General features: G+C 39.1%; 1 protein-coding gene and 6 non-coding genes across 12 annotated transcripts; all 7 read left to right on the forward strand.

Moving 5' to 3' along the window:
- Nucleotides 1-8,477: 8,477 nt before the first annotated feature.
- LOC126473816 (tRNA N(3)-methylcytidine methyltransferase METTL6) lies at nt 8,478-25,442 on the forward strand. 6 transcript variants are annotated; one of them, XM_050101125.1, is made up of 10 exons: nt 8,478-9,347; nt 9,626-9,791; nt 12,840-13,147; nt 14,816-14,848; nt 15,072-15,103; nt 15,410-15,436; nt 21,996-22,028; nt 22,250-22,281; nt 22,588-22,614; nt 23,767-25,442. In XM_050101125.1, exons 1-2 carry the CDS (start codon nt 8,677-8,679, stop codon nt 9,786-9,788), a joined length of 834 nt encoding a protein of 277 aa, XP_049957082.1. In that variant the 5' UTR covers nt 8,478-8,676; the 3' UTR covers nt 9,789-9,791; nt 12,840-13,147; nt 14,816-14,848; nt 15,072-15,103; nt 15,410-15,436; nt 21,996-22,028; nt 22,250-22,281; nt 22,588-22,614; nt 23,767-25,442. The 6 variants fall into 6 exon arrangements, with proteins under 6 accessions (XP_049957082.1, XP_049957087.1, XP_049957086.1 ...); XM_050101130.1 differs by lacking the exon at nt 21,996-22,028; XM_050101129.1 differs by lacking the exons at nt 21,996-22,028; nt 22,250-22,281; nt 22,588-22,614.
- Nucleotides 14,670-14,750, forward strand: LOC126476756 (small nucleolar RNA snR60/Z15/Z230/Z193/J17). The gene has a single exon (XR_007587211.1). It is a non-coding gene; the product is annotated as a small nucleolar RNA snR60/Z15/Z230/Z193/J17 (small nucleolar RNA).
- On the forward strand, nt 14,924-15,006 carry LOC126476754 (small nucleolar RNA snR60/Z15/Z230/Z193/J17). The gene has a single exon (XR_007587209.1). It is a non-coding gene; the product is annotated as a small nucleolar RNA snR60/Z15/Z230/Z193/J17 (small nucleolar RNA).
- On the forward strand, nt 15,263-15,345 carry LOC126476759 (small nucleolar RNA snR60/Z15/Z230/Z193/J17). Its single transcript, XR_007587213.1, has one exon. It is a non-coding gene; the product is annotated as a small nucleolar RNA snR60/Z15/Z230/Z193/J17 (small nucleolar RNA).
- LOC126476757 (small nucleolar RNA snR60/Z15/Z230/Z193/J17) lies at nt 21,850-21,930 on the forward strand. The gene has a single exon (XR_007587212.1). It is a non-coding gene; the product is annotated as a small nucleolar RNA snR60/Z15/Z230/Z193/J17 (small nucleolar RNA).
- LOC126476755 (small nucleolar RNA snR60/Z15/Z230/Z193/J17) lies at nt 22,102-22,184 on the forward strand. Its single transcript, XR_007587210.1, has one exon. It is a non-coding gene; the product is annotated as a small nucleolar RNA snR60/Z15/Z230/Z193/J17 (small nucleolar RNA).
- Nucleotides 22,441-22,523, forward strand: LOC126476760 (small nucleolar RNA snR60/Z15/Z230/Z193/J17). Its single transcript, XR_007587214.1, has one exon. It is a non-coding gene; the product is annotated as a small nucleolar RNA snR60/Z15/Z230/Z193/J17 (small nucleolar RNA).
- Nucleotides 25,443-72,089: the final 46,647 nt, after the last annotated feature.

Below are 72,089 nucleotides of genomic sequence, written 5' to 3' on the forward strand. Positions count from 1 at the left end.
ACCTCTCTTTTCTACAGATATTCTCACTCCCATTTTCCGCCATGTTCTTGGGTGCCCTCTAGGTCTTTTCCCGTCCATCTTTAGTTCCTCCATAATTTTGGAGAATCTCTGCCCATGCATCCTTTTAACATGCCCATACCATCTTAATCTCTTTTTTTCAATTTCTTCTCTCATACTTTTTTGTTTAAGGTCCTTTCTAATCTGTACATTCCTTACTTTGTCCATTCTTGTTTTTCCTTTAACTGTTCTGAGAAATTTCATTTCCCCTGCTTGCAGTCTGCTCCAGTCCCTTTCTGTCATTGTCTATGTTTCTCTACCATAGGTGACAATAGGGAAGTAATAATTCTTATACATAAGGAGTTTTGCTTTTTCTGAAACTTCCTTATTCCAAATCAGGTGTTTTATTGTTTGATAGAAATTGCCTCCCTTCTGTAACCTCCTATTAATTTCGTTAGTTATTCTTCCATCCCTAGAAATTTCACTCCCTAAATAAGTGAAACTTTCTACCACTTTGAGGGGTTCTCCATTCAAGGTAATATTTCCGTTGATCCCTTTCTCTCTTCCAAATACCATTACTTCACTCTTATCTTTATTTATTTTTAATCCATACCTTTTCATTATTTCCTTCCACGCATCAAGCTGAAACTGTACATCTACCTCTTTATCACCCCATATTACCATATCATCTGCAAAAATCATCTTTTACTCGTTTTCTTTTACTGTATCTTTAATTGCCCTGTTCATTCCCTCCATCACAATATTAAAAAGTGCAGGAGATAGAATACTTCCTTGCTTAAGTCCTTGTCTTATTTCGAAGCATTCAGAGTTCCCCAATTGTGTTCTAATTATACAATTGTGTCCTCTGTACATTGTCTTTATTACATTAATGTAACCATCTTCTATATCTATCTTCTTCATTTCTTCCCATAGTCTTTCCCTGTTAACTGAGTCATATGCCTTTTCTATGTCTACAAAAACCATTATCACCCTTTTGTTATACTCCCAACTTTTTTCCATCAGTTGATGGATAGAAAATATCAGGTCGATCATGCTTCTTCCTTTCCTAAACCCATGCTGTTCTTCACTCAGTTCCTTTCCTATCTTTTCACTTATTCGATTTAGTAAAATTCTTTCAAAAATCTTGGCTGTATGACTCATAAGGGTTATTCCTCTGTAGATTTTACAAATTTTTTTATTGCCGTTCTTGAAGATAGGAACAATGTCTCCTGTTCTTCAATCATCAGATATTGTACTATTTCTCCACATGCTTGATAGTACTCTATACAGCCACTGCATTCCCACTGGACCTGTTGCTCTTATCATGTCCACTGATACTTCATCAGGTCCTGGGGCTTTCCTGCCATTCATCTTCTTTCCAGCCTCTCCCTTTCTTGCCGTGTAATTTGTCCTAATTCTGCTTCCCAGTTTCTCTCAATTTCTCCATTATTTGTTGTTTCCTCAAGTACCTGCTCCTCAGCATTTAACAGTTTCTTAAAATGTTCTTTCCAAGGATGTTTTATATTCCCTGGATCTTCAATCATGGTACCGTCCTCTGTTTCCATCTTTACTGGTACTTCAGAAGCCTTCCTTTTACTTTTCATCACTTTATAGAGCATTTTCTTATTGCTCTTCGCATCTACTTCAAGTTTTTTTGTAAGCTCTTCCCATGCCTTTTACTTTTCTGTTTCCACTATCTTTGCACTTCTTCTTTTCCTCTATATATCTTTTATGGTTTTCGTCATTTTTAGTTTTCCACCACTTTCTCCAAGTTCCATTGTTTCTTCTAACTGCTTGGATTGTGGTATCATCCCACCAATTTGTCTGTCATACTTTTTCCTTTCCAGATGTTCTACCACAAACTTTTTGTGCTGCTTCGACTAAAGTGTCTTTGAATGAACTCCATTCTTTTTCTACATAACAGAAAATGTCTTTTGGAAATTTTTGTGTGATTAATTCTCTGTATTTCTCAGCACATTCACTCTCCTTCAGTTTCCAATCCCATGTCCTCATCACTTTCTTCTGTTTTCTATTTTTCACACACTGATTCATTTTCCATTGTACCACCAGTAATCTATGGTCTCCATCTGCACTCACACTTGTAATTACCTTCACATTTGTTACTTTCTCTCCCCACTCTCTATCTACTAGAATATAATCAATTACACTCTTGTTTCTGCCATCCCAACTGTATCTGGTGATAACATGACTTTCTCTCTTCATAAACCAGCTGTTTGCTGTTTTCATTCCATTTCTCTGGCACAAATCCAGCAGTCTTTCCCCTTCTTCATTTCTGCCGCCGTATCCAAAACATCCCAACACTTGCTCAAATCCATTTCTGTCTTTGCCTACCTGTGTATTAAAATCTCCCATCACTGTATTAGCACTCTCTGAATGATTTTCTAACACATTTTCAAAGTCCATCTTCTTTTCATCGCTACATCCCACTTGAGGTGCATAAATCTGGATTAAGAAAAGATTAAGAACATTAATTTTCTTATGTTTGCAAAAATTTGAATCGGATGTTTCATCAGTCTTGTACTGTGTTTCTTTTCCTGTCTATGAGTGAGTGAGGACGAGGGTTTCTGTTTAGTTCGCTAATAATGAGAAATTCATTAATTCCTTTACTACAAAGTGCAGTTAGTTTACCAGTTCCTTATTTCACCTAATGTAACTATCTGTGTTTCCAGTATCTATAATACTTTGAAGAAGCAAGCTCGACATCATAACATTATCTTCAAAGAAGAAAAGGAGGTAAATAGCTTCAAGAATCGAAGTACTACCATCTAATAATCCAGTATTATATGCTACAGATTTTACATGTAAACGAAAAATCGTCAGCTTGACTGTCTGGAGTGTGCATCACTATGGGCCAATTAGCTGAGACACAAAGTACCTATCAAACTCACTAATGGTACGCCTCTTGCGCTGCACCAGGAAATTTCCATCACAATTATTGTTCCTAAAATTAATTAATCAGTAGAGACACTGAGCGGGGTTAAACGCCGAATTAAGTGTACTAAACTTTTAATCAACATTGGTGCAGTCAGCGAAAAGTGCTAACAATGAAGACAGAACTGAATTAATTTTATTTAAGACGTCTTGGAACATTTTCCTAATAGCATCTATCTTTGTGCAGGTTCCAGAGTTTTGCAGTAATGTGAAATCCAATTAACGTTTTCAACCTTGCGAAGATGCAATATGAAGAATGTGGTATGCAATCAAAATCACCTACTTCTCCTGAAGACCTACATAGATGTCATTTATTAATTAATTCTTGGACATTCATTCCATTGAGTCGATATTTCGTTAGAAATTGTGAAAGAATCAGAAGAAACAGGAAATAACTTAGGCGATTCCGTGAACTGTGTTTGAAACGATAGTTGGTTTGCTAATTGAAGTCCAGAACGAAAACAAAATACCACCCAAGACCAAAGAGAGTATGTACAGTAATAGCTTTGAGTTAGAAGGAAAACGCTGTAAAATGTAAATAGTTTGGTTAAATGAAGGAGGAAGTGTGCAGTTTTTAATGCATTTCATTAGCTGAAAGCTAAGCAGTGCACAAAGCCAGTTTTGTTTCATAAAATATCAATATGAATTGTACAGATGGAAGAAAGATTTACATGAAGTACAGCATATTAGCCGAAACGAAACTCACAGAAGTATCAAAGAAATACTACTCAAAAAATTTAGAACTGGTTGTGAGAGAAAAGCATAATTACCAAGAGATATCTATGACAGTGGGTACACTGAACGCAAAGTGGGATGAACATTACTGATATACTGGCTTTTACGACCTGTTTGAACAGGTTCAGTAAATTATATGGAAAAAGGGAGTTGAAAAAGTAGTAAGTTTACCTGAAGTAAATGTCTGGAGGATATGTCATTGCAAGGTAATATTACAGAGTAATTTATAACTAACATAAAACGAAGCTTCTTATTACGTCTAAAATGCTGTGTATAAAGCCAATGAGTCAGGTTTGGTGAAAATTGCAGTTTACCATTTCAAGCGAAAAAAGACAGAGTCGCTTGTGCAGACAGTGAGTGCCCATGACAGATTCAAATACAACAATGCGAATGATAACATCAGCAGATTAAAATTTGCACAGTTTTGTCTCTGTCGTCGGGAACATCGAGACAAATAGGCACCAAATTTTTAAAAAAAATGGACTGTTTACTTGCAAAAATCTTGCAAAATCTGGAAAAATTGGAGACCATAATGGTCAGTGTTACATCCGTAGTGACCTTTTAGCATTTTCAGAAAATAATGCATTTCTTCTATTGAATCTTTACCTGGATACAACACAACTTCTGTCATTAGGTAGACGACGAAATATGTATAATTATATTCAACCCACAACTAGTAATGTGATTCAGCTGTTCGATAATGAACATGTGAAGCATTTTTCAGAAAATTGTCTGACAGTACAATTTCCGACATCTGCTTCTCATTTCATGTTTATGTATGGTACAGTATTGTAAATTTTCAGTCATTTCTTAATTGTCAGTTTGCTACACCACATTTTACAGGATTAAGAATAGTTTTTAACTCTAAAGTCATAAATAAATTACCATTTCATGGTAATATTCACGCAAAGACTAAAGGAAAAAAGTGTTATCACTTCACCACAATAAAGAGATATACTTACAGCACTAACTGTTCTGTGGTAAAACAGCTCACACTCTCAGCTTCAACAGTTTTTAATGCATTTCATCACTTCAAACGATGATGTATTACTGTGTTACAAATAAGTGATTATTAGACGTTGCTTAATGCTAAATGATATTCCTGTCTAACTGTTTAGGAACATTTTTCCATTTTGTAAAGTATCTATTTATTTAGTTGAAGCCTAAACCCTTTATGCTGGCATGCAGCTTAATTTCTAAAATTAACAAACTATTCCAGATCTGTGTTGCCGAATGAACCAGGGCAGAATGACAGCAGAGCCACCTATCGGCATTTGCTGAAGTTCTTCAGCGTTGGTGGGGAAAACAACATAGTGCAACAAAGAGTAGAGCGCCTTTCAACTTTCGTAACTTTTACGTGTGTGTGCTCGAGTGCAAGTTGGGTGTTTCCATGTGTAAGTGAGTAGTTGTAGGGGGTGGGGGGTGGTGGTGTTCCTGTAAGAAAATTGATGCCTCTGTAGTAGTAGTAGCTTTATTCATCTGCAGATCTCTTTTTACTAGGATATAGGAGATGACAAAGAATTTACAAGTTTAGATAAATTTAAAATAAGCTAGTTCGTATACACATACATATACAGAATTCTAGTTAGAGACAATCACTAGATTTACTCCTGGTATACAATACTTTTCTTACAAATAACTTATTAGATAATGTAATCCCACACTGTTCACTCATATCTCACTATCTGTCACTGCACACTCTATACACACACTGTTTCATAATACTTCACTGACTACACACACACACACACACACACACACATACACACACTGGTCATCTCTGAGTCATTTTCTGTACCGCAACTCCCCATTTGCTATCATTAAAAACTGAGTCAGCATCCCTCCATAATGAGCAAGATGTTGAGCTCAGAAATGGAAGAGGTGTTAGTATTGTGGTATGCATAGCTTGGGGGTAAGTATTTCTAGAAAGGAAAGAAGAAGGAAAAAACAAAGTGAAGTTGTTATGTGGAATGTTGGATGTTTTATAATCATCATTATTATTATTATTATTTATTGTTATAACATTTTTTATCAAACCCCTACTCTGTTTTATCTAAGTAATCTTCAATGTATTAAATATATTGCATAACAGGTATTTTTAGCTGCCTTTTTAAATAAGTGTATTTTTGCAATTTCTTTAATCTCTTTTGGTAATTTATTGTACAGTTTTATTCGTTGGTAGAAAATGCTGTTTTGAGTTTTATGTTTATTTTTTCTTGGTAAATGTAAGTTGAGTCTATCTCTTATTGCATGGTCATGGACAGAGCTGTTTGTGCAGTAATTAAAATGTTTTTTTTTGATGTGTACAACTGACTGGTAAAGTATTCACATGGAGCAGTTAAATCCCTAGTGTTTTGACTAGATCTTTACAGTGAGCTTGACTAGTATTTTTGGTTATTATTCTTATTGTTCTTTTCTGGAGTTTGAAAAACGTGTTCATATTTTGTGCGTTTGTTCCCCAAAAAAGAATGCCATAGCTAAGAATTGAGTGTACATTTGAATAATAGGTAACTAAAAGACACTGAATGTTACACACTGATGATGGGATTCTAAGGACGTAACATACTGATGACATTCTGTTTGCAAGTACCTTTGTGTGTTCACTCCACTTCAACTTAGAATCAATATTCATTCCCAGAAATACTGCGTTGGCTACACAGTCTATAGAGGTGCCATCTACATGTAATTTAACATTGTCATTTTTCCTCTTCATACTGAAATTCATGGCATTAGATTTCTTTATGTTCAATGTCACTTTATTGCTTATTGACCAATCATAAACTTCCTTGAGAGTTTCATTTGCTTTTTTGGCAAGGAGTTCTCTTGTTTTCTGAGTGACTATAATATTGCTGTCATCAGCAAAGAGAATTTTTTCACCATGAGTAACACTACTGGGGCTGGCCGGAGTGGCCGAGCGGTTCTAGGCGCTACAGTCTGGAACTGCAAGACCACTACGATCGCAGGTTTGAATCCTGCCTCGGGCATGGATGTGTGTGATGTCCTTAGGTTAGTTAGGTTTAAGTAGTTCTACGTTCTAGGGGACTGATGACCAAAGAAGTTAAGTCCCATAGTGCTCAGAGCCATTTGAACCATTTTTGAACACTACTGGGAAAGTCATTGATGTATGTCAGGAGCAGTATTGGTCCTAATATGCTACCTTGCGGAACCCTAAATTAATGTATTTTGATTCTGATAAGTCTTTTACTAAATGTTTAGATCTATTTGAAGTATGTGTTATCTCTACTCTTTATACTTCTGTTAGGTATGCTCGAAACCAGTCATTAGCTACCCCTCTTATTCCTAATGCTTCTAATTTATTTAATAGAATCTTGCGGTCGACTGTATCAAACGCCTTAGAAAGATCCAAAAATATGCCTGTGACACACTCATCTTCATCAAGAGCATCAAGTACAACTTTTGTGAATTCTACTATAGCTATTTTTGTCACATCGGAAACCAAATTGTAGTACGCTTAAAAGAATGTATTTATACAGTTAGTTTATTAATCTGTCTTTCATAATTGCTTCTATTATTTTTAAGAATGCTGACAGCAGGGAAATGGGCTGGTAATTTTCTATGACTTCTGCATTATCTTTCCTAAGCAAATGTACAAATCTTGCCTGTTTTAACTGCTCTGGAAATGTCTCTGATGTGAAGGATTCATTTATTATGTTTGTTAAAGAGCCTTGTATAATCGCTATGCGTTGTTTAGTACACACATTGGTACTTCATCTAAGTCTGCTGATTTTTTATGTTTTAGTTTTTGAACAGTTTTATTAACTTCATTCTCTGTGGTTGGAAGTAACATCATTGTATATAGTGCAACATTATTTACAGGTGTTATATTTTTTGGGGGAATTTTTGCTGTAGCTTCTCTGCAATACTTGAAAAAATGCTCGTTTACGTAGTTTGCTAAGTGTTGTGCATCATTTATTACCTTAGCCCCTTCCCTTAGCAGTATGTTATTCTGCATTTGTTTGCCTCTCCCCATTTTTTTATAACATCCCAGACTGCTTTGCTTTTATTCTCTCCATTGTATATTATTTTGTCATTAAATGACTTTTTCAGCAATCAGCATCTTCCTATAGATCTTTTTGTATCTAGGATAGAAATTTAAGAATTCTGGATCATTGTGAGTCTGTTTCAAGGAACTGATGTTTTTATGTGTTCAGGAGGAGTTTTTAATACCTGATGTAATCCATCTGTTTTTGTGAGATGTTGATACAGACACGCATCCTTTTGGAAATGCTGTTTCAAAGTTCAATTTAAAGAATGTGGAGAACTTAGAGAATTTGATATTCACATTGGTTTCCTTATACACTTCATCCCAGCTTTGTTTTTCTAGCTCTTTTGAAAAATCTTTTATTTTGATTGGTGATAGATGTCGTTGGTAGGCTAGGCTTGTCGTTTAGGAAATGATTAGATGCCTGATTTTACTGTTGTTATTTGACAGAGATGGTCTGATAGTCCGAGATCTTTTACAGCTACATCACATTTTTCCCTGTCCATATTTGGGGGCACATGGTCAATTACTGATGAAGTCGTTGTAGTGACTCTTTGTCCACTGTTGACCAATAGGTATATGCCAACACTTTGATGGATGTTGATGAAGGTGCTGCTATATTCATTTATGGTATTAGTGTTGATGTTAATGTCCCCACGCATAAATACGTTGACCTTTGTACATCATGGCGCCACTGCAGTTTCAGCTAGCAGTGGCGCCAATTGAATTGCTCTTGGAAGCCGGACCGGAACAGGAAGTTAGGTAGGTTTCAGTCTACTGTTTAGTTTCGTAGTGCTCAGGAGTTCATTTGGGTTGTGGTGCGTTGAGGTGTTAACATGTGGGTTGTTCCGTGTCGGTCGTAAAGTATTATTGGCTCTTAATATTCTATGCGTTGTAATCTATAGAACAGTTCCATGGAACAGACTATTTAGGTAGGACAAGTGTGTGTGTGTGTGTGTGTGTGTGTGTGTGTGTGTGTGTGTTTTCAAATGATTGGGATGGACGCCCACGTGGAAGAACGTGATGAAAGATCAGTGGAAAGAACGTTGACAGCAGATGAACGCAGCAAATTAGAGAATCAAAATAGCAGACTAGTTCCTCAGTTTCTGGCAACGAAATTAGAATTAGAAGCAAAGAAGAATTGGGATCTTTTTTATAAACGAAACGACACGCGTTTTTTTAAGGATAGACATTGGACTGTTAGAGAATTCAGTGAATTATCAGAGTGTTCTGCAAGTGAAAAATCGAAAGTTCTTTTAGAAGTGGGTTGCGGAGTGGGAAACTTCGTTTACCCATTAATTGAGGAGAAATTGAATTTGTTCATTTATGCATGCGATTTCTCGCCGAGAGCAATAGAATACGTGAAGTCGCATTCGTTGTACGATGAGACGAAGATAAAAGCGTTTCAGGTGGACATAACAACTGATGAAATATTTCATTATTTACAATGTGAATCAGTCGATATTGTAACATTGGTCTTCGTACTTTCTGCTATTCATCCAGATAAGTTCTTGCAAACATTGAGGACATTATTTATATTGTTGAAGCCAGGAGGAATTATGCTGTTCCGAGATTATGGTCTTTACGACATGGCACAACTCAGGTTTAAAGCAGGAAATAAAATAGCGGAAAATTTTTATATGCGCCAGGACGGTACAAGGTAAGCACATTTTACATTGGTTGATATATAGTTGATTTAATGCTAAGAGATCTGATAGTTAATGTCATGGCTGGTGGCCAATGGAAAAAGGTTGCATTACCAAGCGTGTTAAATTACTAAAACTACAGTAATGTTGTATTCATATTAAACTACATTTGATGAGGGTGATTAACTGCATAGACAACTGTAAAATTAATTTGACTTCTTCGCATTGTAACTGTTGTACAGCAGCAGTGGGTACTTTAAAAGCTATGAAATTTCCAACTTGTCATTTACAGGAGCTATTACTTTTCGGTTGAAGAAGTTCACCAGTTAGTGAAAGATGCTGGATTTCAAGTAACCACTAATTCATACATTCACAGGCGAACAGTTAACAAAAAGGAAGAAATTGATGTACCCAGAATTTTTATTCAAGGAAAATTCAGAAAAGTTCCTCCATAATAGGTAAAGTATTAGTTTTATAGTTCATTGGGGGAAAAAGGTTTTCATTTGGTTGGGAGACTGTAGTAACAGATGGTATTGAAGTTCATTTCTGTGTACTCAGTGTAGCAGATGTGCCTCCTCCCCATGCCTCTATGCTGCCCCACATCTAACCTCCTGACTGCACCTACCTGCCCTACCCGCCCTACCCACTCTCCACCTTTCCCCGGACACTCCCCAGCAGCACTTCACTGTCCCCCACCCTTACACTACTATCTCTCCTCACACCAGCCTTATCCTCACCCCCACCCAGTTGCCACTCCCTTTCATTGTACCTATTAGTGACACAGCATCTCTGCTTTATGTTGTGTAGCAACCTTCCTTTTCATAATGTTGTTGCATTCCATCCTGGGTTTTCCATTGTTCGATTTTCCTTAGCATGCAAATTAATGCATTATCTACCAAGCCCAACATTTTAGCTTTGGAATGATGAAATCCAACATAGTGTTAAAGGAAGTTTTGCATTAACAACTGGCACTACAGGTGAGCAAACAAACCATAAAAAATGTTTGATATTTTTTAGTTGTACAGCTGAAATGAATGTCTCTCTCTCTCTCTCTCTCTCTCTCTCTCTCTCTCTCTCTCTCTCTCTCTCGCAAACGAACCATAAAGTAAGCCATAAATGTAATGCCAAGGTCTGTCATCAGGGCGGTATGTCTCTCTCATCATGGCCTTAGAGCAGTGGTCATCAAACTGCGGCCCGCAGGCTGTGTGGAGCACAAATAGAGTATTTGTGTGGCCTGTGATTGAGCTGTATTTGATAATATGCATGTAGCAATTAATATCCAAATCCATAAACATCAAATCTAGTATTTGTGTGGCCCACAGTTCTCAGCCGTATTTTATAATACGCGTCTTGTGGGTGCGTTGTCAACAGTATTTGTGTCTTCAATGATTTTGAAGATAGCTACATGTGATCCATATGTAGTGTTTAGTAGTGGAAGTGCAGGTAGGTTTAAGTGCCTGCAGAGACAAGGATTCCATCTAGGTGCATTCTCACTGAAGATACTCATAAGAATCAAAGTGTTAACTGGACAAAGCTCAGGCAGAAGAAGAAAATGCAAGAGTGGGCTAGGCAAAGGAGTCAGGGGAAGGGATTGCTCCAGGAAGATGAGGAGGAGAATAAAGATAATGGATATGGACAGCATTAGTCATTATAGGTACGATATTTTCAAAAATTGAAATAAAGACTTCTAATGCGAATTCCTGTAAACTGCCTTTTTTGGATATAGTGTACCTTTTCTCAGGAACTGTAAAAGCTAACATCCTGAAATTTGCTCTAGTTCTAAGAACTACCAAGAAATGTCTGTTAAAATTTGAGAAAAATAGAGCAGTTCCAGGTAGCACAAAAATGAAATTGTCAGAAACTATGACCTTCAACAAAAATCTTCCACATGTTTTATTAGCATCTGAAGAAGATGTAAATTGTGAAATTAAAGTTTTATTGCTCGGTTAGTTTACAAGGAAAGATACATCATAAAAACAACGGCAATCAAAAATTCAAAGCAACTTATGTACAACATACTGTTTAATTGGGGGGGGGGGGGGGGGAATGTTTTATTGTTGGTCTTCCAATATTGACAACTTGTGGACGTGACTCATACTGATCAGCAGCTAAGATATAAATTTCAGACGTGGATTTGTGAATGCATATTATACAGACAGTTATCTTTAAATGAAGTAGGCCTACATACTTCTAGCAAGGAAAATGAAATTAAATTAAGGCTATTGTAATGCAACAAAATGAGAACAAAATAAATGACATTCTCAATATTTAGTAAACATTTCTGATTATGTCATTTTGCATAATTCATTTACATGAGGAAAATTACTGCTATTAACCAATCAGTTGCTCACAAAGGCCTCACCAATACTTAGGCAATTAGTCAAAACTTTTGGGTTCACTGAGGTTGGTGGTGATTTGAAATGATCAGGCGACACGAAATGTTCAGAGTGGTGCCAGCTTCTAACGATAGCCAGCATATCATGCTCTTACTATAGCTAGTCTATTGTTGGTTTATAATGTACTAATATATGCAGATTACCAATTACTAAGTTAGTGACACATGCAGCCTGAGGTACCTCCACATAATGTTATTGGCTCTTAAGCAAGAAAGTCTGTTGACCACTGTTAATGATCACATGATTTGCGATTAAATGGGGCAAGGTATTGCATTGCTGTTTGTATCCATGGCCAGAAATTGGAAATCAATTCTTTCCCTACATGAGGCCTAAATATATAATCCATGTTGATAAAGTTCATGTATTTTTTAATCATTACTTTGTAAGCTCTTACTGGTGCAGCAGGTTGCTCACTGCTGTTTCAATATATGTTACACAGTTTGAACTTGGAGGTTGGACAGGGGATTTGGTTATCCTAAACAACTTCCAACAAAATGTCATACATTGTGCAGTATTTGCAACAGGTTACTGACTGCTGCTTTTTATGAAAGTTTCACATCTTGACATAGTTTCAAAATTGGGATATTAGAGATTTCATTAACATCGTTACGAATCTATTGTTGGTTACTGATAAGTATGCTTTTAATGCATAGGCCGGAATGATCACCACAGTAAAATAAGGGAAATCAGAGCTCGTACGGAAAGATATAGTGTTCATTTGTTCATTCTTTCCGTGCACTGTACAAGATTGGCATAATAGAGAATTGTGAAGGTGGTTCGATGAACCCTCTGCCAGGCACTTCAATGTGATTTTCAGATTATCCATGTAGATGTAGATGCATCCCCATACCATCTACACACACACACACACACACACACACACACACAGTTAGGCCTAGCCTTGTAGCTATGAGAAACATATAGCAGCACTACTGTGTTACCTCTTAACAGTGAATTTGTGTCGTAGACTTCAGTGTAATATTCAGTTCTGTGATGTGAAAGAGAAGCGGCTGATTATTGTTGCTGACTTTAGCTCTATCTGAGTGTTTTGTAATAGAGAAGTTGAAGAATAACAGTATATGCAGGTTTTACAGTATTTTTTCATTACAGGGTAGAGAGAGCAGCAGTGTCAAAATAGTGCTGCAGACAAGTTATTTGGAACGATGAATTGTGCTGTGCCTTATGGCACACCATGGAAGAATTTGGGTTTGGCAGATGCCTGGTGAATGTTACCTGCCATGTCCACTATTAGATGCGTGGATACTTGTGATCAGAAATGTAAATATATTACATATGTGATGTTGAAGAAAAGGCCATAACATTGACACATGGTGTGAATGTATGGGTAGACTGCTATCTGTACTGTTTGGATAGTGAATAGTGTGTGCCAGCTGGTCTCGTTGGAAATTACATTAAAGGTAAGCATTTATAGTTTACTACATTTGAGTTTTGGGGAAATTTTGTCTTGAGTTGGTGGTTTAAATTTGCTGGTTCATGCTGATAATGGGTTTTTGGTTTAAATTTGTTGGTTCATTGTAATAGTGTTCAGAATACAGTAATTCTTACCAGTGTGTATAGTGGTGTGCATATATGGGTGGTGGAGCAGTGTGTAATGCAAGCAGCAGTGTACTAAATGCTGCAGCCAGTAGTGTAATTACGCCTTGTCTATTTGTGGATTAGGAGGGGGTGAGGGTACTTAGACACTAGTGTTCAGTGTTGCAGTACAAAGGTAGGATTGCCAACTGTCCCATGAAGTATGGGTTTTTCTGTATTTGAGGATTGCAAAAATTATCCCATATGAAGCTTATATTGGTTGCTTAAAAATACATTTAATATTTCTATGTTGATGTACAGCATTTGTTACTCATTACTTCACTATTAGGTGTGGCCTGTATGCTGCATTGACATATTGAAGTATCAATTATTCTTACAACATGGTTTTCAGAATAGGATGTGGTACATTGCATCACTGATTCATTGTTAGACAATGCACTTGTTAGTTAGCTTTATTTAAATTGAAGTTACAACAGTTGACAATTGTGAACGTGGCTGTATTTAAATGGGGCAATACTAACTCCAGGTCTGAGACGTGTCTAATTTACTGTTTGTCAATTAAATGTGTTTATCTAGAAAAATTAGAAATGTCCCTCACCAGCATGTCAAAAATAATTTGTCCAAGGCAAAATGCACAAGACATAATTTAAGTTTACCAGGATTTTTTTTCTGAAATTTCTAAAAATGACTGTTCATTAAAGAAACGAAATAGGCATTAGTCTAATCCAGAATAGGACCAGGGCCATACTTACATGTTTCGGTAGGAACGTTGTTAGTGTTGCCATAGGCAGAAAATATAATTATTCTTCATAAGAGTTGTGTGAACAATAGTGAAATTTATAGTCATGATTGTCAGAGATATTCAGTTGCTGCAGTTTAAGCTGTGCTCTTACGATTCTGACTAACCACACTCTTGGAAAAGTGGCAAAAATTTCCTATTTGTGTGTTTCTGCTTCGTAAGTGGTGTTATTGGATGACTACATAGCATGGCCTATGATCTGAATGTCTGTCATTGCTTGGTGGATCACGTGATGTGGCTGACAAAAGTGCACCATGCAGGAAAGTCTCTTTCAGTGCTTTGGAAACTACCATGCTGTATTTGATGGAATTCATACTTGAACTTCCATAATAAAAAATATGCAGTATACATGTTGCCCTGCATCAAAGATCTTTCCAAAACATTGATAAGCCTTACAGCTCTGAGGGACAGCATGTTGTCACTTATCGGTGGGGGGGGGGGGATTTACATACATCTGGGAAAGTGTATTTTCACTCAGTAAAAAGCCTCTTCATGCTGGGAATTTTTTTCTTGTCCGTACATACTCCCAGATCTTACAACACGCCTCGTATTGTGGTATGAATTGTATCAAAATTTGCCAAAATATTTGTCTGCAATGATGATATAATAGTTCAGATGACCTACTGTGATATATTTTCATGTCTTTCGCTCCTATCTGACTGTTGTGTGTAAGATGCAATAATTGCTGAAAATATTATTGGTGATAATGCCTATTATTCGTCTTATGTTTCAGATGGAGAAGTGAATTGGGTGCAATGAATTAAAGGTAAGTTTGGGTGATGGGGGGGGGAAGGGGGCTCCACTCCAGGGAAGTGGCTCAATCTGGATTTTCATATTTGGGTTGGATTATGTGATGATATAATAGTTCAGATGAACTACTTTGATATGTATTGTTATGTCTTTCGCTCCTATTTGATAAGCGTGTTAAATTATTGGATATTTACACTAAAACTTCGAACAGTAAAACCACCTATCTCGTCTTGTTTCAGATGGAACAAAGGGGCAGTTGCAGTTATTTAAGGTAAGGTGGACATGTTTTACTTCATAAAGCAGGAGTCAATTGATGTTTGTTGTTTGAGGTCTGTTGTAGTGTGGGTGACAGTGTAAGGAGAGTTAACTAAAATAATTGGGAAGTGAATATTTTAAAATATGCAGTTCAGAAACTTAAATTTTATTAAACAAACAAACTATGATGAAATAATAGTTCAGATGAACTGCTGTGATATGTATTCCTATGTCTTTCGCTCCTAACTGATGCTGTGTGTGAAGTGCAGAATAATTTTGGAAAAAATATTTGATTGTAATTTCTCTATTTATTTCCTTTCAGGTGAATGCTGTGCCAGTAACACGAAGGGTAAGTAATCATTGTGTTGCAAAAAAGGTAGTGCTCTTTCATAGTTAGACAATGAACAGTATTAACAGTTCACATGTCTAGCAGCAGTGGAGCTCGATGCATGCTCAGTTGCCAATAACAGTTACAACATGTTGTTTCTGTGTGTAAATTTATTTATACTTACTAATACTTACCGTATTTACTTGAATCTAAGCTGCACTTTTTTTCCGGTTTTTGTAATCCAAAAACCCGCCTGCGGCTTAGAATAGAGTGCAAAGCAAGTGGAAGTTCTGAAAAATGTTGGTAGGTGCTGCCACAACTAACTTCTGCGTCGAATATATGTAGTGCTACACAGGCATGCTTTGTAGGCACAAAGATAAATACTGGCGCCAAAACCTCTGCGTCAGGAAATAAATTTTAAAAAAGGGTGGAAGATGAGCTTTTTCTCCGCCCCGAGTTTAGACCACTGCATTTTCATACATTATCCAAAGTAGTAAATACAAATTCCGTATTGTTCATCTTCGAATGTAGCAGAATTTCAATGTACTATGAAAATCTGACTGGCAAGACTGTAACGGGTGTTTGTCAATACGGCCAATTCTACGTTCTGAATTTTTTTTCCTACCTGAGAAGAGATGGTTGCTAATAGGAACCTGATGAAATGTGAAGCAGATGCAGTATTCTCTTCACCATAAGAATAACATGAATATAAACATTTTGCCGTGTATTCTTTCGTGTTTGCTGCTATCTCATTTAAATCCTGTCTGCCTAATAAACTACAAAACGAGAGTGAGACAACAGCAAACACGGAAGAATATACGTATTGTCATGTTTGTATTCATGTATTATTCTTATGCCTAATAGTGATATAGTCAGAAATGAAGCACGGCAACTGACTAGATTTTTAAATCTAAGATGACTAATTTCTGTGCAGAATTTGATGTACTAAAGAAGTGGCCGCAAAGATTTTCAAACTGAGAAAAATTTTTGCCTAACTCTTGTTCCGAACATGTTCTATCATACGCAGTCTATTATTTGGTTCTTGTTGACCATTATCAAAGAAAGCAGCAGTGTAAGTAACAACAAATAGCAGTCTCTTGCCATTGTTTAGCTAATGAGACGATTCCTCTTTTTATTTTATTGTAAGCGGCGGTAACGTGCACAAAAGCAAGCCATGCCGCGAGCGGCGACAGGCCGTAAACACGCACTATCATAATGCGACAAACAATGCATGACACAGTACAGTAATGCGTTTTCAGCTTAGTGACGTAAACTCATAAACAAAGGAAATGGCACTTATCAGATCAAAGCAAAATAAGCAATCGATTCAAACCAGACAAAGCACATGAAAAAGGAAGGGTACCTTTATAAATACGGACGCCTGACGCATAGCAATGGCTACCTGGTAAAGCTTAACTGCAAAGCTTAAGACTCGAACCAAACCACTGTAGCTGTATCGTCTTTCATTCGACCTAATAAATTGTCTCATATTACAATGAACCAACTTTGTTTAGATTTGGAGGTGCGGCCTAAAACTTTTCTCTCACCTTGAATTTCAGACCTCATTTTTCAGGTGCGGCTTAGATTCGAGTAAATACAATACATAATAGCTCAAAAAAATTGCGAAGAAATGTTAGCCATCTAGCATGCCGAAATAGCTTATGATAATTCACAATGGAAGTGCAAATGATATTAGTAATATTGTAAAATGGTAAGTCAAATATAAACTGGATTTTTTAAAAAGTCTATTTAAGCTTTAGAAAAATTTGTGCATTAACTTACTTTCATATAATAGTCTCCTGAATGGGAAACAATTTTTTCTCGGTGGGTAGACAATTAGTTGATACCATTTTAGTAAAATGAATGTGGCTGTGACAGAAGCCAGTTGAGCACAAACACTTAGGTAGCACCATCTTCAGATGTGTCCTCAGGTGGCTCCTTTAGTGGTCCAAACAAATGAAAATAGTTGTTGGGTTAGGGTTGTCATGTTCACAGTAAGATGTTAGTGGAGATAATCAATTAGAACAACTTGCTTAAAATAAAGAAACTGTTAAGAACCTTCTGGTTTAGTGCGATGGTGTCTCTCCATCACAATGGCAGGAGAGCACTATCATTCTGGTGCTGCAAAACCTGCTTGATGTGGGTAGCTACCGGAGCACCAGCCTCACTAAAACTATGTAAGCTGCTGGAATGTATGGTGTGTCAGTGGTTGGGTTGGGTCGGGTCCTGGAGTCGTGTGTCCTGGCATCATATCCTTGTCAGTGTATGAGTGGGGTTCCCGGGTTCTGCTCCTGATTTTTATCCTGAACTTCCTCTCGCTCTGTACTTTCCGTGTCCATTGGTGCCTCCCATAGTTCCCCCGTATTTAGGAGAATGGCGTTCCGCAGGGCTCGGTATTGAGCGTCTATTTTTAGTGGCTATTAAGTCTAGCAGCAGCTGTAGGGCAGTCAGTCTCACCATCTCTGTATGCGGATGACTTCTGCATTTCGTATTGCTCCTCCAGTACTGGTGTTACTGAGTGACGCCTACAGGGAACCATTCACAAGACAGTCATGGGCACCGCGCGACTGCTGCAGTCGCAGGTTCGAATCCTGCCTCGGGCATGGATGTGTGTGATGTCCTTAGGTTAGTTAGGTTTAAGTAGTTCTAAGTTCTAGGGGACTGATGACCACAGATGTTAAGTCCCATAGTGCTCAGAGCCATTTGAACAGTCATGGGCCATATCTTTGTTCTCAGCCGTGAAATCTTGTCGTGCATTTCTGTCGGTGTTGCACCCTTAATCTGGAGCCAGAACTTTACCTTAATGACGATTCACTCACTGTAGTGGAGACATATCGATTCGTAGGACTGGTTTTCAACGCCCTATTGACTTAGCTGCCTCACCTTCGTCAGCTTAAGCGGAAGTGCTGGCAGCACCTCAATACCCTCTGCTGCCTGAGCAACATCAACTGGGGTGCAAATCGCTATATGCTACTGCAGCTGTACAGAGCCCTTGTTCAATCCCGCATTGACTATGGCTTGTGGTTCAGCAGTGCCCTCAGTGTTGTTTACTTGACCCATTCTCCTGTGCATTTGGATTACTGTCTACTTTTGCCAACAATGGCGGTTCATCTCCTGCATCGGCAGCCCAGGTCAGGGCTTACAATTGTGGTTTTCAGTCTGGTCCCTTCTGTCTGAACTGGAGTACTTGGCTTTACCACCTCTCCTCGAGCTCCATTCACATACTCCAAGGTGTACACCTAGGCTGCGGATTCTCCTACACCTTTCACATGGCGCTAAGGACTCCAGTAACCCTGCGGCTCTCAGCTATCAATTCCTCTCAATTCTCGACGTGTACTGGGACCTTAAAGTGGTTTACACTGATGGCTCAATGGCTGATGGTCACGTAGGCTTTCTGTATGTTCATGGAGGACATACTGAACAGCAATCCTTGACAGATGGCTGCAGTGTTTTCACTGCAGAGCTGGCGGCCATATCTCCTGCTCTTGAGCACATCTGCTCATGCCCTGGTGAGTCATTCTCCTGTGTATTGACTCCTTGAGCAGCTACAAGCTATTGCCATCCTTTGGTAGTGTCCATTCAGGAGTCCGTCTGTGGCCTGGAACAGTCCCGTTGTTCAGTGGTGTTTGTGTGGACCCCAGGACATGTTGGAATCCCAGGCAACAAACTTGCTGAACAGGCTATCGCTTTTGGAGATGGGCATCTCCGAAACACCTGCGTTCTGTCTTACACCATGGTTTTTCAGCTTTGGGAGACTGAATGGCATAACAGTGAGCAACAAACTGCTTGTCATTAAGCATACTACGAATGTGCACAACTCTTTTATGCGGTCCTCTTGCAGGGAATCAGTTGTCCTCTGCTGGCTCTGCAGTGGCCATACATGGCTAATGCTTGGTTACCTCCTCCATCATAGGGACCCACATCAGTGTCACTGTGGCTCACAAATGACAGTCGTCCACCTCTTGCTGGACTGCCCACTGCTAGCTGCTCTGCGGTGGACTTTCAACTTTTCCAGCACCCTACCTTCGGTGTTGGGTGACAATGCCTCAACAGCAGCTTTAGTTTTAAGTTTTATTCGTGAGGGTGGGTTTTATCAATTGATTTTAGTGCATGTCCTTTGTCCCTCTGTGTCCTCCACCCTAGTGCTTTTAGGGTCGAGGTTTTAATGTGTTGCAGAGTGGCTGGCTTCTCCTCTTTATTCTCATGGTCAGCCACCCATGGTAATCTGTTCCCTTGTTTTGATCTCTTCTACATGTATCATGCACGTCTCTGTGGTTTACTTGTCCGATTTGGTCATTTTAGTGTTTGTTGCCCTCTGTCATTCTTGTGGTTTTCTTCTTTCTTCCAGGTGTGTTTTGTATGTCTCGATCATTTTATTCCCACTCCTGTGGAATAATTTTAATTGGAACGAGGGACCGATGACCTAGCAGTTTGATTCCTACCCCTCTTTTAAACAAACAGACCAACCAACCTTAGCATTGAATGGTTGTGTTACTGTGTAAAGTATGTAACCCTGCACTGACAGTTGGTCAATGCGATTTAAGCAACTTGCAGTCATTGAATTCTTGACAGCAGAAGGTCACCCAAAAGGAGATTCATCAGCGGATGAAAGCAGTTTATGGTAATTCTTTTGATGTGAGTACTGTGCATCATTGGGTGAGTGAGTTTAAAGATGTTGAGGCGGAAACATCTGACCTGCGTGACAGTTGGAAGTCCTGTGACAGCAACCACAGAGTTCAAGTAAAATGTTGACATATTGATTCAGGATGATTGTTTTATCATTCAGAGAAATTGCGAGTACAATTGGCATTTCACAAGAATGTGTGGGTCACATTGCTTTGCTTGGCTATTGGAAGATCTGTGCACGATGGATACCGCGGATGCTGACTCCTGAACATGAAAGCGCACAAACATCCTCCATACAGATCTAGTTCAGCACCATCAGACTTCCATCTGTTCCCGATAATGAAAGTCTGTGGGGACATCATTATGCTTCTGATGAAGACGTTGAGTTTACTGAGAGATTGTGGTTGCGGAAACAGTGTCGACTTCTTCTGTGGCGGCTTCAGAAAACTTGTTCATTGTTGGCAGAAATGTATCCAATTGGCTGGTGATAATGTGGGAAAGTGAATATTGGTAATTAAACATCGTATTCTAAGGGTTATTTCTGACTTTGATTTATTAAAATATTCCCATCCAAACCCAATTAATGAAGGTGGAGGCATTACTTTTCATTCAACTCTTGTACATGTGCTGCAGCTACGTCGACTTCCTCCTCACTTGTGGCAGTAGTTCAGAAATTTTTGCCACTTACAGTTGGTCCTTTGGGCAGCCCTAATATATCAACCCCCCTTGGTGGTTGGGTCACCTCCCCTTCTGTTGGTCCCAAAGCACTCACTTCAGGTGCAATACCCTCCCCCCTCCCCAAACCAGGGACAGTGGTCCACTCGTCAAAGTTGAAGAGACCACAGCCTCTGGCTCCTCGCACAGAAGTTATCCCTTGGGACTTACCTTCCAAGGTCTCCATTAATGGCACAGTGGACACTCGCCAGTGGCTGAAGGAACCACAAACTGTTGAAGGGCTTCAGCCTTTCCTCCATGCCTGAAGCTACTTCTGAGGGGTCCTCCCAGCAAGCCCCTAAAGAGAAGGGAGAAGGCAATCAAATTAGTCTAAGGAACAGGACCCGGTGGCCCCAACACCACCACACCCTACCAGTTCTGCCTCTGAGGATGAGGTGGAGATTTTAGCATCCCCCCCACCCCGCCCCCCAAGCACCTGGAGCTCGCTGACACCTCACCCACAATGGCAATGGATGCGTAAATACTCAGCTGGTTGCAGCAGGTCATAGTGAGGTAACATGCCTCTTTGGTCACTACATGTTTTCCCCAACTCCAGAAAGCGTCATCCTCCAGTGGAATTGCGGCAGTTTTTTCTCCCACCTGGCTGAGTTAAGACAACTCTTTAAGTGTTACACCTGCTTTTTTTGTTGTTCTTCAGGAAGCCCGGTTTCCTGTAATGCGGACGCCTTCCCTTCGTAGCTAATGGGGTACTACAAAAACTGTACTGACTTTGACAGACTGCTGGGGGAGTCCATACCTTTGTCTATAGTGATCTGTGCCCCTTCAAACACCTTTTGAAGCTGTGGCTGTCAGGGTGAGGACTACGCTGGAAATTACCATCTGTAACATTACCTCCCTTCAGGTGGCGAAGTGCCACCCCATGTATTGGCTGCACTAATATCCCAATCCCCACCCACCTTTACTACTTACGGCTGATTTTAACACCCGTAACCCATAACATCTGGGAAAGTGTATTTTCACTCAGTAAAAAGCCTCTTCATGCTGGGAATTTTTTTCTTGTCTGTACATACTCCCAGATCTTACAACACGCCTCGTATTGTGGTATGAATTGTATCAAAATTTGCCAAAATATTTGTCTGCAATGATGATATAATAGTTCAGATGACCTACTGTGATATATTTTCATGTCTTTCGCTCCTATCTGACTGTTGTGTGTAAGATGCAATAATTGCTGAAAATATTATTGGTGATAATGCCTATTATTCGTCTTATGTTTCAGATGGAGAAGTGAATTGGGTGCAATGAATTAAAGGTAAGTTTGGGTGATGGGGGGGAAGGGGGCTCCACTCCAGGGAAGTGGCTCAATCTGGATTTTCATATTTGGGTTGGATTATGTGATGATATAATAGTTCAGATGAACTACTTTGATATGTATTGTTATGTCTTTCGCTCCTATTTGATAAGCGTGTTAAATTATTGGATATTTACACTAAAACTTCGAACAGTAAAACCACCTATCTCGTCTTGTTTCAGATGGAACAAAGGGGCAGTTGCAGTTATTTAAGGTAAGGTGGACATGTTTTACTTCATAAAGCAGGAGTCAATTGATGTTTGTTGTTTGAGGTCTGTTGTAGTGTGGGTGACAGTGTAAGGAGAGTTAACTAAAATAATTGGGAAGTGAATATTTTAAAATATGCAGTTCAGAAACTTAAATTTTATTAAACAAACAAACTATGATGAAATAATAGTTCAGATGAACTGCTGTGATATGTATTCCTATGTCTTTCGCTCCTAACTGATGCTGTGTGTGAAGTGCAGAATAATTTTGGAAAAAATATTTGATTGTAATTTCTCTATTTATTTCCTTTCAGGTGAATGCTGTGCCAGTAACACGAAGGGTAAGTAATCATTGTGTTGCAAAAAAGGTAGTGCTCTTTCATAGTTAGACAATGAACAGTATTAACAGTTCACATGTCTAGCAGCAGTGGAGCTCGATGCATACTCAGTTGCCAATAACAGTTACAACATATGTTGCAGTGGAAATCAGTGCCCTGGTGGTTGCTGGAAATCACTGTAGCCATTAGAGACAGTAGGCAGGCCCTCCAGTGTCGTAAGCATCACTCCTTACTGGAGAACCTCATTTCTTTCAAATAGCTCTGTGGCCAGGTCCATCTAGTCATCAAATGATAGAAGCAGGAGTGTTTGGGACACTGTCTCCTTCATTGGAACACAAACCTCTACTTTGCAGGTTTGGACAAAGCTCAGACGACTACAGCTATCAGACCCCTGCAGGAATTTCTACATTCAGAGCTGTATCTGCCATTCCAGACATAATTGCAGTGTCTTGCCGAGCATTGTGTTCACATCTCTGCTTCTGAGAATTACTGTCCCACCTTTCATCTTGTCAGACAGCGGGTGGAATGAGAACTACCCCTGTTTTGCTCCATGCCTACCTTCACTGAGTAGGAGTTTCTCAGTGCCCTTGCTAACTGTCCTGACACATCCCCTGGCCCAGACTGCCTCCATTCCCAAATGCTTAAACATCTGTAAGCGGATTACCAGCACCACCACCTTGCCGTCTTCAACTGCGTGTGGACTGATGGCGAATTCCTGTCACAGTGGTGGGAAAGTATCATAATTCCAGTGCTAAAGACTGGTAAGAACCCATTAGGTAGGGGTAGCAATCAGCCTTGCCACCATTCTGTGCTAGCTGTTGAAACATATGGTGAGTTGGCAGTTGTATTAACTTCTTGAGTCTCGGGGTCTTCTGGCTACTGCCAAGTGTGCTCCACTAAGACGAAAGTATGCATATACACAAATGATTGCATCTGTACTTTATTTGGTAATATTATTTTGGATCATAAGTGCATTTACTGACATGAAGTTATTAAGCATGGAGTTCTTTTACCTCCAACATTTAAAAATATCATACTGGTGTAAATTATGTGCAAATACTCCCTTGTTTAAAAGTGTACTGTATGCTGTATCTCTTAATATAGATGTTTCAAGCAATGATGAAATGTATATTGAGAATATTGATTTATTTGCAGATCAATAATGGAAATCTTGTAGGACCTAATGACAACTATATGGACTCTACTTCAACTGACAACAAATCCTGTGAATCTTCACATCTGGCTGTATATGGTGACATCTATGATGTGTCAATTGGACGAGGACACACCATTAAGATATTACTTTGCCTATGTCATGAAAGTTTTGTGGAAACTAGACACTCATTTTGATTATTGGAGAGTGTTTGAGGTTTTCTTAGAAGCTGTGAAATTAGTGGCAGTTGGTACTTCTCTGATGTTATTACCTTCTGAAATGTCTGAAGATTCTGCAGTTTGTAGAGAACTGGGTGGGTATATTTGTGCAGCATGTTAGGAGAAATTGTATAATTGAAATGAGGATGATCACATCCACACCATTCATGATGGCAGTTACTCCATGAGGGATGCTGGTGCAGATTCTGATTTAGCCCACTGCTTTCATCACATAGCAAAAAACTTTAGGAAATCATGAAGGATCACAGCAACGTTGGACATTGTCTGGCTCAATGTACTTCTCTGTATGCTCAGGAGGTATGGCAACAGAAAAATTTGGTTTAGAGGAAGTACCAGGGGATTAGGTACTGAGCCTGAAGCTTTACAGTGGGCCTCTAGCTTTGCAAGACATTTCACGGTATTGCAAGCGGAAGAAAGCAGAGCTGTTTCCGAATGTATCAAAGAAGTCCAAAATAATGGAATTGGTTTACAGCCTCGTGGCAGAAGCAAACCAATCTTTCGGAAAGGGAGCAACCCTGCGGCAATCACGAAAAAGGTCTTACCCATTCTTTTAAAATATAACTATGTTTCATCTGAAAATTTGTTACAATAATTACACGTGATATACCATTAATTTGATTGATCCAAAGTTTGCCCAATTTTTTTCAAATGGGGTTAGAATTATATAACAAAATTATCAATGATTTGAATTGAGAGGTACAGAACATATTGTCATCTGGATAGGAAGAAAATGTATTTTGTAACATGGTATTGCTGTTAGCATTTTGGTGATTCACTTTTATCGCTAAATTAATTCCTCTTTATTCTATGTGATGAGTATACTGATAAAGCATGTCAATTTCTGACAAATATAGTTTCTTAGTTCAATAAAAAAGGATGGTATCAATGGAAAAAGACGATAATGTTGATGTATATGTATCTAATACAAAATTAAATATATTATGTGTTGTTGGTACTCCAAACAGTAGTAAAAATTGGTTCTTTGACTTCTGAATCTCTTGCATTATGTATTGGCCGTATAGAAAGGTGTAATAACAAAACTAATGAATTGGCATTACAAGACGCAGCAAATGGACTGCTAATTATTGGTAATGAAATATCAATTGAAGGTGGTGCTCTAGAAGATTTTTAAAAAAGTATGTGAAGGAATTGCTTGTAATGTTAGAATGAAGTTAAGAGGTGACCAAATTTTGTGATGTACACATGTTTTACTTATCAGTAATTCAGAACTAATCAGAATTTCAGAACTAATAAGAATTTCAGAAGTATTCGTGTTACATGTAAATGGAAAGGTATGATGAATTAAAACATGCTTGTAAAAAGCCATATCCAATGGCATTCTTCCAATTATTGGAAATGTGTGATGTCTTATTAAATGGATTTGGGAATGGAAATGGAAACATTGTATTTTGAGTAACAATAAATGTTTATTCACAGAACTTGTTTTACATCATTGAATTTGATATTGACCTCTATACAAACTTGAAATTTCATTGCGAATTATAGCATTAGGGCATGAGGTATGTAAATAATATCAAACAAGTTAAAATTTTGAACATCGGCCCTTGGATAGCGCGTTTGTAACCCAGCAAAATGAATAGTACATTCTGCAGTAAGTTCAATCATCATTTGAGTATCAGTGTACTTGTATGTGTAACTTGGTCCAGCTGGAGCTTGCCACTCGATCGCTCTTCTCCCAGTGACACCACATTACTGCTGCCTTCCTTGACCTCACGAAGGCCTAAGATACCCCTTGACGACACCATATCTTCACTGCTCTGCATGTGTGGGATCTCTCTGACCACCACCCCCCCCTCTCGATTTTTATACAGAACTTGTTCTGCACTTTCAGAGTTAACGTCAGTGCTTCTGCAGTGCACCCCATATAAAAGAGAATGGGTCCCGCCGGACTCTGTCTTTGGTGTTCCACGCTTTTTAATTGCCGTCAATGGTCTTGCACCAGCAGTAGGGTCCTCAGTATCTCGCCTTCCATATGCTGACAATTTTTCTATGTCTAGCTCTTCTATTGGTGTTGCTGAATGTTGGCTGAAGGGAGCCATACAGAGAGAGTGCAGTTGTCGGCTTTCACAGCTTTCACAGCTTTCAGTTATCAGTTGCCAAGACTTGGTATACACTTCTGTTGTCGTACTGTCCACCCCCATCCAGAACTGTACCTTGATGACCAAATACTTAATGCTACTTTTGGGACCGGTCTTAAACGCCCACATAACTTTGCTTCCCCATCTTCGTCAGCTTAAGGACAAGTGCTGGCAGCATCTTAATATTTGATGACTGGAGTGCTGATCCCACACTGCTGCAGCTGTACAAAACCCTGGAGTCCCATATTGATGAATGGAGCTTGGTGTATAGTTCAGCATGGCCCTCTGTGCTGTCTGCAGGACCCTACCCACCACTGTGGATTTCAGCTTGCAATGGGAACTTACTGAATGGGCCCAGTGAACAGATTCACTGTGGAAGCTAGAGTTCATCCTTTGTGGCAACTACTGCTTGCAAATTATACTGTCCCCACACATAGTTTGCTTTGCCATCGAAAGTACCGTCCCCTTTTCACTGGTCGCTTTTTACTGAACTCAATGCTTTCCCCTCTACCACCTTTCCTGTGGGTCCACTTAATGTACACCTCCATGGTGCATGTCTCTGCCACAGCTTCGTCTGGAGGTTTTTCAAGGCCCAAAAGGCTGTTCCAGGTGGTCCCTCTGCTGGCAATTTTTCCCTTCTCAGAGAGTTCATGGCTCAGAAATAGTCCACACCAATGGACCAGTGGTTGACGGTCTTGTTGGCTTCGCTTACGCTCATAATGGACATACTGAACAGTGCTGCTTGCTGGATGGCTACAGTGTTTTCACTGCAGAGTTCGTAGCCATCTGTCGCACTCTTTGAGCATATCTGCTCCTGTGCCGGTGAGTCCTTAGTCTCCTGTAGTGACTGCTTAAGCAGTATAAAAGCACTTGACCAGTACTTCCCTTCATTCTTTGGCAGTGACTATTCAAGTGTCTGTTCACATCCTCGGCAACAGTGGATGTTATTCGGAGCCCAGGACATGTCAGGATACCAGGCAATGAACTTGCTGACGGCCTATCCAAACAGGCAATTCTGGAGAACGGCCTGCAGACGACTGATCTGAGGTACTGAATGGTGCAGCCTCAGTACACCCAATAAACTTCATGATATCAGGGAGATAACAAATGTGTGGGAGTTACCCATGTGAGCCAATCGCAAGAGCCTCTGCTGGTTCCGTATCGACCATATGTACCTAACCCATGGTCACCACCTCCATCTCGAGGACCTACCTCAGTGTCACTGTGACTCCCATATGACTCGTCCACATCTTGTTGGATTTCCCAATTTTAGCTGCTCCGCAGCAGACTTTTACCCTTCCCAGCACCCTAATTATGGTATTGGGTGAAAATGTCTCAATGGCTGGTGTAGTTTAAGTTATATTCCTGAGGGTTTTTCATCATACAATTTAAGTGTTTCCCTGTGTCTGTTCATCTCGCCTTGCCGTTTAGGCTGGAGATTTTAGTGTGTTGCTGAGTGGCTGGCTCATCCTCTTATTCTTGTTATCAGCCAGCTCATGTCATCTGCTATACGATTTTAATACCTTCCCCTACTTTCCCTTTTAGTGCAAGTTTTCCCGTTGTGGTTTACTTCTTTAGTTTTTTCTTTCGGTGTGGTTCCCAGTCAGTTTCACCCCTTTTATTTTCCCCAACCCCTTTTGGGAAGAGTTTTACCGTGAGACTTTGTTGTGTGATGAAAAAAGGAATGATACCCTGTAGTTTGTCCCTTAGTATCCCAAACAGACCAACCAACCTCAGTATCAGTTTCAACAACCATTAACCCTAGGACTCACTCTGCTAAAATTTCCCTAGTACTCCATCTGGGGTCATACATGAACCCAATCAATATATAATTGACTGTGTGTACTAATCATTCAGAGAACAACGTACTGTTGTTTAATACTGTTTGTTTACATTTTATTTATTATTTAGACACATTTCACAGCTTTTTTAACAGGTAAGTACATAGTAGAATTAAATTACATATCAGAAGTTACAATATTACTCTGTCATAATTTGTTTCACTCATAAATGTTTCACAATGGCTTCAGATTTACAGAAAATGTGATGAACAACTCAACAGGAAACATAATTCTAACTGGAATCCGTACCATAGTCATCTGCACATATTTTCGAAGTAGTAACTATTTCAGAATGTTCCTTGCAAACAAATTTGTTACACTTTTTGCATGTTGAACTGTATTTTGTGTCCTTCGATCGTGGGCAAATGGAGCATCTGCCTCGCTTTCTCTTCTGATTGTCGGGTATTACGTCTGGATGTCCATTGTCTAACAGATCATCAAATCCACACCGTTTGATACTTCTAATAATATCCTTGTTCCTTACTTGTGGTAAACTCAAACGACGTTCAACTTGGGGCTTTGCCATTTGTTTGGCCAACTTCATTAGAAAAAGACGTCTGTTTTTTCAACAGCAACACAGAAGAGTCTGTAGGCATTGAGTGCAGCTAGATCAACAAGATCATAAAATACTGCTAATGGCCAATGTTTTGTACCCTTTTTCACAGAATAGTAAGAGCTCATTTGATCTAGCATATCAACACCTGATTATGTGTAATACAACACTACTTCTGGTTTTTGTTTAAAGTTTTCTTTGGGCACTTCAAATGATTGATGTTGTGTTGACAGGAGTAGCACAGCCTTATTTCTTTTTGGAACATACGAAACTAATAGGGTTTTACCACTGTATGCAAATCTGGTAGTGCATTCTTCCCTAGTTTTCAAAGGCAAAAACTCGTTTGGGACTTCTTTTCTTGTAGAATGTAGAGTACCTACAAGTGTCAACTTCATTTTCAACGATTCTTGGCCAAGGTCATAGCTCGTGAAAAAATTGTCAGTGGTAATATTCCTACCACTGCCAGCCAGATGACGCACTAAATCTAAGACCACTCTCTTGCCTTGATTCACTTCTCTCACATCACCACTCCTTCCAGTGTACATTTGAAGATTTGTCAGATAACCATGTTCACAGTCTACTGCGCACCATATCTTGATGCCATACTTTCCTGGCTTTGAAGGAATGTAGACCTTGAAACTGCACAGACCTCTGTATATGCAAATATGTTTATCAACAGTAATGTTGCTGGAAGGTATAAATGATGTTTGACATTGCACGGCAAACAAATCAAATATTTCCTGTACAGCTTCAGTCTTATTTCCAGTCCTCTCTTTCCTTTCAAGTCTTGTGATGCGGTCATCAAAACGAAGTGAACGCAGAATGTCCTGATATCGCCTCCTCGACATAGTAGCACGGAATAGAGGAGTGCCGTATTCAGAGTCCCAAAATTCGTCAACAGGTTTCCCCCGGCTCTTCTGTACGCCATACAGAATCAGCAAGCCTAAAAAGAAAGCAGCTCGCATCTGTCTGTATCACGCCAGTCAACTAATTTTCCAGACACTTTCAATTCATTTCCTCGTTGATTTGTGAACTGAACTGTTATATCCAGCAATTCATTAGTAATAAACTGCCTGAAACAGTCAACAGCTGAGCTAACACTAACTGTACTAGGAATACCTGCTGAAAATCGTATCTTGCGGATTGGAAATCTACGAATTGATGGTTCTTTTGTACTCCATGCAATATCCCGATCCCTGCTTACCAGTACTGCACTTTCATCTTCTCCACTGTCATCATTTTCAGCAAGAATATCATTTTCTTCTAATTCATATAAACAAATTTCATCACTTTGGTCTACCTGTGCCTCTGTTCCATCATCTTCGGCGTCACTACCTTCTGAATCACTACTGCTACGAAATAAGTCTTCCATAGCTTGTTCTACACTATGGCCAGGAGCAAAATGTATTCCATCCATGCTGAAATTACACTGCAACAACAAACGAACTTCCAGTTTGAGGTTAGTTCTGAGCAACACCCGAATAACACCTGAATTCAGTGTTACCAACTCAAAATACCTAAGAACCCGATTGATAGTTGATAATCTATACATTCTATGAATGTTACATGTAATCTATCTGGGGTCATAATTGACCCCAACAGTAGTTTTTGTTAATTATTGATTTAAATGTTGCGTCAAGCGCTCTAAAAATTTTTGTGAGAGAACTAAAATACTGTATGGTAAGTCATAAAATTCTGGATTTTTACAAGAAATAGAAATATTATTTTATCCATAGTAAAGATGATTGGGGTCACCTATGACCCCAGAGTGAGTCCTAGGGTTAAACCATTATTCACTGATTGTCTTCACTGAGTTGGCTAATAATGCGAACTTTCTCATCAGTAATGTTGGTCTTCAGGTGATGACAGTGAGCTGTATTCTAGATTGTTTCTTATCCTTGTAAAAACTGTTTGTGCCATGTATACGCTTGAATCTTCCTCAGGGTGTTCCCGAACTGTGCAGTCTTCAAAATTTTGGATCGCTTTACACTCTTATGTTGTGAGAAATGTGACAATAATGTGATGCACAACAGATATCTCTTGCTTTGACATTGCTATTCTGACTAAATAAATGGTACATTGATGCTCTAGCTGTTGGAAACATTCGCTGGAAAAGGAAGCAACAATGAGCAGATTTACAAATGACGCAATAAACAAAAATTATGGTTTATATTTTATTCATCCTCATTTAGTGTTAAGAGTTTGTTTTAATTGACACAGGTGAATGATCTATATTTCCACTTAGACTTCAATAATAGTGTAGTTGTTGGCTGTCTCCATATGAAACCTCCATTGTTCACTATATTTCTTCAAGTGTCCCTATCACTTGACTTGCGGCTTCCACAAACTTCAGGGATAGTGAACATTTTGTTGTTTGCTGCAGTGTATAATTTTATTTGTGCCATGCATCATGAGTTGCAGTAATTTCCAAGAATGATTGACTATCAAAGTCGTGGGGTCCAAACGACACATATTGAACGTGCGATTGTAAATCGATCATGCGAGTCTCGTGGGGGATGTTGTTATGTTTACGGTGGTCACTACAGCAATGACAAAAGAAGAGCGTTAAAAAAAATTACTTGTGATTACAAAGGACACAACTTATTCGTTGTCTGTGTTATCGTCATGTTAAAGTCCATGTGTTGTGTACGCTACAGGGACAACTCCTAGCCTGGGTAAACTCTGCCACTACCACACAAGAATATTGGCAGAGTGTCACATATGTTAACTTTTCCCTGCAAACGCAAGTTGTGGAAGTAGAGGCACTGAAACAAGTACCGTTTGTCTCTTTGTCCCGGATGCCCTTCTCTTTTAATGGAAGACTTACCAGATTTCCGTAGCCTCTCAATATTCTGTGTGTGGACACTGGGGTCATCCGAAGACACAAACTCCACAGAGTGGTTCACGAATTTGTGGTCTAATCCTTCAGCTTTCAGACTCTTGTATGACTGAAACCTGTCTGTAATGACTTCAGTATCAGGGAGTATGAAGTACTTTACTAGACCCACTAAAGTAACCTTCTCTCTGGACAATACTCTGACAACAAAACACTTCCTCGAGTCTCTTTCTATTCCACCAAATACCAAAATGTGATTGATTTCAATTTTTGAAGGTCATCATCTCTCTTTCTTTCTTCCATCTCGCTATAAGAGATTCGTCAACTTCCACAACTTTATTTGCTACACTGTCATTTGGCACTACCACATAACAGACTTCTCGGCAAAACCCGAAATAGTCACAGGCGGTATTTGCAGATAACTCAGTTTCTGATGCTGTTGCTTGCAACGTGTAGTCTCTAATCCAGCATGATAGAAGAATTACGCTGATCTGGATGGATAATTTGGAAGAGTCGAGCCACGTATTCTTCCTGATACTCATCCGTTTTCTGCACTGTCCGCAATGAAATTGAAACGATATGTCGGCATCGAAACTCCTCTTACTAAGTTTTACACACTTGCTACCACTACAGTCACTCCTTTTGTCGTCCGGTAGAGCTCCATATTTGCAACAAAAAGTTTGTCACAATTTTCTACGAGGGATATGCATGGAATTAGATTTTTCAGTGTGAGAGAATCGGCTGAAGAAATGTTGGGAACACCGACATGACACTCACTATCCACAGAAATCGTCTGAGTTTCCCAAGAAAGTTGCAGATAATTCGCTGAGAAAAGAGCAAGTAAATGAACGATGGAAAACTGATAAAAATGACAATCACAAGTAATTGATCATAATGCCCGCCACGAGACTCGCATGAACGATTTAAAATGCACGTTCAGTATGTGTCATTTGGACCCTGTGACTTCAATAGGCAATCGTTCTTGGAAATTACCTAAGTTGCAGTTAAATGACAATGATTTGGAGGTAGCTGAACTCGTCTCTTTTGAGGTCCACAGCCTATATTTTCAGCCACTGAATAATTTCTTCTTTCCTCGTTGCCAAAGTTGCAGCTTTGTTGCCAGTCTCATCACAAGCTACGTTGTACTGTTATTTCCCCAGTGTTATCACAGTCGTTTTACTTATCTTCAAAGCTGTTACCATGCTCATTCCAACCTGATCAGTAGTAACAAGGTCTTCCAAGTTGTTTGATTGGGAGAACACAATTTGCTGGCTGGACTATGCAGGGTTCTTTTTTTCATTTCACTTTACGTGTTGGACGTGCACCACTAGATTTGTTGGCCATTGTTTGAAATGAAATAGGAGTGTAGAAACACTGAGAACATCAAAAATTAGATAAAAGTGCAAACTAAATTTCCATTCAAGCAAAGCAAAAGAAAAAAAAGTTCCACACAAGGGTACACTAACGATTCCCACTCACTCTGATCTGTGCAATGTAACAATATGGCTCATTCTACCAGTTCAACTGTCTGTCATTGATTGGCTTTGTCTTGTTGTTAGGCAATAAAACAGTGCTACTGAACTGTCAATACCCAAAGACTCATCTTCCAGATTTGCTGCTAGCAAATGTGCATTGTCTGAAAGATGTTTAGTATGTACAGAAAAATATGATGATAAAATAGTTCAGATGAACTGCTGTGATTTGTTCCATGTCTTTTGCTCCTATCCGACTGAAACCTGAACTGTCAGATTGTTCTTTAATGAGTTTGTTCTAAGTGAATATTTTTGTTTCAGACAATTGATAGCATATATAAGTAATAAGATTATTTACTTCATGCCAATGAAGTCTTCCAAATGTAATCCTGGGATGAAAGAAATTATATATTGGAGTAGAAAAGATACTGTAACAAGAGGACCTGGGATTTTACTGAACATACATGTATATGATGTACACATTCTGCTGTTTTTAGAGTACATGTAATGCAGTGGTGGCTTGTGCAACATATAATGAATGTGCTAGGATATTACACAAATAAACCGATTGTGCGTCATTTTTCATGATAGACACGACTTGATATTAGCTTTATGTAATACACTAAGATTGTCTGTTGCTTTATGCTTGTTATTTATGCTATGCTTTTTGATTAATTCATTCTCCTCTCACTTCTTCTGTACCCCATGCACCACCATCCCTGTTTAACAAACACAGAAAGCAGAAAAGTGCATTACCCTCTCATATACTCAGATTTTTAGCACCACCTATTATAGCTACCTATAACCTTCTCACTTAACAGGCTTGTAATTGTAACTAAATTTGTTTATTTTACATTTATAAATTGAACTGTTGCAATATATTTAAATTTCATGATTAAAAGTTTAACTTTGTGGGCAATAAAATTAAATGCAAAAAGTGGTGGTAGCAGAAATTGAACCTGAGCTGATGAATTGGCAGTCATGTTCTTATCACTATGCCATGGCACCAATATGTTAAGTAGTGCTCAAAAATCCTCCCCAATCTATGTAGTCTGTGATTCAAATGATTGGTATTGACAGTTGATGTTGTCAGGTGGCAATGTTGCTGGAGGTAGTGTGCTGCATATGTCACCAGAAATGAAAATTTGCTGTGTTTAAAAAGACAGTCTTTCAGAACTTATACTAGCCCAATAATAAAATTAAACACTGCAACAAGCATCTCCCGTTTGCAGGACTACATTTATTTACAGTAACTAGTTCTACAACATAAACTTGAAAAATTGAGAAGACCTACTATCTATCTAGTATACTGAAATACCATATTTGATATACTTCCTGAGAGGTATGGTAACTATTTTCATAATAGTGTCAAATAGTTGGTTTCCTAACTTGTTCTATGATGAGTGACAGTAATTTGTGTTGTTTGCAATCTGAAGAAATGCTCTTCCATTAATTTCAGAGTACTGCAGTTACGGTAAGTGAAAAACTCCTCATTGCCATCAGTTGGATTTCAAACCATTTTCTCCTGCATTGCTGGAGTTAAAATTGATATTCAGCCAAGTTTCATCTAACTAATCAAAACTTTCGAATGTCGCATCCACGATCCTCCGCAGAAATCTGCACCTCCATGCAACATCTATCCTTTCCATTAAGATTTTGTGTCCTCTGATAACTGACTAGCTTGAAGAGTGTGTGCAATGAGCACTGGGGTAAAAGATGAAAGTTGCTGGCTTTAAAAAGATGGTCTTTCAGAAGTTGCACAAGCAATTTTGATAGCAAGGGCTATTGCCTACTCTCATAGGAGTTATATATATGATGATGAAAAGTGCTTTTCCAGAAATCTTCCAAGGCTGTTGCTTGCTTTTTCCTTGGACACTTTATTTCCTGGTGTCTGCTGTACCAATCTCATTACAAAAGTCATGTTAGTTACACTATAACTCGAGAACAGCTGGACCGATTTGGCTGAAAATTGGTGGAGAGGCAGCTTAGAACCAGGAGGCGGACAAAGGATACTTTTTATCCCGTTTGACCGCTATAAAACGTGGTATAACAAAAACGCATCTGGCATGGAATAACAAAAGACAAATGTCAGCTAAATGACGGCTGGACTGATTTGGCTGAAAATTGGTGGAGAGGTAGCTTCAAATCAGGAGATGGACGTAGGATACTTTTTATCCCGTTTGACTGCTATAAAACGTGGTATAACAAAAATGCATCTGACATGGGATAACAAAACGCAAATGACAGCTAAATGTCTATGGTTAAGTATCAGTATATATCATAAATTAAAAATTTAAAGAAATAATTTGTATTTGGTGGAATAGCAGCCACATTGTTAGAAGGATGCCGTACGGCTCATTCCGCATTAAAATTACCGTTTAAATCTTCAAGATTTGAAGAACCAACACGTAATATTACAAAAAAAAAAAAAAAAAAAAAAAAAAATTACTTTTACTGTCTGGCGATTTCCGCCAAACACTGCCAGTACTTCCAAGATCAACGGCTGCAGATGAAATAAATGCTTGCCTCAAATCATCGAATCTGTGGCGCTATGTGAAGAAACTTCAGCTGACAACAAACATGAGAGTTGCATTGCTTAATGATACATCTACTGAAGATTTCTCTGAGCAGTTGCTGACTATCGGTAATGGTCGAGTACCTGTCGAAGAACCGAGCGGATTTATTTCATTTCCTCATAATTTCTGTAACTTTGTCTCATCAAAAGACGAACTTATCAACAAAGTATACCCAAACATCATTACTAACTACAAAAGTAATGAATGGTTGAGTGAGTGAGCAATTTTAGTGGTTAAGAATAAAGATGTAGATGATCTAAACTACATAATTCAGAATGAGATCATTGGTAAAATGCAGTCATTCAAATCTATTGACTGTGTAACAAATGAAGATGAAGCCACCAACTATCCATTTTAATTTTTAAACTCCTTGGATGTGCCTGGCTTACCACCGCACAATTTACACCTAAAAGTTGGCTCCGCAGTAATCATGCTTCGAAACATAAACCAACCAAAACTGTGCAACGGTGTGCGTTTGGTGGTAAGTAAATTGGTGAAAAATGTTATTTTCGCGACGATGCTCAAAGGAAAATTCGAAGGTGAGGAAGTTCACATTCCGAGGATCCCAATGATCCCAACTGATATGCTGTTTGAGTTTAAAAGACTTCAATTTCCGATCCGTCTTGCATTCGCCATGGCCATTAACAAATCACAAGGCTAATCCTTGAAAGTTTGTGGTTTAAATCTGGAATATCCATGTTTTTCACATGGTCAATTATATGTGGCATGTTCACGCGTCGGAAGACCATTTGCATTGTTTGTTCTTGCGCCTGATAATAAAACAAAAAATGTCATTTATCACAAGGTACTTAATTGAAGAGTGGAAGCTATACACCAAAAAATAAAGTATCATTAAAATACTTAATTTTTTATTTGTATTTTCTAATAAAAAATTAAACTTAACATCCAAAATATGATTATTTATTGGCTTTAAGGCGGAACAGAGTTCACCAGGTCAGCTAGTTTGTATTATATTGTTCCTCCCCTTTCATTAGAGCAGCATTTTTGTTTACTTTCAAAGTTATTCTGGCCATCTCTATGAACTCAGCAACAGGAAATAAGGGCTCACCTTTTTTTATTGTTTTCTTTAGCAGAATACTCCCTCACTGAGTTCATGAGTTTGTGGGCTTGGCTGTACAGCATGCTTTTCTTCCTCTATTTCAGTTCATGCATTGGGCTTGCACCATATTTACACTGGACATGGTATAAGACAAAATTGAACTGAATAAACACCAAAAATGAAATACTAAACTACAAACTTGTAGTTAGAGATTTACTATTGAAATTTCGGGACACCACTTTTCAGGAGGAGTCGGACGACATACCACTTCCCTGCCATGTACATCTCGTGTATTGACCACAAGGAGAAAATTTGAGAAACTAGAGCCAGTACAGAGTCTTACTGACAATCATTCTTCCCATGCACTATTCAGGAGTGGAACAGGGTTAGAGGGATCAGATAATGGTATTGAAAGTACCCTCCATCACGCACCATTAGGTGGCTTGCAGAAGACTCGTCTCCCAGACCATAATCATACATCTTTAGACAGCTTTATCTCTCCTATGGTGCACTCACATGAAATAAGAGTGTAGTTTGATAAGTCTGGTAAATTTCCATGAAAGAATGGAATATTCTTGCAGCACCTTCATAGTTGCTAAGATTGCTTATTTCAAGAATCATAATGAATTCCCAAAACATACAGTGTACAAGTCATTGGTACAGCTGTCTGAATTGGTCACTTGTTGACATGCAATTGAAAATTGACAAAAACGGCGTGCTGTTATTAAACTTTCTCATTTGAAGGGTTGAATTGCTGCACAAACAAAATGGAATTGAAGTAGTTCAAGTTGACTCTAAAAAATCACTGAACACAGTTACTTTTGGATAAATGAATGTAAACCTGTTCAGACAAGCATTGAACAAAATCTGTGCTCTGGCTGTCCAATTGACGTCACCATAAAGACAACCATTGACAAAATCTGTGATACATTGATGCAAGACTGCCGAATAAAAATTCGTAAGAGTGCTGAGACTCTTGGCATCTCAACTGAGTGAGTGCATAATACCCTGCACGGAGAATTCATTGTGAAGAAGCTGTGTGTGAATTGGGTGCCGCGATTACTCTTCACTTGACAGAAAGAACATCTGGCACAACATTCAGCACAATTTGTGGCAATGTTTATTAGCAGTCCTCAAGACTTTTTGTGCCAGTTTGTGATCGCTAATGAAACCTTGATCCATCATTACACACCAGCCAAAACAGCAGTCACAACAATGGACAAAGGTGGGTGGAAGTGCACCAAAGAAGGCAAAGACCATTTTTTCAGCTGATAAGGTGATCGCCATTAGGGGTGGGGGAATTCCCAAGGAATAATCCTTGTAGACAGAATCGTAACTGGATGCTATTATGCTTAATAGTTAGTTTGAATATTGGCTGAAGACCAACCAAGGTTGGCACACAATAAAGTACTCTTTCACCAGGTTAATGCACCATCCCACGAATCAGTGGTAACAATGGTGAAAGTGCATGAATTGGGCTTTGAATTGGTTCCTCATCTACACTATTCACCAACCAGACATATCTCTGACTGACTTCTTCCTGTTCCCCAACTTGAAACTTTGACTTAGTGGAAAGAAATTTTCATTAAATGAAGAAGCAATAACTGCAGTCAGTATTTTGCAGAGTTTGATGGAACCTATTTTTGCAACAGGATGAAAAAGCTCGAAGATCACTCTCAGAGGAGACTACGCTGAGAAATAAGATGAGCTGTTTGCAAAACAAACATTTTTCTTGCTTTTTTACCAGACTTATTAAATCATCCTCAGATTCTAGGAACTTGAAAATGGCGTCTACCTGCTTTTGCTCACAGAAAGACAGGTTGGTGATCCCCCTCACACACTCTCCCTTTGTTAGATTTAAATTTGGAATAGGTCTAACTGACTCTTTTTAACTCTCCCTTTCGTGTCCAAAGACTTATTGGAAAAGGACCTCTTTAGCAGATCACCCACAGAATTCACCATTTTGCTTGCACAATACTTTGCATGCTCTTTCTAAGAATACTTACATGGTGCTGTAGACAACATAGCACCGTTAGTGGCAGCAGAGGTGTCACATTAGAGCAAGTGTAGTTGAAAACACAGGTGCATCCCTTTTCTGAGTTGATTTTAGTGTGGCGGGCTGTCATTTTGACTCTGGTTTCTTGTTATTGTGGAGAAAGTGCTACAACACATTTTCCTCAGTTTTATTTGCGCACCAACATGAATTCAAAGAGAAATGGCGTAATGTTAGTGTTATTTCTGGACCGCATTAGAAGAGAAATGGCATAATTTTTGTGCAATATTTACAGGCTGCTGTAGCGCACAATCACTGGCCACCACTGGATGACGTACAGGGTGCGATCAGTTAGTAGTAAGATTGAATTTCTGAAGCGCGAATGGAGTGGTGGTGGGGGTCAGACTGTCTGAGCATGGTAGTGGGAGCCTTCCGGAGAGACTGATGTTTTTTCCAGTTGCCTGCAGGGAAGCGGAGAGTGAGCACTTTGATTTTTGTGGTCCTCTTCAGTAGTACAATTGCGTTTCGAGATGGAGAAAAATCACAAGCAGCGCTACACCTTCAAATTCTGCATGAAACTTGGGAGAACTGAAATGGAGACCCTCGGAATGATTAAGGACACCTAAGGGAATGCTGCGCTGAGCCGCTCAACAGTGTTCAAGTGGCACAAGCTGTTCCAGGAGGGAGGTTGTCGAAGATGGCCAGTCGCCCATCAACTTCAAGGATTGATGAAAATGTGGCCAAAGTGAAGGCACTCCAGGACTCTGACAGGTGCTTAAACATTTGTCTGGTGATTGGTGAGTTGGGGATTTCATATGGTACCATCAAAAAAATTGTTACGAAGGATTTGGCCATGCACAAGATGTGTGCTAAGTTTGTGCCAAAAATCCTGAATGATGAACTAAAACTGAATCGCGTGCAAATTCCTCAGGAAATTCTGAACTACATCCAAGGAAACCCATATTCTCATCACAATATGATTATCAGTGATAAATCATGGTGTTTTGAGTACGACATGGAGACCAAATGGCAGAGCGCTGAGTGGCCCACCAAAGCTAAAATAAGCAAGTCAAGGGTCAAAACCATGCTCATATGCTTTTATGACCATTGTGGTGTGGTTCACCGGGCATTTGTGCCCCTTGGACAAACTGTGGATGTTAAATTTTACATGGAAGTGCTTGAAGGGTTGCACAAATGCATCCACAGTGTGCGGTCAGAATCGTCGTTTGTTGGAAGCTGCACCATGACAGTGTGCCATGCCACTGTGCACTAGGGGTGTTGGAACACTTGGCCAAGTACATGGCTGCCACATTGCATCACCCTCTCTACAGTCCAGATCTGTCACTGGTGGATTTCTTTCTCTTCTCCCGGCTTAAGCGGGACCTCGAGGGACACCAATTCAGCTCCGTAGAAGACCATACGCTGAGACGGTGTCTCTAAAGAGGATCACGGAAAGCAAATTCCAGAAGGCGTACGTGCAGTGGGAATCGTGTTATACACATTGTGTCAAAGCACAAGGGTACTACTTCAAAAAATACTAAGGATTTGTACCAGTTCAATAAAAAAATTAAATTAATTCAGTCCTAGTACTTATTGATCACGCCCTTTAAGTGTATCTCTCATTCAAATGTATAACACGTATCTGATTGGTGGATTAAAAGTTTCATGCATATTTGTAGATATCAGTGTTTCTATCATAGTTCCTTCCTCTCATAATTTTATATTGCATGTAATATAAATGACACGTTGGTAGTTCACAGAAAATAGCAACTTTTGTGTGGTAAATAGTGTAAATTACACTATCTGTATCTGGTTTGAGCAACACTGATTCCTGCACCTTAATAATCTCATTAACCTAAGTGTTATACGATAGTGTATCTATGCATTGTACTAAGCAATTTGTAATCAGTTGAGGACCTACACTTTTGCTTGTAAAAGGTAAGACTTATTTGAGCCATATGTATTTGGTACTATCAACATGGTCATCTGTGGAAATTTGTCCAGTGGGGGTCAAAACCCTGAAATTCTCTTTTTTCTATATCAACTTGCTCCGTTTAGAGACTTGTCATACCACAATAAATAAATTCTGTGGGTGACAAACTTAATACAGGGTGATTCAAAAAGAATACCACAACTTTAGGAATTTAAAACTCTGCAACGACAAAAGGCAGAGCTAAGCACTATCTGTCGGCGAATTAAGGGAGCTATAAAGTTTCATTTAGTTGTACATTTGTTCGCTTGAGGCGCTGTTGACTAGGCGTCAGCGTCAGTTGATGCTAATATGGCGACCGCTCAACAGAAAGCTTTTTGTGTTATTGAGTACGGCAGAAGTGAATCGACGACAGTTGTTCAGCGTGCATTTCGAACGAAGTATGGTGTTAAATCTCCTGATAGGTGGTGTATTAAACGTTGGTATAAACAGTTTACAGAGAATGGGTGTTTGTGCAAAGGGAAAAGTTCTGGACGGCCGAGAACGAGTGATGAAAATGTAGCACGCATCCAGCAAGCATTTGTTCGCAGCCCAGGAAAATCGACTCACAGAGCTAGCAGAGAGCTGCAAATTCCACAATCAACTGTATGGAGAGTCCTACGAAAAAGGTTAGTTATGAAACCTGAACGTCAACTACCCGAGGCGATGGATCGGCCGCCAGGCAGCCCGTGACAGAGCACTTCATCACTGGCCTCCAAGAAGCCCTGATCTTACCCCCTGCGATTTTTTCTTATGGGGGTATGTTAAGGATATGGTGTTTCGGCCACCTCTCCCAGCCACCATTGATGATTTGAAACGATAAATAACAGCAGCTATCCAAACTGTTACACCTGATATGCTACAGAGAGTGTGGAACGAGTTGGAGTATCGGGTTGATATTGCTCGTGTGTCTGGAGGGGGCCATATTGAACATCTCTGAACTTGTTTTTGAGTGAAAAAAAAACCTTTTTAAATACTCTTTGTAATGATGTATAACAGAAGGTTATATTATGTTTCTTTCATTAAATACACATTTTTAAAGTTGTGGTATTCTTTTTGAATCACCCTGTATATTGCAGAGATTGTTATCCACTAATTATTTTTGTAGGTGGATTATTTTGTTACTTAAATGATAAGCATGGTTATCTTAAAAGTAACCTTTTTGTATTATTAAAATGGTTGTGTATGTGATACAACAATGTAATGCTAAAATTGGCTAACAGTCAAGGTAAAACAAGCGATAGATGCTATTTGACTTGCTTCCTCTGTTCACTGCCACTTCCCCTGGCAAGTACACAAGTTAAAGTTGTCAAACTCTACATTTCACCAGGCAGTTGTTAGGTTTGAATTATTTTTTCTTTTGTTTCACTTGGGAAGAGACATTAATATTAAATGAGTCTAAGACTTCTGTAAATTATTGAGAAGAAAATTCGTGTAGAAGTTACCCATACAAAAGATGGTGCCCCACATGTCAAAACTTCTTTCAGCCCTGCTTGAGAAGATAAACTGTGCATGTGAAGACAAACTGAAGTTGGGGGCAGTACCCCTGTAAATTTATTTAGTGTTTGACCTGAAAACAGCATACAGACAAGATACACAAAATGCACACATAAGGTGTAAAAAAATTAACATTTTTTACAGGCAGTATAGACAAAAGAAATTACATCAGTGTCAAGATGTTCAATCTAGTCTAGTGCCAATACAAATGCCTCCAGGAAGTCAATCTAGTTCCCATTAGAGGAGTGCAAAGAACACTCACTGTTGTGCTGAGTGGATCGCAGTGGTGCACCAGTTAGTCAACAGATCATTATTCTCTATTTTTGTTGTGAGTCTGTGCATTTGCTGTGCCTAGGACATTAAGGTTGTAGTTCCAGAACCATTTTCATAGTTGTTCTTGTTTATTTTTATACGTCATGTACAGAGTGATTCTGGATGAATGTCTCATGATTTGTATGGTTTCTATATGTGAAAATCATCTGAAAAAGTCCTATGAACATGCATCAGATGTTTGATCATTACAGAACTGGAACGGGTTGAAGACTACTAACATCCGTGGATGAATATGAACACAAGTGTGAATATTACATAGTGAAATGCTGTGTAGGCCCTGTGGTGGGCAGAATAATGGTGAAACAGATGACTGAAGCATTCTACAAGAGGTGTGGTGGTTCTCGGAATGCAGCACTGTGCCGTCGTACTGAGGCAACAGCTGCATGCGTACCCAGTGTGCAATCGTGGGTTAGACGAGTGAGCTGTCAGGAGGCTCTCTCTCTCTCTCTCTCTCTCTCTCTCTCTCTCTCTCGAACACTACCCATTGTAGACGTAACAGCAGAATGTGACGCTGTCCACTCAATTGCAGGAAGGGAAGACATTGTTACAATGGTACAATGGAGTCCCACCACCAGAACAAGACACATTAGCTGTCAGCTTGATATTTCACGAATACAAGTGCTTTTAACCATTGTATGTGCAGCCCGTGCAACATCTGCATCCAGGTGACTCAATAAGCAGGCAGCAGTTTTGTTTTGTGGATGGTTGGCTGTACATGGAGATGTACAATACACTTAATTTACAGATGAGGCTACAATCACACAAAGTGGTATCATCAACACACAGTTCTCATACATGGGCGATGGATGACACTAGCGAAACAAGATTCCAAGTTTGGTTCACAGTGAACATCTGATGTGATGTGATTGATGTCCTGGTGATAGGGTGTGTGTTAAACACTGATTTATTATACCAGACAAGTATCCCAGTATCTGAATGATTAACTGGTGGTGGCGGACCCATTAATTGTCCTGCCAGATGACCTGACCTAAACCCATTAGACTTATGTTTATGGGTCTGGTTAAAGGGGGATGTGTGTGCTACGAAGTTGAATATATGTGAAGAACTTGTCACTTGCTTAACCAACACTGTTGCCTGCATTAAAGCCTACCGAGATGTTTGATGTGCGATACAACACACCCTCCAGTGTGTTGACAAGTACATTGAGATGGTTGGGGGACATTTTGAACACTTTTTGTAGGATGTATCAGTCATATTCCCCACTATTATTCTGTCCACCACACACCTACACAGCATTTTGGGAAGTAATATTCACACTTTTCTTCATAATTGATCATGGTTGTGTGTTGTCTTCAACCCGCTCCAATTCTGTAACTATTGAAAATTGGACACATGTTCCTAGGACTTCTTTGGTATCATTTCACATGTAGGATCACGTCTCAAATAATGTGACATTCCTACTGAATCTCTTTGTATATTGATTTCTTGGTATCTAACTTGTTGTGATGTTGTTCAGTCAGACATATTGATGGTTGTTGGAACTTCAGACATCTGCGGTTTAGCTGTGAGAGATATTGATGGACTGGTAGGGTTGGATTTTCTAGTTTTTCTAAATGTGTATACGAGATCCTCTTTTTCTACATATCTCCAGAGGTTGTAAGTTACACACCAATGGAAGCCAATATGTAGGTGTGAATTGGACGGTTCCAGAGATCAGTCTCAAGTTGGAGGTCAATAGCCTATCAACAAGCTTCGAATGGCCATTATTGATCAATACTGGGTTGCAACATTTAGCCACAGAGAATGTTTGAGTAAGCAATGAGATACAAAAAGTTTCAGCAGTTTGCTCCCCAAGTAGTTTCATAAAGTTTCTGAGATACGAGGGTAATCCCATAAGTAAGGTCTCTTATTTTTTATAAGTACATAGAGCTGTTTATTTCTACAATGGTTTACATCAGTTTACAGCTTGAACATTTAGCTATTTTTTGACATAATTACCATTTCTGTTGATGCATTTTTGTAAATGCTGGGCAGTTTTTCTATGCCCATGTCATACCAGCTCGCCACCATGCTGTTCGTCGTGAATTTTGGTTTGACTAGCTGCAAGCTCTCTACACCACTTAAGAACATTTTTGAAATCCATGCACGACTCACCATACATTTCCGTCAATTGGCGATGGATTTTAATCGGCGCAGTGCCCTTTGCATTGAAAAGCCGAATAACTGCGCGCAATTCGCACTTGGCGGTAAAATCCAACGGGCGCTCCATTCTCAATGGCTGCCAAGCCAAGACTGAGTGCCTCAGCATGGTGTGCGCATGTTTACACATAGCGCCTGAAGCACTCTTCATAACAGTGTGACCAACTGCCACACAAACAGAGTTCTATACTTATAAAAAATAGGAGACCTTACTTTTGGTATTACCCCTGTACATAATTTTGAGTTGATATTTTTGCTGTGTTATTCTTACATAAAGGAAATACGTTGAGAATGTGTTAAAATGTCACCCCTAGATAGTTTGTGACGTTCGCCTGCTTTACTGCATCATTGATAATCCTTGCTGAAAAATGGGGTGTGGAAGTAAATGATGTAGCTGACAGTTGCACAGTAATTAGTGGGTGGGCAAATATCAATTAGGAACATTACGTTTGTAGATTGTGGACAGTTGGGAATGTGGGTCTCAGGGGAAGTGTGCAAGGGATACGTCCCTGCAGTCGCACTATTCATCTGTGTCCTCGGTGGCTCGGATGGTTAGAGCATCTGCCATGTAAGCAGGAGATCCCGGGTCGAGTCCCAGTCGGGGCACACATTTTCAGCTGTCCCCATCGAGGTATATCAACAACACCTGTCGGCAGCTGAGGGTTTTAATTAATTATCATTTATTCTAGAGAAGCTGCACAGTCATCAATGGTATCTGTTCTTTCGGGAACAGTTACTATCTTCATATAATGTTCCAGTGCCTTGACCCCATCTCAAAAATGAGTTTCCTCCAGGCCTGCAAAATAGTTGTCAACTCCGGCTATCAATTCTTCATTTGAAGTGAATCTTTGTCCACCAAGAAGAATTTCAGTTTCTGGAAGAAATTGAAGTCTGACAGGGCCATATCAGGTGAATAAGGCAGGTGTGGCAACAATTCATACCTTAGTTCATGTAATTTTGCCATGGCGATGGGATGTGTGCGTGCGCTCATTGTCTTGATGGAAGATGACTTTATTCCTTGCTAAACCTGGCCTCTTTTCGCGTATCTTTTGTTGCAGATTGTCCAGGAGGTTAGCATAGTATTCTCCAGTAATTGTTTGCCCATTGGAGAGATAATCTACAAACTGAATCCCCTTCACATCCCAGAACACTGATGCCGTGACCCTTCCTGCCGAAGGAATTGTTTTTGCTTTCTTTGGTGACAGAGAATTAGCATGTTTCCACTACTTTGACTGTTGTTTTGTCTCTGGGGTATAGTAGTGCACCCAAGTTTAATCTGTGGTCAAAAACCAGCGCAAAAAACTTTGTTCGTTTCTCGTGAAATGAGCCAAACATTGTTCAGATATGTCCATTCTCGTGTGTTTTTGATCCAGCATCAAGAATCGCAACACCCATCTTACAGATAATTTTTTCATTTCTAGTTATTCAGTTAAAATATGATATGCCCTTTCAGATGACATCTGGCTAGCATGAGCAATGTAACGCACTTTCAATCGGCGATCCTACATGACCATTTTGTGCACTTTTGCAATGATTTCTGGAGTAGTGACACATCTTGGCCGACCACTGTGCGGATCATCATCTAAGCTCTCCTAAACAAATTTAAATTCATTGTCCACTTGGCAACAGCTGAATATGAAGGAGCAGAGTCCCCCTGTGTATTCTGAAAATTGGCATGAATGTCCTTTGATTTCACACTAAACTATACCTTTCACAAATCACTTACCTCACAAAAATCTTCGCTACTCAAGTTATTGCAATACAGCGAGCGCCACTACTGTCGGCTAAATAAAAGATTCAAACTACTGAAGGCACTAACTACTGATAGGGATAGTTAGCAAATGAAAAATATTAATAGAGAACAAACAATGTATTTACCTTGATATCATCGTATATAAATATAGCAGTTCATGACAAATTTCAAAACTCCGCCATCTCTCTCCCCACATCCACCACTGCTGGCGGCTCACCTCCAACTGCGCAACGCTACGCGCTGTTCACAGGCAGCTGCCTAACACTACAATGGCGAGTATTACAACAATGCAAAGCAGCCACAGACTGCACACAGCACAGCCAGTGATTTTCATATTGAGCGCTACGTAACGTTGCCAATAAGAAAACATAAACAGCCTACTTACATAGAGAAAACATAAACAGCCTACTTACATAGCCCCCATGCTCCCCACAAAAAATTTTACAAATTTTTTTTTTGGGCAGTGGCCAATAATGATTTGATAAAATTTTTCATAATTACATTAACAAAGAAATCAAATGCACACACTTATTGATACAATGTTGGTTAAAAGCTAAAATTTTCTCACAGTCCATAAAGATAGTCCTGATCATTCATCATAATAGTAATTACAGTTTTTTTTTTTTTACAAAGTCTCATTAGTAAAAGAAATTGCACACAGAAGTAGTGGATTTTCATGCAGTCTTGAAGAAGTAGCATTGTCCTTCCAACGGAAAGACAGTGCTGACTCTTGACATGCTGACAGATAATGGGCCACAACAGAGCAAACCCACAGCAGTCATTCGACGTTTTGAAGAATATTGGTAGGTAGGTCATCACAGAGTAGACCCACTGTAGTCCTGGTAGAGAGTATGGTATTGGTGGGCCACCAGAGGTGCAGACCCACTGCAGTCCTTGTAGAAATAATGGTATTAATGGATCATCAAAGATGTAGACCCACTGTAGTCCTTGAAGAGATGGCCAGCAGCCATCTGTTGTGAATGTGCAGGTGCACAATCACCACTGAAGAGTCTTGCAGATAATGTAGCAAGTCCATAAACCACCACTTGTGCACTCACAAAGTTTTTGGAATTGTCCTTAGAACCAGCAATGCTGTTATCCAGTCCCTTGCTGAATCATTAACACACGTGCAAACACTATCAGTCCCTACTTCTCACATATTGTCCATATACTATGACCAACAGAAACGTGTGCAGTGAAATGTAACTTAATTTGAAGAACTGGTGTCTATACAATTATAAATTTACAACATGAAAATAAAATTACAAAGGTACAAAATACATCATTAAAGAACATAACAATACAGATAACATTTGTAGTACAGGCTTTACAAAAGAATCGAAATAACATATCCATCAGAGTTACAGGAATTATAAGTACCTACATAAAGATCAGAATAGCTTTGGAAACAACAACTTCACACATGAGCATTAAAACAGAACAGAATTAATAATGTCTATCATCTTTACAAAGTAAATAACATATTATTAATGCAAATTATATTTGAGGATAACAGTATTCCTCATCATAGTTCATGTAGCTGAGTATGAGAAAAATTCTACAACATAAGTCTTATGAGGTAAACATATAAAGACAGGAAGAACATATATACACAAGGGTACCCAAACACATAGTGGGATAACACAAAAGGAAAGGACAGGGTTTGTTTCATTGCAGTATTTTGCAAACAAAACTTTCTTTGCTTCTTGGAGATCTCCCTTCATTCAGCATTATTCCCAAACATCCTATCTAAACCTGCCTTCTGTATTTTGTTCACATCCTCTGTCAAAAATAGTTTTTCTCCCTGCTTTCTGTATTCTGTTCACATCCTCTGTTAATAATAGTTTTTCTCCACTGTACAGTATCCTTTTTATTTTGCCAGACCATTTTCTGATAGCTTCTCAATGCATTTCTTATAAATTTATAATAGTTAGTTGCTTATATACTCTACTCCTCTTAAGCTAACTTAAATCTACTGAGCTCAGATGCTAAACTAAGGGACGAGGCAATGCAGCAGCACATAACAAATTAACACAAACAGCAATGCAAAAAAAATGGAAAATTGCAAAGCAAGCTACAGTAAATATAAATTACCAAGCAATGCAACATTACAACTAATATGAGCCAGTGTGCAGTAACAAGAAAATTAAGTCAGTAGTAAAACTAGCTTAACAGAGTAACACAATTTAAAATTCAGTAGCACTATGCCTGGCAAACAGCAGCAGCAAATATAAAAAATATAAAACTTATATCTATACATGACAAAGCTCAAGCAGAAAAGATATTACAGTAAAAACAACAATGCAGATAAGGGAAGCGTATATTCACATCTTAATGTCTATGTAAATTAAAGTGGTGCACCACAACAACTTATTGTAAAAAAAATATTACCATGTACTTGAAAAGAAAATTATGTGTCCAGTTACTGTTACTAGTCCCTTCTTATTGTTCTTTCCTTTCCAAATGCTCCTTTTTTAGAGAATGTGGATTACAAAATTATTATTTAATAGATCTGTTGACAGAAAGTATTCACATTAGCAAATGCATTTTATTTTATAAAAGCAATGCTGCAACACAGCTGGAAACCAGATATCAAGTGAAATAAGCAACTACAAAAAGCAAAGCATAAAAATATCATTCAATAGTCATGTGACATTTCATAAATGAGTAGAAATTCTCTCAACTCTCGTAGAAAGACGCTTGTCGTAATCAGGTGTGCAGATGTAAAAATATTTCTCGTCATTTCATTAGGCATTTAGTAAATATCATAAATTACGAGCTCCACAGTATGCTTTCGACAAGGAAATGTCAATAGCGAGGATAATGGCCTCCCCTTTTTTTTTTCTACCTGTGCTTCCGGAAAGGCACACCCTAATGGCTTGTTCTCCAGGTGTCTGACACAGCTGTGTGCCGACGACGCACGTGCAGGTGGTCACTTAACTTTCTTACGGAAATATTTACGACAGCAGTTTCCGCTACAGTGACAGTCTCATATCAAATATTTCACAGGTCAAGAATTTGCGTTGCAAATGTGTAGAAACAAAATGCTATTGATATAACAGTGTCCAAAAAATTTTCGCCGGCATTGTGATACATTCACGCATTTACACACATTTCATAACTCTTAAAGTATGATTCTTGGTTTCCAACAACCTTTTCCACAAATCAGGGTCCCTAAACACTACTCATTATTCCTTACCTCATTATACATATACATATTCATCGACACTTCTTCAATATTTCATCATGAGAAATACGTAGCATAATAAACATTCCTCAACAACATAATACACATCGTCGTCGTAATAATAACATCATAACACCTCAGTCAAATCTCAAAAACGTCGTAGCTTTCTGCAATAATTTCAAAACCTAAAAAAATTCTCTGCTCATGTCAAAAGTGTCATCTGCCTCAAACGTACTTTAAAAATCATGATCCCATACCAAATACATCATTCAAAGCTCTCATAGTATCACAATGGTTCCGAAAAAATATGAACAGTTCACAAAGTACAGACAAAATACAATTTTGTAAGTGTGAAGTTATACAACGGTGTGATTACGTAAACATCTGTCACTGATGTAGTAAAAAGATGTTTATCTCTCAGTTAAATGATCAGATAGCTGTGTAATTTGTGTGTTAGAGAAATATGGTACCGATGTGTAAGGTTGTATAAGCAAATACCATATTAGCTAGGGTTCCTTGTGGTTGCCACACACATGGTACACAAAGTAAGCGTGTACCCCCCTGAGGATTAATGTAATTATACCCTCAGGTGTTACAGATTACAGCAATGGAATGAAATGTATCACGGAAAACTTTCTTTGTAATTCAAAAATCTTTAAAAATAAATGTTTTAAGTACAAAATTAATCACTCAAATACGTGTACTGTAGCGCTAAATGTGCGTCTTGTTGCAACATAATCTGTGTGGAAGTGTCGTAGTTATCGTCCTCCGAACGCTAAGTTCTGCAGAAGTCAATGTACTTACCTCATAATACACAAAAGTGAAATGCTTTGCGTATAAATGTCTTAGTTATTACGGTTATTGTTGTGATGAAGAAAGTACTGTGCTGTAACGTATTGTTGTGCTACGGAAAAGGCAGTCTCATTGTAGCTATACCACAAAAGTTACTACTAAAACCTGTTTTACTTTCCAGAAGAATTCAGAAAAACTGTGCAGATATAAAACAGATACACCGCAAAAGCAACATTGTAAATTGTCACTCATTAGTAGCGTCGTGATAAAACCGTGTAGTTGTCACTTAAACTAACCACTGTGTCATCTGGTATCTCACAGAAAGTACATTAAACCCAGAATGTATTTTCAAGTAAACCAAAATGTTGCATTAAAATCTCATTAGCAGTACCAGTATGTGTCCTAAGTATGTAAGCCTGATAGTCGTTATGTAATCGTGCAACTAACAAGCAAGAATGTACAAATACAACACTGTGTCGTCTGTTCACAATAACAATGCATTCGTAAATTCTGTTTAAAAATGTTCCCTAGGTTCTAGACTGGATATTTAACTTCAAACATTGTTGCATGTTAACAGTTTCTTAAGTCTGACAAAGCATACTAGAAATGTGAAGTGAAAAGTTTTATGGCAAAGACAAAGTTAAAAAGCAGATTATCTTTCAATAAACGGTTTTACATGTGAAATGTGGTGTAAACCTTTACTCTTCCTAGTACCCAAAGTTTCAACTTCAACGCAATTATCATGCGGTATACGTCATTAAACAATACTGGAATTTTTCTTAAGGTTAGCGTCTATGTCATTTTTCTCTGAGCCAGCCGGCGCAAGCGGCTGCCTGCGGTGCGAGTCATTGTCTGTCCCTTTGTTGGCGCGCGTCGTTATTGGGATTAGGAGACCTAGCTTCTACAAATTCACCGTGACGAGAGGGCCCTGCCCTGTTTAAATCCCGCCAGTTCTGATGCAGTTCAGGTCTGTCGTTACGATCACATCGTCTGTCGTCATGTCGGTAGTTCCTGTAGAGTCTTTCTTGTCGGTTAAGTGGTGGAGAATTTCTCCCTGAATCGTAACTGCGCGCTGGACCGTTGCGTCTGGAGTTATTCTGTCTCCCTTGATAATAATCGTTTTTGTTCCCATATTGTCTGTTTCTATGGTAATCTCTGTCATATTCATTACTACGGAAATGCGATCTTTCTCTGTAACTATTATTACTCTGCCAGTGGTTGTCATATGGGTGGTGTCTGTTTTGGTCACGATTTGCGTTGTAAGAATAGCCTTGTCGTGTCCAGTTATTGTTTCTGTCGTCACGGAATTGTGACGTATGTGACCTGTAGTGATTGTTTTCCTGTTTTCGCCTCCCGCGACTGTCTGTGTCAATTTCTAATTCTTGTAACAGTCCCTGAAAAGCTTCAATGTCATCTTTGCAACGTCCTGCCAAAATAATATGTTGTAAATGTTCAGGTAATTTGATTAAGCAAATGCGGATGAGTTCTGAAGGGCTGTATGGGTTTGACAGGTACTGATTCTTGTGCAACATGTCTTCAAAATATTTCACAAGACTGGAGAATTCAGATTGTTCGAAATGTTTCATCATTATGATGCCATGTTTTACTTGGTCTTGTGTAGCTTGAGACTAATATGCTGAGAGGAAGGCATGGTAAAATTCTCCTTCACTGTGACAATCGTGAATGACTGATCGCATTCTCACAGCTGGTTCATTCTCTAAATAACCACACATAAATTCTAATCTGTGTTCTAACGACCAGTTGGGAGGAAAACAATGAGAAAATTGATGGAGCCATGCTTGTGGATGAATGTCGTTGCCAGAATTCTTAAATGTTTTGAATTTATGTGTAGTAATGAACAGCTTATAGTCAAAATCATCATGTCGGCGAGTCGCATGTCGGTTGTTATGTCGTGTCGGCTGTTCAATCTCAAAATTCGGTGCACATTGCCAATTTCTTTCATAATTTCCGAAATGCGCTGTGTTATTATTTTGTGGTTGTTCCGTATTTCTATGTCCCTCTTCCCGTATTGGGGCGCGAGTGTCCTCTGAAATACGTAATTCTTGTACTACTTGTGCCAACTGATCTTGCACTTCCCGGATTTCTCTTTTGTACTGTGTATTGATTTGATTTTGATTTTGTTTGAATTTTCTAATTTCTACATACTCTTCAGTGTCAGTGAAGGCTTCAGGTGTTGTGTTATTCAGATCAGAACTGACTGAACTGATCAGAGAGTTCGGCTACTTTATCCGATAGTGAAATTATTTCCTCTGTATGTTTTTCTGAACCAAGTTTCAGAGTATCTACTGTGTCCTTTAAGTTTTCCTGAGTTTTTGCAAGTTGCATAACCGAATCGGTAGATGCAACTGAGTCAATTTTAGCCCACAAGGTCTCATGATTTTCATGAACAATAGTTTGCAGTTCTTTTATGGCTGCTTCGTGATTCTGTAATGCATTTTCATGCCGCGAAAAAATAGGTTGGAAATGCTCACAAATTTGTGTTTTTACGTCATTACAGAATTTTTGACATTTCGATTCGATGTTATGTAACTCAGTGGTTAAATCTTCACGTGTTTGTTCAAGTGTAGTGTCTAACTTTTGAAGTTTTTGTTCCATTGTGTCTAACTTTTTGAGATTTTGTTCCACTGTGTCTAACTTTTTGAGATTTTGTTCCACTGTGTCTAACTTTTGCTGTGTTTGTCTCTGATTTTGTTCCATTGTGTCTAACTTTTCAAGCTTTTGTCCCATTTGTTGCATTAATTGTAATAACAATGCACTGGTGTCTGAAACATGTTCCTCAGTGCTTTTCGGCAGTGAATTTGCACCGGCAACATTCACATTTTGACAAGCGGAAAATGTGTCTTGACTCATTTGAGAAAACGGTGAGGACCCAAAACCTAAGTTTACAGTATTTGCAAAATTGTGTCCTGTCATTTCGGATTCCTGAGGCGAGCTGTTGCCGACCGATCGATCGATAATGCTTCCCTGTTCGCTAATTGTTCACTATCTACACCATTGTTTGCAGCCCGCTCCATTTCCCTATGCACAATTACCAAATTACTACTTTGAACATCAGTTAATTCATTACTCGGTGGCGCTAACACACTGCTTTCATTTTCACCGTCATTTCTCAGTTTACTTTGGAGCCTAGTATTACGTTTTCCACACGCCATTATTGTCACAGTATTTCACACGACAACACAGAAAAACACAATTTGAAGATCAAAAATAAGAGAACACATTAACATAGCACTGAAAATAATATCTAGTTAATTGCAGCTGCGAAATACTTGGTGCAAATCTACATGCATGCCACAACTGTTTTACTGTACAACAATGAAAGTCTGCAACTACAAAGGAGATTTTCTCTACAATTACGCGCTAGCAATAAACAAAATCTCCTCTAATTACACAAACTACAACAAAAAATCAGAAGATTCCAGTGAGGTATCCTCGGCTAAGGGTCGACATATGAAACGTCCCCTTTGAACAATTATACATGACTGTGCTTAAACTGACACACAATATTTTGTTAGCGCAACGCAATCTGACTTTCAATAATCCCTACAAAAGAATGGGCCCTGACTAACAGTAAACTATACCTTTCACAAATCACTTACCTCACAAAAATCTTCGCTACTCAAGTTATTGCAATACAGCGAGCGCCACTACTGTCGGCTAAATAAAAGATTCAAACTACTGAAGGCACTAACTACTGATAGGGATAGTTAGCAAATGAAAGATATTAATAGAGAACAAACAATGTATTTACCTTGATATCATCATATATAAATATAGCAGTTCATGACAAATTTCAAAACTCCGCCATCTCTCTCCCCACATCCACCACTGCTGGCGGCTCACCTCCAACTGCGCAACGCTACGCGCTGTTCACAGCCAGCTGCTTAACACTACAATGACGAGTATTACAATAATGCAAAGCAGCCACAGACTGCACACAGCACAGCCAGTGATTTTCATATTGAGCGCTACGTAACGTTGCCAATAAGAAAACATAAACAGCCTACTTACATAGAGAAAACATAAACAACCTACTTACAACACCTTTCTTTATAAAGTACTTAATCACTGCTCGAATCTTGATTTTTTCCATCTTCGCAAATCACTACGCGGGCACAACAACGGAGCCACATCACTGCCACAGCTCTCTTCCAAGAGCACTGATGTGGCATGTGTTTACAGGCAACAGTCCAATGAATATCACATGAACAACTCGTGCTAGCGCTGACCTCTCGTGGTGATTCCGAGAACTTTTCGAACCACACTCATACCTAAGGTGTTGATGCCTGGTAACAACAAGTGTAGTCTGGTCGGATTCCTGCTTGTTTTGATGGAAGATGTCCTACTTGTTCTGGTGGAAGGTGTCCTATAATGGTATCAGAGATGCTGTTCAGCATTCAAGAACCTTATAATATGTACATATGAGCAATGCCATTCGTATATAGCTTTGAGGAGATTTGTACACATTAAAAGAAGGTTGTTACTAGAACATGTAGACGTGCTCTGGTGGTCATGTTTCCTTGTGCACATCATGAGTATAAGGGATGCTCATGGAGGCATCTTTTGCTGGTGAAATGTGTATTGACAGCAAATTAAGATAGGGAAAATGCTGGCAAAAATGAAAAGTTATAGTGGCTGTGATGACGCAGGGAACTGTCTTCAGAAGAATGAGCAGGGCAAGAGTTGGATTGGAAAATGAACTTGATGGGCATGCACAGCTAAAGTTTTGGTTGAAATCGACTGAATGTGACCATTGCGGAGAAATGAACTCATTGAATTTTGGTAAATAGTTTTTGGAGATGATGCTGTCAAATCTTCTACCCAGTGTTATCATTGTTATGGACACTGCTCCTTGCTGTTGTAGGCAGGTCGACAAAATACCCGTAGTATAGTACTCAAGTGTTTTACTCACTGAATAGCTGCAAAAAATGCAGGATGAGCTGTATGCTTTAGTGCAGGCAGACAAATGTAATGAAAAGACACAGTTAATGAACAGGAGGCACTGTGATTCATTTTACACTATAAAATTGTGACTTGAAAGCAACTGAACTGGCATAGGTGGAGATCAGGGAGCACAGTGACCTTAGTGACAGGCCAGCAGCAAACCTTCTGAAACTAACACTGTCTTTCACTCTATTTTTGTAAAAAACTGGGAAGGGTACAGCAAAACAGTGTGTGAGCCAGAGGATTATTATATGAGGTACAGTGATGTCTTTCATATTTCTCTGACTGGTATGGACTTTGTAGCAGTAGACGTCTTCATTGATAATTTCAATTGGTATGGCAGTTTTATGAAAGAAAACGCACACGACACAGGTGTAATATCTTACAAATTTATTATTATTTTGTTACAAACCAGCGTTAGCTTTGTACCTGATGATGACATAACAGCTGAAAGCTAATATGTAACAATATTGCAAAATATTACACCAGTGTAGTGTGTGTTTTCTTTTATAACGTATGAAATATTTTATCAGGAACAGATGAAACAGTCAGTGCATGATTGTTTTAATTTCCATTACATAAAACATTGCAGCATTTGCTACAATCACATCAGTTCTGCTTTTGCTGAAGCACAACACCCAGATGTACACAAACTGTCCTGCAAATGGAAAGCTGTGACGTACCACTGCACTGCACCTTCTTTCTCTTTGACTGGTTGAAGACCTCATTTGTTTACATCTGAGGCCTGTCCACAGTATATCCATGGCTTCATTCAGTACCTTCCCAGTGGCACCTATAGTTCTGAAGGGATATTTTCATGGCTTCCTTCTGAACATAAAAATGATAAAGAGATTCAGACTTATTTCCCCAAAAAATCAGACTATATGTAATAACAGACACAAATAGAGCATGGTACAATGTGTACATTATGTGCCCCTCTTACTGATCACAGTAAGAAACAGCCTTTGCTGTCATTCTTCATAGCATATCTGTATTTAATTTTCGGCTTAGTGTATGAGTATTGTGTAGTCCAGTTGGGTGTCATGTTGCTAATGTTGTTCCCAACAATATGGGCATCTGGACCAGAGATAATGACACTTGTTCTTTTCTTGAAGCGTGTGTGTTTTTTGTGCATTTATCAATACAGTTTGCCTCAGACCAAGACTACTAGTGGGTTGTGTTTTCATAGACTGTTTCTAGGAGTGTTGCTGCTGCCTGTTACACTTAGATTTGTATTTACATAAAAGAATGAATTCACTTGTTCCGGAAGATCACTTATTAACATTGTAAAGAGGATGGGATCGAGAACATAGCACTTTGGGCACCATAACTTGTAAAAAGTATTTATGACCTTTAGGATGCAGGAAAGGAGGAGGTGACTGAGAAAAAGATGGAATAACAGAGAAAAGGATAATGTTCTAAGAGTAGAAGGTGTGGAATGTTGGAAGTTTGAACATGTTAGGGAAGTGAAAATCTGAAAAGGAAAATGTTGAAAACCAATCTAAATATAGTGGAGATCTGTGAAATATAAAGAAGACAAGGATTTCTGATCAGACAAGTATGGGGTAATATCAACAGCATCAGAAATTGGTGTTACAGGATTAGTATTTGTTGTGAATAGGAAGGTAGGGCAAAGAGTGACTAACTGGTGAACAGTCCTGTGATAGGGTTGTTCTCATTAGAATCGACAGCACAGCAACACTGACAACAATGGTTCAGGTATACATGCCAATATTGAAGAAGATAAAGTAAATGAAGAAACTGAACAGTTAATCCAGGCATAAACGGAGATGAAAATCTAAGTCATTCGGGAGGGGGGATTGGAATGGTGAAGGAGTAGGAGGAACAGTTACAGGAGAAATATGGCTGTGATAGTAGAAATGAGAGAGTGAGGTGTAACCTGTAGCCCCTCCAGAGGTACGTTCAGCCTATTCCTCGCTGTTAAGATGGTGTAAAAGCATAAATAGCTTAGTAGTAGATGGGAGCATCCCACTCTTAGAGATTGCTGTAATTTGTAGGTAAAATCCAGGAATTGGGATGCATACAGAACGTCTACAAGATGCGGCAGTACCCTAGGAGACCTACTAGTGTGAAGGTTTAATTGTGCGGTGCCGTCACTATTTGTAGATGTTTTGGACATCTCGGAGAAGAACAGCCACCAATAGTTGTAAAAACAAGAGGACTGAAAAAAGATTTGTTTATTACTAAGTTAAACCTTGGTCACAAGATGTGACACATATGCACTGATTTGACAAAATTCATGGGATACTTCCTAATATCGTGTCAGGCCTACTTTTGCCTGGGGTAGTATTGCAGCTCAACCACGCATGGGCCCGACAAGTAATTGGAAGTCCCCTGCAGAAACATAGAGCCATACTGCCTCTTTAGCTGTCCATAATTGAGAAAATGTTGCTAGTGCTGGGTTTTGAGCACAAACTGACTTCTCCATTATACCCCACAAATATTTTTGATGGGATTGATGTTGGGCGACTTGGATGGCCAAATTATTCTCTCAAATTGTCCAGAATGTTCTTCAAACCAATGGTGAACAATTGTTTCTATTTTCGTGGTGTATTGTAATACATAAATATTCAATTGATTTCCAGTCACTGGTTGCTTCAATTGGACCAAACACACTATTATGGGCCCACCAGCAACTCGCACAGTGCCTTGGCAGTCAACTTCATCTGTGGCTTTGTGGGACCTGCACCACACTTGAACCTACCAACAGCTCTTACCAACTGAAATTGGGACTCAACTGATCAGGCCTGGTTTTCCAGTCATCTAGGGTCTAATTGATATGGTCATGAACCCAGGAAAGGCGCTGCAGGCAATGTCATGCTATTAGCAAAGGCACTTGCATCCCGTCGGCCGCTGCCATAACCCTCTAATGTCAAATTTCACTTCACTGTCCTAGTGGGTACGTAAGTCATACACCCCTCACTGATTACTGCAATTATTTCATACAGTGTTGCTTCTACCCAGGAGCAGATAGATACTCAGATCACAATTTAATAATGATGAAGAGTAGGCTGAAGTTTGAGACTAATCAGGAAGAATCATTTCGCAAAGCAGGGGGATGCAGAAATACAAAGGAATGAAGAGACAAACTTGAAGTTCTGTGAGTCTATAGATAGTGCGATAATGGGCAGTGTAGTTGAAGAGGAATGGACGTCCCAAAAGAAATCACAGAAGGTGAAAAAAAAAAAAAAATTACAAGGGAGGTAATGCAAAGAAACCATGGGTAACAGAAAAGAGACTTAAGGTGATCAATGAAAGAAGTACAAAAATATGCTGGGAAATTCAGGAATACAGAAATAAGTCATTTATGAATGAAAAATAGGAAGTGTGGGGAAGCTAAGGTGAAATGGCTGCATGGAAAGTGTGAAGAAATTGAAAAAGAAACGGTGGAGGACTAACTCACCATACAGAGAGTCAAAACAACCTTTGGTGAAATTAAAAGGACAGTAACATGTAAAATGCAATGGAAATTCCAGTTCAAATGCAAGGGGGACTGAGCACGCAGGTGGAAAGAGTACATTCCCAGGCTTCTGAGGGTGAGGTCTTGTCAGATAATGTAACAGAAGAAGAAACATGAGTCGATAGGGAAGAAATATGGGATACAGTTTTAGAATCAGAATTGAAAATAGCTTTGGAAGATATAAGATCAAATAAGGCAGAATAAATAGATTACATTCCATCAGAATTTCTAAAATCATTGGAAAAAGTGGCAGCAAAATGATTGTTCATGTTGGTGTGCAGATTGTATGAGAGTGGTGGTACACTATCAGACTTTTGGAAAAATGTCACCCGAACTACTCCAAGGATTGCAAGAGCCAACAGGTATGAGAATTTTATCATACACAGTGCGAGAATTATTGTACAATCAGCTTAAAAGCTTGTGCATCTATGGTGCTGATAAGAATCATACATAGATGAATGGAAAAGAAAATTGAGGATGTGTTAGGTGATGATCAGTTTGGCTTTAGGAACGGCAAAGGCACCAGAGGCAATTACTACTTCATGTTTGATAATGGAAATAGGACTGAAGAAAAATAGAGACATGTTCATAGGATTTGTCAACCTGAAAAAAGTGTTCGATAGTGCCAAATGTGCAAGATGTTCGAAATCTTGAGAAAAAGAGACATAAGCTATAGGGAAAGATTGGTAATATACAATATGTACGTGAACCAAGAAGGAGCTATAAGAGTGCAAGACCAGGAATGAAGAGATTGGATTAAAAATAGTGTCAGAGGGTGATGTAGTCTATTGTCCCTACTTCAGTACATACATTGGAGAAGCAGTGACAAAAATAAAACAAAGGAAAAAAAGGGATTAAAATTGAAGGTGAAAGGATATCAGTGATAAGATTCACTTATGATATTGCTATCTTCAGTGGAAATGAGAGAGAATTAGAGGATTTGTTGAAGGAAGTGAACAGTCTTAATGAGTTCAGAATATGGTTTTAGAGTAAAGAAACATGAAAGATGTGAGAAGTAGCAGAAATCAGAATAGCGAGAAATTTGACATCAGAATTGGGGATCACAAAATAAAAGTTAAGGAAGTCTGCTATATAGGTAACAAACTAGCCCAAGGATGGAACAAGGAGGACATGAAAAGCAAAGTAGTACTGGGGTAAAGAGCATTCCTGGCCAAGAGAAGTTTACTAGTAATATCTAACATAGGGTTTAATTTGAGGAAGAAATTTCTGAGAATGTATGTTTGCAGCACAGCTTTGTATGATAGTGAAACACTGATTGGGGGAAAACTGGAACGGAAGAGAATCAAAGTATTTGAGATTTGGTGCTACAGAAGAATGTTGAGAATTAGGTGAGCATGTGATAAGGTAAGTAATGAGGTTCTATGCAGATCTACCAAGGAAAGGAATATATGGAAAATGCTGACAAGAAGGAGGAGCAGGATGATGGAATATCTGTAAAGATGTCAGGGATTAACTTCCACTGTACTAGAGGGTTAAAAGCTGTAGAAGACAGACTGGAATACATCCAGTAAGTTATGGAGGATGTAGGTTGCAAGTGCTGTAAGATGAAAATGTTGGCACAGGAGAGGAATTTGTGGTCGATGATATCAAACCAGTCAGAAGACTGACTCAAAAGCCTCTTTAGGGCTCCAACTGTCTCCTTCCATTTATATAGTTCCAGCACCAGTTGTGAGCAGTGCCTTGAAATGCATATTGGTCAAGCTTCTAAAGGACTGGAATGTTAACCAAGTCAAATACTTTTGATTAATCAAGAAATATAGCCATTACTGGAAGCTTGTGATCTATTAAACTTGTGTATCTATCGTAGTCATGCAGGGCATCGATGGAGGACCTATTTTCGTGAAATCTATGTTAGGAGGGTGAAATAATGGTGTTCATGAGTAGAAAATTTTCTAATCTAGCTGCAGCAGTATATTCAAAGGCCTTAGAGGAGAAGAAATCTACTATTTTTAGATTGTCAGGGTATGTTCCATCCTCAAATGATGCATTTATATCAGAGTGTTTTACTGACGCAAAGATGCATTTACATTGAGTTAACATTTCTGCTACATTTCATGGCCAGTACTGGACTCCTGATGTTGGCAATGCAAAATCTGTGATCCATTGATGTGTCGGTTGCAGGTGAAAGGAACATTGTTCATGGCTTGCTACCACTAAATGCCGCTACTTAGTGTTAGTGTTTGTTTGTGTTCCGTATCATGTCTTGGGTGCATATTGTCCTTCCGTGTGGAGATATATTGTGAAATGGAATGGACAAGATGCAAAGTTTATGAACTTGTCTCATCTGAAGTAGAGGAGTGCCTCTGGGATGTTAGGAGTCAAAATTATAAAAATGTTAAATGGAAAAAAAGGCTCTTTTACAAAAAAATAGCTGCAGTGCTTGGCACCAGTGGCAGTGGCATTGATATGAAGATTACAGCTCTTGTTTTGCAGTACTAGCATGAGAGAAGTAGAATTGGTGAGAGCAAGAAATATGGGAGAGGTGCAGAGTTTGCTTATGAATCGAAGTGGTGTGCTTTGCAATGTTGGCGGTGCATGGCTGACATTCTGAAATCAAATAAATTGATAACTGAAGAGGAAAATGAGGTTTTGCTTGCTTATGTTTATTTTTATTCTGTGCTGTACAACAATTGCAATGCAATGCCTTCTTGATTTACAAAGTAATTTGCAAATTTGTCACAAATGTCTTTGTATGTACATATTTGAAGTTATATGTGGTGTACTTGGGAGTGCCGTAATACATGCAGTAGGATCTTGTCTACATGTCCCTGGGGTCACTTTTCCTATTGGTAGGCAATAATAATTGAAGCTTCCATGTGGGCTGTAATAGCTCCTTGACTCTCCATTTGCCCTTAAGAAAATGGGAAGACATTCTGCCATCATAGTGATAGTTTGTACCTTCTCTGGCTGTAACAAAATTGGTTTTTGGAGGACATGAAACACCGAGAGCATAATTCTGATTGTATTTTTCACAACAATCAGTGGCCTTGACAATCGGTGGTTAAAATTTCTTTCTTTTGAACCTTTGTTGTGCCTTCCTGGATACAGCATTGTCAGGATGTATACAACTCGGGACAACCGGGGGATCCCGGAATTTTTTCATCCGGGAGAAAACTGGGAAGAACCCGTGAATTTTTTAGAATTCTGGGGATTTTTCGTTGTTTTAGTTTTCAGTTAAATTTTTGTAATTTTGACTGGTAAGAATCAATACCCTAACAAAGGTTATTACTGTATTCTGCTACTGCAGAATAATACTGTGACAATAAAACATGAACGGAAAAAGAACGAAAATAAAACATGAATTGTAAAGGAAATGTGCCATATACAACAACAAAACACAGTGCTCATACAAGCGCTTGCCACCAACAGAAAAATGTGTCAAAGGCTTTAGGAAGACCATGCAATGCTTCATAACAACAAATTGCCTCTGATGAGCGTGACGTCACAACTGTTTACATTAGATTCATTTTAGCAGTTACGAGCGGACTCTTGCGCAGTTGAGTGGCGTATGAGTAGTACCTTTTCCCGTTTTCTGGCTACGGAAATGTGGCTGCTGCTGTGCAAGCAGTCGCAGCAAGGAGCTAGATGCAACCGGGAAAAATTTTAGTGCCACTCATATGATTTTAATGTGCATCCCTGTTGGTTTTTGAACACACTCTGTAAGTTGATTTCTGAATTAATCATAAGCCGCGCGGGGTAGCCGTGCGGTCTTGGGCGACTTGTCACGGTTCGCGCAGTTCCCCCCGTCGGAGGTTCGAAACCTCCCTCGGGCATGGGTGTATGTGTTGTCCTTAGCTAAGTTAGATTAAGTAGTGTGTAAGCGTAGGGACTGATGGGATCAGCAGTTTGGTCCCATGATAAAAAAAAAAAAAAAAATCACAAGTTGATTTTCTGAATGCGTGCATAGTGTATGTGATGATGTCTATGTAGGGGGAATCCTCATCGCGTCTAGAAATAAACTTTCCTGCAGGCAAAAGGGGACCGGGCTATACAAGCTGAGCGGAGTAAAGCCGAACGAGTGAACGCCAGTCACTGTTTGATTATGTGGTTGATTGGGTTTGCGAATGATCAGCGTTGGTATAATTACTAGGGAAATCCATAGATTCAGACTACTAGAGTGGGAATATACGACTAACAGGAATAACAGGTAAGAAAGATTACGTATTATCTTCTCGGTGTATCCAGGAAAATGAAATTTTGTCAGAAAATTTTTGGCCAGATCACTATACTAGTAAGGGCCAGTTGTACAGTCCCTGTGTAGCAGCCGCTTAAGTTCTATTCTGGAAGCAGAGTGGAAAATGGTTTGTAGGAACATAACGCCTAACCCGAGAATAATCAGGGTTAGTGAAGTTAACTGGCGAATAAGTTTTGACAAAGGCAGGAATAGTTCCAGAATTAGTCATGACGAGATTGTTTGTTAGAATGAGGAAGGACAGGAAACAGGGACATCACACAAATTAGGGAAGTACATGACGATTCCAAATTTATATTAAAATCACGCACTACTACTTTTCGATCTCATGCTCGAGAAACTAGAACGTATGAATGAAATGTGAAACTATTTTCTAACATAAAGCTTTTTGTTTGTAGTAGGCCTAATAGGCATTTTGTGTTGGTCTTTGTGAATTATATTCTGACGTTTTATAAAGATGACCATTTGTGCGAAAACAGTCTCGTTTATTTGGTGTGTGTTACAATTTCTGCAGTGTTAGAATGGTTTATTTTGTTTTATTTGGCAGACTGTGACAAAATAGACGTAATCAGATCGAGAAACCACACCAGTCTTGGGTACTATTTGTATTAACAGTTTACACAGTATTAGACAACGATATTTCGAGTTACTATATAGCAAAATGTTTGACAAACTTTGATGAGATATTAGATTCTGTCGCAGAAAGGAAAGCACGCTATGTAAAGCTGTAGCAAGATTAGAGAGAAAACAATACTAGCAGCTAAGGATTGAAGAAATGTGTACTATATTGCTTGTGTCTTGTCTTTACTGGTTTTATGTAACCTATATTTAATTTTATGTCACTCAAAACAGAAAGTTATTAGCTAACAGGCAATAAAGAGTGCAAATTTTCTGAAGCGTTCTTGTTCTCACGATTACAAATAATCTCATCCAGTATTAATTGCGAGGGTGTTTTTTAAAAATAGGGGCAGGATGTCAAACCGGGCGACTGGGAGCAGGTGAGGTACCACAGGACATTTTAATTTCCACGTCCTGAATATAGTTTGATGGCATCCAGTACAAAATATACACGTTTCAATCCCACGGAGCGAAATACAGTGACGTGCGATAGAAGAATGCTCTGTGCGGAGGGGTGGCACTGCACTCTGGCACACTTAAGACCAAATAACATGTCTTACATTTCCTCTATCATATATGTTTTATGTATCAGATCATTCAGAAAGGTGTGCGCTACAAAATGAACATATTTTCGTAAATTAGATTTTTTAAAATTTTTGACGTATCTCAAACGCTCGAGAGAGGGGGGAGGGATTTCCACTTTTCTGACAGCTATGCATTAATCGCCTTGTAGAACAATGAAGTTATTTTTGTCGGTTTGCTAAAGAAATTTGGCTTTTATTAATCTTTTACGCTGAGGCAGTCATCGTGTTTGAAACAAAGTTTTTAGTTCCACACTATTGGCTAATTTCAACTGCTCGCTGAATTTCAAGTGCATGTTTTCATCTTCTAGCACGTATGGCATAATGCCATTACATAGAATCAGAAATGAGTTAATACAGTACTGGTACTGCAAGAAAATTTACATCCCGAAACCCAATCTGAAAAGCTTAATGTCAGGTTGAGGCCTACTTCCTTGGGAATCTGGACATACGAATGTGCTCTTTAAGTATGCACTTTAAATAAGCCATTTTAGTATGGTTCATGAAATTCCGATGCTCTTGGAGTATCCTCTGACGTATTTTTTCTTTTGTGACATAATGTAAGATGTTTTAATATTTTACACGTGCGAACGTATGGGCTTCCTGCGTCATAGCAGCTGCCAAAGTGCGGTGGCGCCTGTTATCTGGCGCTCTGTGACGACTACTGAAACGAACCAATTTCTAACAGGTTGCGGGCAAATTTTGCGAATGGTGGTTTGAAAAGCATTACTTTTAAAGTAAATTTCCTTTTACGCAAGTTGAACCATGTGCGAGAATGTACGATGAATTTCTTAAATCACAGAGTGTTTGATGATGAGCCATTTAGAAGTATTTTGAGCTCTCTCTCCTCTGCAGTAGCTAATTTTATTTGTGGAAAACTTTGAGGACAAGTCGCTGGAATCGGCTAAAAATTTTACTGGCACATTTGTGTGATATATCTTAAAGTGTAACACGCGCAAAAAATATCAACATTATATGAGAAAGTTTAGCTTCTCTTGCAGCTTATTAACCTTAGAGACCAATATTATATGTGAAAGCTTTGCTTTTCTTGTAGCAACACTATGTGTGTTAATTTAAAACATTAACTTTTCCTGTTTGTGTATCCGCGCTACATAAGTGATGTTGTTATTAGCTGACTATGTCACGTGTCCTGTAGTCTGAACATCCAATGTCATCAGCTGGTGGGATCACGTGACATGAGCTATGACTGCCTTACAAAAGCGCATCGCAATCTCGATTTCAATGGTTCGGAAAGTAACATGCGGTGTTTGGTGGAATTCGAATTTATACTTTCGTAATACGAAAATATGCAGTGTACATGTTGCTGCACATCAAAAATCTTTCCGAAAGGAGTTTTTTTTCCCTGAGTTTCGTTTTCTAAAGTGCCGGGAAATTCTACGTCCCTGTATAAAAACATAACCATTCAAAGGATTGATAAGTTTTACAGTTCCGAGGGAAAATATACTGTCACTTAATAACACGGAAAAAGTGTGTTTTAATCCGGCAGAAAGTGTATTTTTAACCGGGAAATCCGGGAAAAATCCGGGAATTTTTTTCCTTGTCCGTGTATACACCCTGATTGTAAAGCACCATCTGCTGTGAATACATATGGCAGTGACATTGCCCATCCAGGTATACATTCATGAGGTGGCAAGTTTTCTTAAAAGCACCTCTGTCTGAAATTCTTCCTTGGTAGCCATCAGCATTAAAAAAGTTGTAATTGGTATCAACAACAGGAAGCAACACAATGCTGAATGACTTTTTGTAATTGTAAAATTTGCTCCCACTAGCAACTGGGTACTGAAGGACAGTATGCTTCCGTAAACTGCTCCCACACAGTGTGAGATGTGGAATATTTGGCTGAACACTCTTTAGCATGCCATTCATCTTCAGTTGCCGACATCTTAAACGAGTGAATTGACCTGCAGGTTCCACAAGACATGCCACAACCTGCAGAATATACAGAAGCAGCTACAGGTAAAGATGAGAGGGGGAAGTATGCCACGTCCACAAAAAGGATGAAGGGGGCGGGGGGGTGGAAGAAGTTACTCCTTACTGCAGCAACAATGGCAAGACTCATCATGCAAGTTTGGAAAATTTATTGCCAGCAAATTACAGGAGCTTCTGCCCTGTGAAAAGGTGGTGGCTACTAACAAAAACTGATACATTGAGACCAAAATAAGTGTGCTTAGAAGGCAACAGATACGTGGTTATGGGAGTGGGTCAACTTACGGTTCCCCTGTCACATTGGAAATTTTAAAAGTGCTGGGCTGAAGAAATCATATTCACTTAAAATAAGAATGTAGATTAGTTTTATTATTAAAATTAAAATAAATATCTTGTTTTGCTTTCTCATGTGCCTTTATCCCGCAGTTTTGCAGGGTTGGCATTGTTAGGATTGGATTTGGCAAGGTTAATGTCAAGGGGTGGCCGGATGCCCTTCCTGCCGCCACTCCGTACCCTCCAGGATGGAATTAGTGTACCCCAGCTGTCTGCATCTAGTGTAATCCATGGAATAGTGTAAACATGTTCAGATGTCTGCGACTCGTGTAACTGAGGTGGGACATGGGGGCCAACCCGGTATTCCACCTAGGGGAATGTGGAATATCACATCCAGGCTGGCTGGTACACTGGCCCTCGTCGTTAATCCGCCGGGCAGATACGATCTGGGGCCGGTGTGCCTACCTGAATCCAGGTAGCAGTGCATTAGCGCTCTCAGCTAACCTGGCAGGTTAAAATAAAAATAAATGTATTTCCAATTAAATATTTGCTTCATTGCTGTTGTTGCTGCTGTTGTGGTCTTCAGTCCAGAGACTGGTTTGATGCGGGTCTCCATGCTACTCTATCCTGTGCAAGCTTCTTCGTCTCCCAGTACCTACTGCAACCTACATCCTTTTGATTCTGTTTACTGTATTCATCTCTTGGTCTCCCTCTACGATTTTTACTCTCCACACTGCCCTCCAATACTAAATTGGTGATCCCTTGGTGCCTCAGAATATGTCCTACCAGGTGATCCCTTCTTCTAGTCAAGTTGTGCCACAAATTTCTTTTCTCCCCAATTCTATTCAATACCTCCTCATTAGTTATGTGATCTACCCATCTAATCTTCAGCAGTCTTCTGTACCACCACATTTCGAAAGCTTCTATTCTCTTCTTGTCCAAACTATTTATCGTCCATGTTTCACTTCCATACATGGCTACACTCCATACAAATACTTACAGAAACGACATCCTGACACTTAAATCTATACTCGATGTTAACAAATTTCTCTTCTTCAGAAACGCTTGCCAGTCTACATTTTATATCCTCTCTACTTCGACCATCATCAGTTATTTTGCTCCTCAAATAGCAAAACTCATTTACTTCTTTAAGTGTCTCATTTCCTAATCTATTACCCTCAGCATCACCCGATTTAATTTGACTACATTCCATTATCCTCGTTTTGCTTTTATTGATGTTCATCTTACATCCTCCTTTCAAGACACTGTCCATTCCGTTCAACTGCTCTTCCAAGACCTTTGCTGTCTCTGACAGAATTACAATGTCATCGGCGAACCTCAAAGTTTTTATTTCTTCTCCACGGATTTTAATACCTACTCCAAATTTTTCTTTTGTTTCCTTTACTGCTTGCTCAATATACAGATTGAACAACATCGGGAGAGGCTACAACCCTGTCTCACTCCCTTCCCAACCACTTCTTCCCTTTCATGCCCCTCGACTCTTATAACTGCCATCTGGTTGCTGTACAAATTGTAAATAGCCTTTCGCTCCCTGTATTTTACCTCTGCCACCTCCAGAACTTGAAAGAGAGTATTACAGTCAACATTGTCAAAGCTTTCTCTAAGTCTACAAGTGCTAGATACATAGGATTGCCTTTCCTTAATCTATTTTCTAAGATAAGTCGTACGGTCAGTATTGCCTCACGTGTTCCAACATTTCTGTGAAATCAAAACTGATCTTCCCCAAGGTCAGCTTCTGCCAGTTTTTCCGTTCATCTGTAAAGAATTCGTGTTAGTATTTTGCAACTGTGACTTATTAAACTGATAGTTCGGTAATTTTCACATCTGTCAACACCTGCTTTCTTTGGGATTGGAATTATTATATTCTTCTAGAAGTCTGAGGGTAATTCACCTGTCTCATAAATCTTGCTCACCAGATGGTAGAGTTTTATCAGGGCTGGCTCTCCCAAGGCTAGCAGTAGTTCTAATGTAATGTTGTCTAGTCCCGGGGCCTTGTTTCGACTTAAGTCTTTCAGTGCTGTGTCAAACTCTTCATGCAGTATCATATCTCCCATTTCATCTTCATCTAGATCCTCTTCCTTTTCCATAATATTGTCCTCAAGAACATCACCCTTGTAAAGACCCTCTATATACTACTTCCACCTCTCTGCTTTCTCTTCTTTGCTTAGAACTGGGTTTCCATCCGAGCTCTTGATATTCATGCAAGTGGTTCTCTTTTCTCCAAAGGTATCTTTAATTTTCCTGTAAGCAATATCTATCTTACTCTTAGTGATATATGCCTCTACATCCTTACATTTGTCCTCTAGCCATCCCTGCTTAGCCATTTTGCACTTCCTGCCGACCTCATTTTTGAGATGTTTGTATTCCTTTTTGCCTGCTTCATGTACTGCATTTTTGTATTTTCTTCCATCATCAATTAAATTCAATATCTCTTCTGTTACTCAAGGATTTATATTAGCCCCTGTTGTTTTACCTACTTGATCCTCTGCTGCTGTCACTATTTCATCTCTCAAAGCTACCCATTCTTCTTCTACTGTATTTCTTTCCCCCATTCTTGTCAATCGTTCCCTAATGCTCTCCCTGAAACTCTCTTCAACCTCTGGTTCTTTCAGTTTATCCAGGTCCCATCTTCTTAAATTCCCACCTTTTTGCAGTTTCTTCATTTTTAATCTACAGTTCATAATCAATAGATTGTGGTCAGAGTCCACATCTGCCCCTCGAAATTTCTTACAATTTAAAACCTGGTTCCTAAATCTCTGTCTTACCATTATATAATCTATCTACCGTTATATAATCTATCTGTTACCTTCTAGTATCTCCAGGCTTCTTCCATGTATACAACCTTCTTTCATGATTCTTGAACCAAGTGTTAGCTATGATTAAGTTATGCACTGTGCAGAATTCTACCAAGCAGCTTCATCTTTCATTCCTTACCCCCATTCCATATTCACCTACTACGTTTCCTTCTCTTCCTTTCCCTACTATCGAATTCCATGGCTATTAAATTTTCGTCTCCCTTCACTATCTGAAAAATTTCTTTTATCTCATCATACATCTCATCAATCTCTACATCATCTGCAGAGCTAGCTGGCATATAAACTTGTACTAGGACTGTTGCTATCCACAATATACATAAATGACCTGTGGATAACATCAGAAGTTCACTGAGGCTTTTTGCACATGATGCTGTAGTATATCGAGAGGCTGTAACAATGGAAAATTGTACTGAAATGCAGGAGGATCTGCAACGAATTGACGCATGGGGCAGGGAATGGCAACTGAATCTCAATGTAGACAAGTGTAATGTGCTGCGAATACATAAAAAGAAAGATCTTTTATCATTTAGCTACAATATAGCAGGTCAGCAACTGGAAGCAGTTAATTCCATAAATTAACTGGGAGTAGGCATTAGGAGTGATTTAAAATGGAATGATCATGTAAAGTTGATTGTCAGTAAAGTGGATGCCAGACTGAGATTAATTGGAAGAATCCTAAGGAAATGCAATCCGAAAACAAAGGAAGTAGGTTACAGTACACATGTTCGCCCACTGCTTGAATATTGGTCACCAGTGTGGGATCTGTACCAGATAGGATTGATAGAAGAGATAGAAAAGATCCAATGGAGAGCAGTGCACTTCGTTACAGGATCATTCAGTAATTGCGAAAGTGTTACGGAGATGATAGATAAACTCCAGTGGAAGATTCTGCAGGAGTGGCGCTCAGTAGCTCGGTATGGGCTTTTGTCCTCCTATGTATATCTCGCGAAGAGACCATGAGGATAAAATCAGAGAGATTTGAGCCTACACAGAGGCATACCAACAATCTTTCTTTCCACGAACAATATGAGACTGGAATATAAGGGAGAACCGATAGAGGTACTCAAAGTACCCTCCGCCACACACCGTCAGGTGGCTTGTGGAGTATGGATGTAGATGTAGATGTACTACTGTGGTAGGCGTGGGCTTCATGTCTATCTTGACCACAATATTGCGTTCACTATGCTGTTTGTAGTAGCTTACCTGCACTCCTATTTTTTTATTCATTATTAAACCTACTCCTGCATTACCCCTATTTGATTTTGTATTTATAACCCTATATTCACCTGACCAGAAGTCTTGTTCCTCCTGCCACCAAACTTCACTAATTCCCACTATATCTAACTTTAACCTATCCATTTCCCTTTTTAAATTTTCTAACTTACCTGCCCGATTAAGGGATCTGACGTTCCACGCTCTGACCCGTAGAATGCCAGTTTTATTTCTCCTGATAACAACGTCCTCCTGAGTAGTCCCCACCCGAAGATCCAAATATGGGACTATTTTACCTCCGGAATATTTTACCCAAGAGGACGCCATCATCATTTAACCATACAGTACAGCTGCATGCCCTCGGGAAAAATTATGGCTGTAGTTTCCCCTTGCTTTCAGCCATTTGCAGTACCAGCACAGCAAGGCCGTTTTGGTTAGTGTTACAAGGCCAGATCAGTCAATCATCCAGTCTGTTGCCCCTGCAACTACTGAAAAGGCTGCTGCCCCTCTTCAGGAACGACACGTTTGTCTGGCCTTTCAACAGGTACCCGTCCATTGTTGTTGCACCTATGGTACGGCTATCTGTATCGCTGGGGCACGCAAGCCTCCCCACCAATGGCAAGGTCCATGTTAACATAACTGAATTACATTTACATAATCCTTCAACCAAAGCTTCACAGACTGCAGGAACTATCTGAGATGTGGCTGGCTTTGAAGTGTGGAATAAATACACAAGGCTTTGATAGGAATCTCCTGTTGCCAAAAAACAGAGTATCAGCATGTCTTTGTGTGACAGGAATTGCTTTTCTGAATTTTGTGTCTTTCTCTGAGACAACTGGCCCTGTATTATTTAAAATTTCATAATTTGGTGTTGACATTCTAATGAAGCTATGAAAACCAGAACCATCTTCAAAATTCAGCGCACACAGCATGTCATTCCTGCCATGTCTCCTGTTGTGTTTTGGTCACTGCAATGAGGCTATCACTTTCTTCGTCTGATTATTTTATTGAGTATTATTAATGCAGTATCACATATCATTAATTCTCCCTCTTCTCTTGTCATAGTGTAGCTCTTGGTGCTAATGTGGTGCTAATGTAATGTGAAATGTTTGCTTCCATTTCACTGTAGCAGATGATGTGAATACATACATAATATCATTTGTCACTAGTGTACATGGGGACATAAGCAATGAACAATGCTCCCAACATGTTACGAAACGAGTTGCAAGCAGAAATAAAACAACTCTGTGTAAATGTGGCTTAATGTGAAATTGTAGCAAAAAATGAGAAATCCCATCATGCCCTGCAGCCATGACATTTTTCAACTTTTTTCTTATAATATTTTCTCTTTTTCTTGGTGTTGGAGATGAAATGGAATTTCAGAGGAAGGTTTGTGGTAAGAAGAGTAGGCACAGTTTTCTTAGGGCTATGCAATAGCTTTCACACAAATTCTCAATCTCGTGCACTATTTGTTATTTTTCCACCTATATTCAATGTAATTTCTTCACCAGCAGCTCTCTTTGTTCTGATCTACTCATTGATGAATTCCCAGACAGTCTTGCATTTGGCTGAAGACTATATGTTGACTGCCACGATGCTGGTGGTGGTCTCAGCCCGAGCCTTCTGCTGTGATCGGTGGTGGCTATGATGCAGTCAACATGTTAAAGAATCATTGTAAGATTTTCTTGCAGTTTTGATTACTGTATTATAGAATTTTTTTACATCTTGAAATAAAAGATAAACATTACAGTGTTTTCCAGAGCCTGAACTAGGATTTTTGCCAGTTTGGAGGGGGAGGCGGGGGGGGGGGGGGGGGGGGGGGCACAAGCTTAAATTTG

The sequence above is a fragment of the Schistocerca serialis genome, chromosome 4 (genome assembly GCF_023864345.2).
Source record: "Schistocerca serialis cubense isolate TAMUIC-IGC-003099 chromosome 4, iqSchSeri2.2, whole genome shotgun sequence".
NCBI classification, from domain to species: domain Eukaryota; kingdom Metazoa; phylum Arthropoda; class Insecta; order Orthoptera; family Acrididae; genus Schistocerca; species Schistocerca serialis.

Excerpts from the sequence above, each read along its gene's own strand:
- LOC126473816 (XM_050101125.1), top strand. The coding sequence starts at position 8,677 with ATGATTGGGATGGACGCCCACGTGGAAGAACGTGATGAAAGATCAGTG. Across the intron at positions 9,348-9,625 it reads ATGCGCCAGGACGGTACAAG|GAGCTATTACTTTTCGGTTG; the intron begins GTAAGCACATTT and ends TGTCATTTACAG.